General features: G+C 46.5%; 1 protein-coding gene and 1 long non-coding RNA gene across 2 annotated transcripts in view; both read right to left on the bottom strand.

Annotated features, from left to right (window-relative positions):
* The window catches only part of LOC142919831 (uncharacterized), a 6,431-nt gene extending 3,940 nt beyond the window's left edge, over window positions 1-2,491 (bottom strand). The window contains exon 1 of the long non-coding RNA XR_012938511.1: window positions 2,332-2,491. This is a non-coding gene — a long non-coding RNA (uncharacterized LOC142919831). The remainder of the gene's footprint in view (window positions 1-2,331) is intronic.
* Window positions 2,492-45,930: 43,439 nt separating this feature from the next.
* Window positions 45,931-48,954, bottom strand: LOC142919838 (beta-1,4-galactosyltransferase galt-1-like). The gene is given in 3 exon segments (XM_076062497.1): window positions 45,931-46,681; window positions 46,683-47,582; window positions 48,425-48,954. Coding segments are annotated over 2 exon segments (885 nt in total). The 5' UTR covers window positions 47,202-47,582; window positions 48,425-48,954; the 3' UTR covers window positions 45,931-46,315.
* Window positions 48,955-72,089: the final 23,135 nt, after the last annotated feature.

Below are 72,089 nucleotides of genomic sequence, written 5' to 3'. Positions count from 1 at the left end.
CGGGTCCAAGCAAGAACATCTGCTGGACTACATAGTGACGGACCAGCGAATGCGAGCCCATGTCCTTGACACCAGGACCTACCGTGGAGCTGATCTGCCCTCTGACCATCGACTAGTCATCTGTAAGATGCGCCTGCCATTCTTCCACTCCGGTGGTGGGTGTACACCCAGGACCCCATTCCAACATAAAGTGGCCTGGTCTCAGTTATCTGATGAAAGTTGCAAGCGAGAATTTCATCATCGCTTGCGGCTGGGATTGGCATCGTCCCCGACTCCTCCTGATGTCGAGGGTAAATGGGCGAGGTTTAGGACTGTGACTCATGCAGCTGCAATGGCTGCTTTGGGTACGCGGTCCAGACCTCCCCAGAGACCCTGGCTGACAGAGGAGGTGTTCAGGATGGTTGAGAAAAAGCGACAGGCCCACTGTCATCGGCTACAGAATCCCACGTCAGAGAATGAGGAGGCTTACCACAGCCTTCGCTCGGAGGTTCGGAGAGCCGTGAGGCGCTGCAAGGATGGGTGGTGGTCGCGGGTTGCTGAGGAGATGGAGTCTGCCCCAGTGGCCCGTGATCACAAATCTCTATTTAACTCCATCAAAAAAGTAACCTGCAGCGCCACACCTATTACCATCATTAGGGGAAAAAACGGTGATCCAATCTCCGACCCCCAGGAACAGGTTCGCAGATTTGCTGAGCATTTCTGTGAGGTCCTGGGGGAGGGAAAATCCCTCAGCCAGGAAAACATCGTGGCACAAAGTGAGGATGACCCTGCTGAGGCTGCAGTGCCAGAAGAAGAAGAAGAGGGGGCTAAGCGGGCGCGGCACGGGCTAGAGAAGAGATGGAGTGATGTGGTACAGGAGGACGTGGAGCTGAGTGGACTTGCCGATGACTGGTACCAGCGGTGTCAAGATCGGCCTCTGTGGAGGAGGCTCGTGAAGGATGCTACTGGGCAGTTGGAGGCAGTCGCCCTCCAACAACAACGGAGGGCGGAGGAGCGACGCTCAGAACAACGAGCGGAGCGCCGGGTGGCTAAAGCACAGCAGGTTGGCACAGTAGGTGGCACAGGTGGTGCATCAGCCAGTCATCTCAGTCAGTCAACCCGTGGCACCTGGGTCTGCCCAGTGACCTCCTGCCAGCGGGCGTTCGACACTTCACGTGGCCTCACGGTGCACATAGCCTGGCACAAGCGTCGTGGTGACGTCACCGCCACTTAGTGGCGAATGGCGGTTGTTGTTGTATTTTGAGTTTCATACTTTACTTGCAATTTAGCAATCTTTTGAAATAGCGTGATCAACTGGACTATGCGTTATTTGTGTTTTGACCGACCGACTGTGTTGCTTTACATGGTTTCCAAAAATTTTGCTAAACCCTGTTTGTCTGGTATGCTTCTCTCTCTGTGTCCCCTGTTGTATCTGTGTTAGTTCCCCCTACTTGGGTGTCTGTGTATACACCTGAGGTTATGTGTCTCCCGTCTCGTAAATTTAGCTCTTCTGTACCTGATGATGGCTGCTTGTGTTGCAACCGAAACGTCGTACGCTATTATGTTATTTCATTATTTCTTATTTATACGTGACTTTACCGAAAAAACCAAAGAGTACACTATAATTGTAAATGTTGTAGTGGATTTACTCTCCAACACACAACCAGTTAGTGTTGAACTAGTATACTACTTTATACACTACACTATACATTAAACTGTATACTACGCTACACTATAAACTACACTATAATTGTAAATGTTGCAGTGGGTTTACGCTCCAACACACAACGAGTTAGTGTTGAACAAGTATACTACACTATACACTACACTATACACTACACTATAAACTACACTATAATTGTAAATGTTGTAGTGGGTTCACGCTCCAACACACAAACGGTATGTGATGAACTCGTATACTACACTATAGACTACACTATACACTACACTGTATACTACACTATAGACTACACTGCATACTACACTGTACACTACACTATACACTACACTGTACAGTACACTATAGACTACACGATAAACGAGTAACTACTTAGCACGTTTTGTTTATGTGACACAAACCTTACTAATTGGCTGTGTCAGGTGATGGCGGGTTTAACGACAGAGCATTTATATTTACACGATCTCACCCAAACAAACTCTACTATGGACAGGATCAAAATCTCGTGTTTAGAAAGACAGAGAGAGACGCAGACTTCAAATGTACAGCAGACATCAGGGTCAGACCCATGACCTCCTGCATACCGGGCGAGGTAGTTAACATCTCATAGCCACCGTGATGATGAGAGACACCACAAATTCAAAATACAGAACAGGTGGCGGGCTTCAGCGCACCTTGCAGACGAACGCGGCGACGACGGCAGCAGCCCCGGCCACCAAGCCCAGCGCTGTCAACGTCGCCACCGCCACCGCCTCCACCACCGCCGCCACCAGCCACGTCCCCTTCGTGGGCGAGGGGAGCGGCGCGGTCGCTGTGGGGTCAGAGGCGGCGTCGCCACTGCGCCGCCGCGGGGCTGACAGAGAACCGGGGCGGCGGCAGAGAAGGGGCTCGGTGAGACCGGCACGCGGCGCCACCGGCTCAACGCGGCTTCGCGTTTTGTTCGTTCGCTGTTGTTGCTGCACCCGACCTGAGAGCCGCGCGGCTCGCAGGGCCGCGCCCGATAAAATGAAATGAAAAAAAAACTTGAAACTTCGCCTGCGGCAAGGCAGGCAGGAGGATCAATCGCTAAAACGTGGCACTGCCTGGACACGGCTCACCGGGGGGAGGGGGGGGGCATCTTCACCGTTATCACTCTAACCCCGCACGCTCTCTTCTAAGGGCGTCGACAACAACAACAACAACATGGCGCTTGTCGCCAGGCTCGGCGCACTTGAAGACTGGCGGTAGGTCACGGGGACAGACCCAGCAGCAGGCGCCGTGGGGTCGACCGATGTGCACCAAAACGTGCGACGTTATCACGCAGGACGCTCAAGGGTATCAAAGGCGTAGCCTCGACAGACGGTTAGGTCAAGTGCCGCTAGCGAGCAGCGGCAATGGAAGCTGGCACGCCACACCAGGGTGGGTGTCCAGCACCACGCCTGCCCGGCTCGCCTTTGTCTCCCCAGCGGCGGTGTTTACAAACCGCACCGGGGAACTCGTTTCAGGCCGACGCCGGATCAAATCACCGTCACCGGCGTTGGCCGCGAACGGGAATCGAACTCGGGCCGCCAGATTCGTAGCAGCAGCAGCAGCGTAGCGCTCCCCGCTCGGGCCGTCGCACGGGATGACACCGGCTTCATCCCTCGGGCCCGCGTGAATCGTGTTACACGAGAATTCTCCCCTCGCGCGCACGCCACCGGTACACTGCAGGCAGGCCTCCCTTAGTGCTCGAGGTGCGGCCCCCTGGGAAAAGTGAGCGCTAAAGGAATCCTCGTTAAAGGGGGGCGGTGGGGGGAGTCGTTATGCTCGCGTGTATAGATGGTAAGCGCGATATCAGAATTTACAAATATAATTTATATTTCGATTTAAAGCTTTCGTGACTGCAAGCATTCATCTTCTTTGGTTCTTTCGGTAAAGTCACCACGTAGAATGAGAATAAAATATTATTGTGTTATTTTATTTTATCAATTTATTATTTTATTCTCAATCTGCGTGACTTTACCAAAAGAACCAAAGAAGATAATTTATATTATTATAATAATTGATCACAGGGACTCCTCTACTTACGAACGTCCTACTAGGAACTTTCAGAGATACGAACAAACCGGGTACCCGTGTGTCCGGTCGCCTAATTTGGACCGAGAGTCCCAAGCTCAACAGACGGCGACAGTGGCGTCTGCAACATCTTCAGGACGTGACGAACGGAAAGGGGTAAAAAAAGCAGCCTCTTCTTTTCGTCATCATTGTGAGACCGCCAAAAAGGTTCCCGTAGATATATAAAACCAACCCGTACTCTTTGGTTCTATTCGGTAAAGTCACGTAGGTAAAAACAAAAAATAACAAAAAATCACAACGTTTCGACCGCAACACGAGCGATCATCATCAGGTGTGAAAACCACAGCAAAAAACATTTGGAAAAAAAAGTGTCTAATGGCGGGAGTTTAGGCATTGTGAGCCAGATTGAGGCGTCGATATGGATTGGTGATGTTGAAAGGATGGTCCCGGCGTTGGTTTCAAGGTCACTGGCGGTGCCTTGTTTATTGGGGACGGATTTTTTTAAGAGGATGCCCCTTTGGATTTTAATTGACCGGGGTTGGGTGGAGTTACCGTTGAGGTTTTTGGAGTCCCCTTCAAATCTAGAATAAATCCAACCCACACCCACCCACCCATCTTTTGCCAAGCGGCCCTTCGTGATCGGACGGTCCCCCCAAAACGCCGCTCGCTCCGTTCACCTACGACCGTCACGTTCAGCGTCGCCTCCCGTACCACTGAAACGTCCTCCGTGTTGCACCGCCCGCAGACCACCATGCACCCAATCACGGGGCCGAGGCCCGCGGAGACGCGCCGGAGCCTCACGGAGCAGTCGCCCTTCGCCACGTCGCCCACGAGCGCGGCCACCCCGACGCCGACGACGTCGACGCCCGAGTTGTAGATCTGCGGACGAGAAAAAAGGAAAGGCCGCGATCCGGTGTTGCCGCCCGCCCGCCCGCCCGCCCGCCCGTCTCCGGCCCGTCTCTCCCGAGCGTCCCACAGCGGCTCCCGGCGGCTCGCGCAGCGTTCCCAGACTCCGGTGCGGAGGAGGCGGCGAAGTTTCGCGATGCACGACTTTTTTATTTTGTTTGATTCCTGCTGCGTACGAATTCGGCCGCGGTTTGATTGATGCCCGATTGGCTGTGGCCCCGCCGTCATCCTCTTAAGTGGGCGGAGCCTTCTGCTGGGCAGGGGCGGTAAAGTGTTATCACTCGGCATGCGCGTCTCGTCAGTGACGTGTAAATATTCTTTGGGTCTTCCGGTAAAAGTCACGCAGGTAGGTTCAAAGAAAATAAACCTATCTACGTGACTTTGCCGAAAGAAGGGAAATAATAACGTAATAATAAAACATTATAAAATTATTATGTTTTATTTTTATTATTTTATTGTTTCCCTTCTACGTGGCGACTTTACCTAGAACCAAGAAGATGAATCCCTGCAGTCACGAAAGCTTTAAATCTAAATTTTACCGAAAGACCCAAAGAATATGAACTTGTAAAGTCACAAAAGCCTTAAGTCTAGTAATGTATAACTTATATTAGTGGTTTCTGGCATAGAGATCCACGGAAACTGGTTAAAGTTATGGATTATCCGTGACTTTGAATTATCCACGGCCGTCTTCCCGATGTGTTAGTGCGGATAATCAAAGAGTCCACTTTATTTGTTTGGAACATCGGACGCTCTTTCCTTGTGCACGTGGCTTTACCCCTTGGGTGTGCCAGGTTCATTCAATAGGAAGCCGTTCAATTACGAAATTAGGCAAACTTCTTAAAACAAGCTCCTTATTTAAAACAAAAGTGGCACTCGATGAGACGTTAGCTGGGTCGTGAAGTGACACCGTCACTCCTCCGGAGCAAAACAAACACGCGCAAATAACGCGCCGCCGGTTAAACAAAAACCGCGGCGTGTCAATGCCAGCGGCGACACGGACGGGGGAGTCAAGTCGTTCAAAGTCAGAGCCGGGATGAGGTCCGCCCGTCACCTGGATGATGTCGCCGATGGGCGTGTTCTTCGAGTAGAACGCGGGCAACACGGACCACTTGACGATGACGTGATTCGGGTCGGTCGGCGGCGGTGAGAAAGAGCAGTTGATGGTCAAGCTCACCCCCTCCGTCACGTCCAGCCTCTCCGGCAGGGAGAGCCGGAGCTTTGCTGCGAACGTTACATCTGCACGGGAAGAGAGGAGAGAGAGAGTTTAACACGTGGCAGGCTTTCGCGACCAATATTATGCACGATAAAGGTTGTTTTTGGGTTAGATCGCGTTATTTATAAATGTGTCGTAACCCTCCACCACCCGACACGGCCAATCAGCAAAAAAAAAGTGTCACGTTGACAAAAGACAATTAGTTCACTACTTTAGCCCACCAGTGTGTTGAAGAGTGAATCCACAACATTTACAGTTTGAGTATTATTAAATAATACATATTACAATTCCTTATAGGGGAAACACATACTAATTAACGGATTACTAACGTAGCATATAATCACTAACACACATTACAACTAATTACTAATCTACAACTCATTACTAATCATAACCATTGACTGATTACCAATCGATTATATAATTACAATACCCACCACCTCCGCCTCAAATCACTGCACCTGATATGAGTTAAATGATGACGTCACCCTGCTGCTGCTCTATTTAAGACCGGGAGCAAGCGGAGAGGGCTTTACCATTCTGGCGAATTGCCCGATGATGCTGGATGTAATTACCAGCGAAACGTCGCACTGCTCAAACTGTAAATGTTGTGGATTCACTCTTCAACACACCGGTGGGCTAAAGTAGTGAACTATTTGTCTTTTGTCAACGTCACACTTTTTTTTTGCTGATTGGTCGTGTCGGGTGGTGGAGGGTTACGGCACATTTATAAATAACGCGATCTAACCCAAAAACAACCTTTATTATGAATTATTATGAGGAGAGAGAGACCGGTTCACGCCCATCACAGATGTCGAACGCAGAGGCCGCTGCTCACGCTCGTCTTGCCGCTGTTTTTTCTGAGCTGCTCGCCATTGCTCAAGCGCAGGCCCTGGGCTGTTTATTTGTTCAATGCACAGAACACTGGCGATTCCAGCCACCCTATTAGCCTCTCCAAATGATGAACTCTGCTGATAACCGCGATGTCGGAAACCTGCTGCCACAACTACGGATTATACGATGGCGGTGCTGACGCGTCTACGGATGACGACGACGATGACGACGCTAGACAAGACGATGCCGAACAACGGCGTCAATGACGATTACCGTCACGGTGACGCTTGCTGGATGCTGGCGCTGCGGTTTCTTGTTCGTGTTATTGTTTCGTTGCGGTTGCAACCCGATTCAAGAGCCGCATGGCTCACAGGGCTCTAACCAATAAGCGAACTGGACTGGTCGGCGTTCACGGTGGTTGTTACCTCGGACCGCGACGGAGGCCAGAAGGAGCACCGCTAGACACCGCGGCAACATGGCGTGGCCGGCGCGTTCTTGCTGCCGCTGGTGTAGCTGGTACACCACCACTGTCCCCTTCTCCTCCCGCCGTGAACCCTATGTATGTTGCGTATTAAAACACAATGCATTTCACACCATTAGATTATTGATTAAGACGATGCACACACCACTACAATGACATTATACAATACAAATAGGTTAACATCTCAAACCTGCAATAAGTCGATCAGACACCATCCTTCCACCGCGCTTCATATTTTAGACCTTAATAATTCACAGTATTTTATAGCATTGAAATGGACGTTCACATTCAGCTCTGAGGCGGCGACCATTGGTTCTTGTACCTCGTCAACAACACCAGCGTTATCGACTGTTACATCACAGCAACATCGCACTCTCCTCACCAAAACGCATTTACAGTGGCACCGCGGTGTACGACCACTTTGGAATATGTTGAATTTGGTCCACGTGTCGTGTATTTGATGAGAGAAAAAATGTCTCGGGATACGGCGTCTTGCTTGGGATACGACGCGCTTGCTGCAACTTGTATGGGTCGGGATGAGTCACCGCGTACAGTAGGCCCCGTTCACGACTTAAACAAAGCACCGCTCCTCAGTCCGCCTGTCCAGTAGATCTCGTTCAGTGCGCAACCCTTTTGCTACAACTCTCCGTGAATTTCCACGTGGTGTTTTTTGTCATTTTAACGTAAAAAAATTTTGCTAATTCATTCAAGAAGGTTCGTGAGGAAAGCCAAGCTGCGAAGAAAATGGCGAGGATCACTGTCGACGTGAAAAAAGAGATCGTAGAAAAAAGTATGACAGCGGCGTGCGCGTCACTGATCTTGCGGTGGCGTCGCGTATATGCCGAGAGCAACAATTTAGACGATTGTGAAGAAAAAAATAAAGAAGCCATCGAATCAGCTAACGTTGCTAAGGGGGTGAAATTTATATCAAACACAAAGATCACGGACATCAGAGCAAGTAGAAACGTTGTTATTAATATGGATAAATGAAAAACGGTTAGCCAGCGATAGCCTTTCAGAGGCTACAATTTGGGAGAAGGCAAAAATGTTGCATGCCGATCTTTTAAAAGACGTGCCAGGAACGAGTGAAGATTTTAGTGATGTGTTTAAAGCCAGCCATGGCTGGTTTGATTATTTCAAGAAGAGGACTGGCATACATAGTGTCGTGAGGCATTGGGGAGGGCGGCCAGTGCCAACAAAGACGCTGCAAAGGAATTCGTTACCGAGTTTGGGGAGTTTGTAGAGGCCGAGGGTTTTGTTCCCCAACAAGTTTTTAATTGTGACGAGCCAGGCCTGTTTCGGAAGAAAATGCCAAACAGGACCTATATCACACAAGAGGAGAAGGCATTGACAGGGCACAAGCCAACGAATGACAGGCTAACTCTCTTGTAGTGTGGCAATGCAAAGTGGGGATTTTAAACTCAAGCCTCTTCTAATCATCCACTCGGGAGAACCCGAGGGTTTTAAAAAAACATAATGTACAAAAAACCCAGTTACCAGTCACGTGGAGGTCAAACTCAAAGGCTTGGGTGACGAGACAATTCTTCAGTGAGCGCTTCAATGTTGTGTTTGAGCCAAGTGCAAAAAAAAAACATTCAGAGAAGCAACAACTGCCTCTAAAGTTTGTGCCCCCTAATACGACTCCTCTCATTCAGCCCATGGACCAGCAGGTCGTTTCACATTTTAAAGAAACTGTATACCAAAGCACTCTTTCAGAGGTGCTTTGAAGTGACCTCTGACCCAGAATTGACCCTCAGAGAGTTTCTGGAAAAGAGCATTTTAATATTGTGCACTGTATAACTCTTTTTGATTTAAAGCTTTCGTGACTGCAGTAATTCATATTCTTAGCTCTTTCGGTAAAGTCAAGTTGAAGGGAAACAATAAAATATATATAAAACAATAAAAAATCTCACGACGTTTCGACCATAACACATAAATAAATACATAGTTTAAAAATAAATAAGAACCACCACTTCTTTCAAATGTTTCTTGCCGTTGGTTTTTCACACCTGATGATGACCGTTTGTGTTATGGTCGAAACGTCGTGATAATTTTTATTGTTTTATATATTTTATTATTTTATTGTTTCCCTTCAACGTGACTTTACCGAAAGAGCTAAGAATATATATATAACTCTTATACACAAAAACCTGGCAGGAAGCAAGTAAAAAAACTCTGCCTGGAGGAATTTGTGGCCAGAAGCCGTAACTGAAAGGGACTTTGAGGGCTTTGAGGCTGTGCCTATTGTGGAGGATATTGTCTCTCTGGGCAGGTCCATGGTCCTGGAGGTGAATGGTGATGATGATGTGGAGGAGTTAGTGGAGGGGCACAAGGAAGAGCTGTACCCACTGAGGAGCTGCGGCAGCTTGAGAGGGAGGAACACCAGGTGAAGATGGATGCACTCTCTTCAGGCGAGGAGGAGGAGATAGAGGAAGCCCCTACTTCACTTATTAAACAAATGTGTGCAAAATGCATGGCAGTCCAAAGTTTTGCAAGAAAAATACCACCCCAATAAAGCTCTAACAAGGCCGTAAGAGTATTGTGTGGAATGACCAGACAATGTCACACTTCAGGAACGTTCTTAGAAGAAGGCAAAAACAAACGTCAATGGACAGGTTTTTAGTGAAACTCAAACCTGGTGAGCCTCAACCAGGTCCGAGTCAAGAAAAAAGACAGAAAAGAGAAAAAAAACCTCAGAATTTCAGCTTGCTGAAGTTTTAATGGAAGGGGAATCTCCTTCCAAAGAATAACATCTCCTCCTGCTGCTCCTGCTCCTCTTCCTCACCACCATCCTCGTAGGCTATCAACTCCTCTCAGCGAGGTAAAGTGACGTTAAATTGTATTATTTCAATTTATGCATTTATTTTAATGTATGTATGCATTTTAGTAATAAGTAGAGTCTATATACTTAGCTCTTTCGGTAAAGTCACGTTGAAGGGAAACAATAAAATAATATATAAAATAAATTGTTTCATATATATTTTATATATATTGTTTTATATATATTTTATTGTTTCCCTTCAACGTGACTTTACCGAAAGAGCTAAGAATATGAATTACTGCAGTCACAAAAGCTTTAAATCAAAAGTAGAGTCTACATTATATTATACAACTCCACTAATGTATAATATGCCATATAAAATAATTTCTTACACTCTGGAACGGATTATTTCCTTTCACTTTATTTCTTATGGGGAAAAATTGCGTTTGGTGTTCGTCATTTTGGGTATAAGTCCTCCTACCTTCTGGAACGATTTAACGACGCGTACCGAGGTACCACTGTACGTTGTTGTTATTATTATTATTAACAAGGCGTTATCGACTATTACATAACAACATCGCACTTTCCTCACCAAAACGCTCTAAAGCCACCTTCCAACTCGGTCGCATCGATGTCATTCCGATTTGGATCGATAAAAGAAGCGATGAATACAGTATTAGTAGTACTGTAATAATTATTGTTAATAACCACATCTTGTTACGCGCCATTTGATTTTCCCGCGCAAAAAAGACGGGAAAACCCCCAACGGCAACTCGCAAGCTGTTCATTGGACACAGTCCCCTACACTTGTAACTTTTAACATTTTAGACCTTAATTATTACAAAGTTTTTGTTTATATCATTAAACAATCGACGTTAACACCTCGGGCTCTCTAAGGCAGCCGCAGTCACCAATCACCGAGTGTTGTTTAATCGATGTCAGTGATGTAGAGTTCATTTTAAATGTATACAAGTTAATAATAAATGTATATAAGTTAATAAATATAAGTTAATGATAAATATAAGTTAATAAGAAATATAAGGTAATAATAAATATAAGTTAATAATAAGTATAAACATTTATAATAAATATAAGTTAATAAGAAATATAAGTTAATAAGAAATATAAGTTAATAATAAGTATAAACATTTATAATAAATATAAGTTAATAATAAATGTATATAAGTTAATGACAAATATAAGTTAATAATAAATATATAAAAGTTAATCATAAGTATAAGTTAATAATAAATATAAGTTAATAATAAATAAAAGTTAATAAGTATAAGTTAATAATAAAAGTATAAAAGTTAATAATAAATGTATACATGTTAATAATAAATAATAAATTAATAATAAATGTATACAAGTTAATAATAAATATAAGTTAATAATAAATAAAGGTTAATAATAAATATAAGTTAATAATAAATAAACGTTAATAATAATATAAGTTAATAATAAACAAAAGTTAATAATAAATATAAGTTAATAATAAAGTATAAAAGTTAATAATAAATATAAGTTAATAAGTGTAAGTTAATAATAAATATACGTTAATAATAAATATAAGTTAATAATAAATAAAAGTTTATAATAAATAAAAGTTGATAATAAATACAAGTAAATAATAAATGTATAAAAGTTAATAATAAATATAAGTTAATAATAAATAAAAGTTTATAAGTGTATGTTAATAATAAATAAAAGTTAATAATAAATATAAGTTAATAATAAATAAAAGTTGATAAATACAAGTTAATAATAAATATAAGTTAATAATAAATAATATAAGTTAATAATAAATGTATAAAAGTGTTGCGACGCTTACCAGCGTTGCCCGAGTGCTAATGACGGAGTGAAGGCCTCGAGGCGTGTCACGTGGTCTACAGAACCACGTGGGGGGGTGGGGGAGGGGCCTCGAGGACGGCCCCCTCGTGGGGGGTCCAATCAGTGGCCGCCTCGTGCGGAATGCGCGCGCACGTGAGTGGGTGGGTGGGGGGGAGGAGCGGTGGTCAGCGAGTCACCCCACGACCCCGGCCCACCCAAGTTCGATTCCCGCTCACGGACAATACCGTCAGTGACGATTATTCTGAACCGGTTCTGGGACTTCCCTAGGTCGACTCGGCCTCAAATGAGCACCCTGGGTGCCTGTGCGTAGTAAACGTCGCGACTGGGGAGACAAAGGCAGACGGGCGCGTGGCGTTGGCCACGGTGTGCCGTGTTGGCCTTAATAGGCGCTCGCTAACAATACCCCCGGTAGTCTGTCAGGGCTACACGGGGGATCTGTGTGTGTGTGTGTAGAGGCGCAGCCCCTGCAATTGCTTGCTCAGACCACTCATGGCTGGCGGAGGAGACTTTGACCGGAAGCTTCAATCACAACGAAGTGCTATGAAGAGAGACCATTGGCGTAACCACCAGTCACGTGCATTGTTTTTACCATGAAAAATCAGTATTATTGACTCGTGCGGTGGTGAGTCGTTTTGCTATTTGTGCAGCGCTGACAGCGCAGCATCACCACGTTGTTTGCTCAAGCAGAAGGAGCTCTTAAGAGAGGCCCTCTTAGTGGGTAAACTTGGCCTACTTCTCCACACGGGCCAGGTGCCTTGGGAGAGGTTGTGAGTGTCCACACTCTACCCCGACACACGCGGCCGGCTCCTGAGTGGAGGTCGGTGAGTGGGTGAGTGAGTGAGTGAGCGTGAGTGAGTGAGCGAGTGAGCGTGAGTGAGTGGGTGAATGAATGAGTGGGTGAGTGAGTGGGTGAGTGAGTGAACGGATGAGTGAGTGAACGGATGAGTGAGTGGGTGAGTGAGCGTGAGTGGGTGAGTGAGTGAACGGGTGAGTGAGTGGGTGAGTGAGTGGGTGAGTGAGCGTGAGTGAGTGGGTGAGTGAGTGTGAGTGAGTGGGTGAATGAGTGGGTGAGTGAGTGGGTGTGAGTGGGTGAATGAGTGAGTGGGTGAGTGAGTGGGTGAGTGAGTGGGTGATTGAGTGGGTGAGTGATTGAGTGAGTGGGTGAGTGAGTGAGTGGGTGAGTGAGTGAGTGGGTGTGAGTGAGTGGGTGAGTGAGTGACTGAGTGGGTGGGTGAGTGACTAGGTGGGTGAGTGACTGGGTGGGTGGGTGGGTGAGTGGGTGGATGGGTGGGCGAGTGGGTGGGTGGGTGGGTGAGTGACTGAGTGGGTGGGTGAGTGAATGGGTGGGTGGGTGAGTGAGTGGGTGGCTGCGTGGATGAGTGGATGATTGAGTGGGTGGGTGGTTGAGTGGGTGAGTGAGTGGGTGGGTGAGTGGATGATGGGTGAATGAGTAAGTGAGTGGGTGGTTGAGTGAGTGGGTGGTTGAGTGAGTGAGTGGGTGGTTGAGTGAGTGAGTGGTTGAGTGAGTGGGTGAGTGAGTGAGTGGGTAAGTGAGTGAGTGGGTGGGTGAGTGAGTGGGTGGGGTGGCTGAGTGAATGGGTGGCTGAGTGAGTGGGTGAGTGAGTGAGTGGGTGAGTGGCTGAGTGAGTGGGTGAGTGAGTGGGTGGGTGTGTAAGTGGGTGAGTGGGTGAGTGGATGATGGGTGGGTGTCATAACCCTCCACCACCCGACACGGCCAATCAGCAAAAAAAGTGTCACGTTGACAAAAGAAAAAAATAGCTCACTACTTTAGCCCACCGGTGTGTTGAAGAGTGAATCCACAACATTTACACATTTTTTTTTAATACGACGTTTCACTGGAAATTACATCCAGCATCATCGGGCATTAGAGGGGTTGTTTGTTATTGCTGTGCAGCGTGTCCTCGTGTGACTCTGGGGATAGGCATGGGACGCCCCCCGGTGCATATCCCTTTTTGTTATCAAAACCCCCATGATTTGGTGACTACAAATATATAAAAAAAGACAATGAGGTCCAAGGTTGTTAAAAATAAAATGTAAAAAACCCACCACCACTGAACAGCGAAAATAACAAACCAATCGCGGAGCGCCCCGTCCAGTGCTGCAGCAGCACCCGGGTGGCACACTGGTGGCACACTGGGTGGCACACTGGTGGCACACTGGTGGCATACTGGTGGCACACTGGGCAGCACCAGGGTGGCACACTGGGCAGCACACTGGTGGCACACGGGTGGCACACTGGTGGCACACTGGTGGTACCAGGGTGGCACACTGGGTGGCACACTGGTGGTACCAGGGTGGCACACTGGGTGGCACACTGGTGGCACACTGGGCAGCACCCGGGTGGCACACTGGGTGGCACACTGGGCAGCACCCGGGTGGCACACCGGGTGGTACCAGGGTGGCACACGGGTGGTACCAGGGTGGCACACGGGTGGTACCAGGGTGGCACCAGAAGCGACCCGACCATCACATCACAGACGACAGCTCAACTGAGTGGCGAAGCGTCGTCATCATCATCATCACGTGGACATTTATAGTGGCAGTCAAATATTCTAAACGGGTCATCGATGTTGATTCTAAACGTGGATTAGAAAAATCCACGCGACCACGGGGAGAGAGACGCAAATATACAGCAGCAGCAGGCGTCAGGGTCGAACCCACGACCTCCTGTACACCAGGCGAGGTAGTTAACATCTCTCAGGGACACGATCTAACCCACGACCTCCTGTACACCAGGCGAGGTAGTTAACATCTCCTAGCCACCGTGGTGATGAGAGAGACACGCACACTCCAAATATACAGCGGCAGGCACACTACACTACACACTACACTATACATTAATTTACATTACACATTACTATACACTACACTATACATTAATATACACTACACACTACACTATACATTACTATACACTATACATTACTATACACTACACACTACACTATACATTACTATACACTACACATTACTATACACTACACTATCCATTACTATACACTACACTACACACTACACTATACATTACTATACACTACACATTACTATACACTACACACTACACTATACATTACTATACACTATACATTACTATACACTACACTATACATTACTATACACTATACATTACTATACACTACACACTACACTATACATTACTATACACTACACTATACATTACTATACACTACACACTACACTATACATTACTATACACTACACTATACACTACACTATACATTACTATACACTACACTATACATTACTATACACTACACACTACATTACTATACACTACATTACACATTACTATACACTACACTATACACTACACTATACATTACTATACACTACACATTACTATACACTACACTATACTATACACTACACTATACACTACACTATACATTACTATACACTACACACTATACATTACTATACACTATACAGTACACATTAATATACACTAGTGATGTATACGTGTAGCAGTGAAGCCGGTGCCAGGCTAGGTGCACCTGCTGTAGTGATGTAGCAGTGTAGCAGTGAAGCCGGTGCCAGGCTAGGTGCACCTCGTGTTGAGGGTGGAAGGTACAACCTGAAGCCCTCCTGATTGGTCCAAGTGGCACCCAGCCACCCCAAACCATCGCCTCCTCCGATTGGACGGTGCCTCGAGCAACGCGCAGATCGCGTCGTAGGCAATTCAATTCCTAATTAGAGCTCAATATGATTTCGCCGCTGTTCAACAAAGAGGATCGGTAGGAATCGAAGATCGATTCTATGAATCGTTTGTTAATGCGTTCTTAGAATGGAGAGAATCTAATTTTTTTATGAAGGTGAATATCGATTCTGATGGAACGAGTCGGGGAATGAATCGAAACTACGGAATCGCGTTTAGATCCACACTCGTGTTAGTGAATTTTTTTTTAAAAAAAATTTAGCAGGATATTCGTTTTAAAATTTAGATTCTTTTTTTTTCTCCATGGCTACGGCCTTGATGTATGCACACACACACGTGTTGAGATATCCCACCTTCGATTAGCAAGGTTGGCGTAATCTCGGACCGGTTTGATCTCGTGATAAGACGCTGGTTATAAATTGGTTGTGTTGTGCCCTGTGTGTTGTAATAGGGTAACGAAGTGATGACGTCACCTCTGGGAAACCTCTCCTGATTAACATAATTTATGCAAGCGTGACATTGGACGATGTGGGCCCCGGTATAACCACGCTGGTAATTAACATAATTTATGTGGAAATGCATCGGGGCTATGGGGGGGCCCCGCCAAACGTCACTGATAATTAACATAATTTATGGCAGGAGGTCGGTGGCAATGGCCTCAGCCAATGGGAAGCCGCCGTTTGCGGCGACGTCACGACTCATCTTCTTTGGTTCTTTCGGTAAAGTCACGTAGAATGAGAATAAAATAATAAATTGATAAAATAAAATAACACAATAATATTCTCACGACGTTTCGGCCACAACACAAGCGGCCTTCATCAGGTGAAGGGAGCGAGACTGTCTGGTAGGACAGCGCTGGAGTGAGAGAGCCACGTTCAGATCACGGCTTTTAAGCTGTGTGAGAGGAACAAAGAGCCTTGACGAAGGAATTAGCATAAAATTTAGCATTGAAAAGGCTGAATGATTAGCTTGTGACTGGTCACAGAAATAGCTATGTTAAAAGTTAAAGCATACACATCCGCAGAGGCACCCATTGTTAAAAGGAATTAGCATAGAATTTAGCATTGAAATAGCTAAATTAAGGCATTCGCTTGTAACTGCTACAGAAATAGTTACGTTGAAGTCAGAGCATACACATTCACCGAGGCACTTAGTACAAATCAAAACAGGAGAATTTAGCATTGAAATAACTAGGCGAATTTAGCATTGAAATAACTGGGTGATTTGCTAGTGACTGGTCACAGAAATGACTACAAATCTGAGCTATTCACAGTACTATATAGTGAACCAATAAAAACTAAAATATAAATTACCTTCATGTTATCAATAAACTCTATATTCTCCAATCAGCGAAGCTACCAACCATAAGTCGTTATATATCACAATGCTATATGGCGAAAAAATGGGTGGATTCTTACCCTCAAATTTCCGTACCACGGATAGCTACGGGCCCCGTTCAGACGGACGAGTTCGTCCATGGTCGGAACAGAGGAGGGGGAGAGAGACAGCTGCGAAGCCCTAGTATACTCCATGTTGTAAACCATACCATTAACCGTGGTGTGAGAGGTATTAAGAGGCAATGCTGGCGAAAGAGCTGCGGTCTGAAGGTCATCGTAAAATTACAATTAATTAAGAACAGAAATGATTTAACACATCTTTCCAGTGGTTACTGAGCCTGAATCCATCTTCTCGGTTGAAATTGTCTCTGTGCTTGTATATGTGAATGGCCTCATGAACGAATCTCTCATGGTAGCCAGTTGGTTTGCAAAGAACCTCCGTCTTGGAGAAGTCAATGTCATGTGAGCCCACTGAATTGTAACAGTGATCTGCCACGGCAGAGGAGTTCGTCTTACCGTGTTTCAAGTCTGCTTTATGTTCGCGGATGCGATCCGAGATATGTCTTTTGGTTTCTCCAATGTAGCTACTACCACAGAGGCACTTTAGTTTGTAAACGCCCGGGTACTGTATGTCTGGAAGAGCATCTTTTACAGATGGAACTAAATCACGGATTTTGTGTACTGTGTTGAATCGGACCTGGATCTTGTGTTTATTCAGGATTTTGGAGATCTTTTTAGTGACCCCTGCAATGTAGGGTAAGGTGATGGTTTTGAGTGGCTCCACAAGAGGATCCTTCTTCATGACTGGAGTGATGGCTTTGCGGATTGTGTAGTCGGAGTAGCCATTAGCCCTGAGAGCCTGGTGTACGTGTTTGAGTTCACTGGTAATGTGTTCCTGGTCGGAAATGCATTGGGCTCTATGGTATAGAGTCTTGATGAGGCAGTTCTTCTGGGATGGATGGTGGTGGGAATCCGGTTTCAAGTAAGCATCTGTATGGGTAGCTTTCCTGTAGACAGAGTGGCTCATTGAACCATCATGTCTCCTTTTAATTAAGACATCCAGAAAGGGTAGTTTGCCATCTTTTTCGACCTCCATGGTAAATCTGATGGCTGGGTGTATGGAATTGATGTGGTCGCGGAATTGGTCTAGAGCAGGCTGGCCATGTGGCCAGATGACAAAGGTGTCATCAACGTACCTCTTCCATAAGGTCGGGCGTAGAGTGGCAGTCTGGATGGCGTCAGTTTCAAATTTTTCCATGAATACGTTGGCTACAACCGGAGATAGGGGGGAGCCCATTGGGGTGCCCTCAGTTTGTTTGTAGAAAGTTCCATTCCAGGTGAAGTATGTGTTGGTTAAGCAATGTCTCACCAGGGGGGGTACATCAGTATGCAGTCCTTGATGAACCAGGTCTTCAATGATAGCGATGGTGTCAGGTACCGGGACTTTGGTGAACAAGGACACCACATCAAAACTGACAAGCAGGTCGTTTGGGGACAGGGAAATGTCTTTGATTGTCGATACCAGGTGAGTAGAATTTAGTACCGCAGAGGTGGTTTTTCCAGTGAAAGGTCGCAGTATATCAGCCAGAAAACGTGCCAGTTTGTAGGTGGGGGAGCTGATAGTAGAGACGATGGGACGAAGGGGTGTATCTTCTTTGTGTATCTTTGGAAGGCCATATAATCTTGGTGGTCTGGCAGCAGAGGGTTTCAACAAGAACTGTTTGTTCTCATCAATTAATGCTGTTGAATCAGAGATAATTTTGTTCGTTTTGGTGACCAGGCTGTTGGTGGGATCTCTTTTTATTTTTGTATAGCTGCCATCGTTGAGTAGTTCTTGAATTTTGTTGTTATATTCTGTTTTGTCCATGATGACAGTGGCATTGCCTTTGTCGGCTGAGAGAACGACAATATCATCCCTCTTTTTTAATTGAGATAATTCAAAACGTTCGTCTTTGCTGATGTTGCTAGGTGGCAACTTAGCGTTTTTGAGGGTTGCAGCGATTTCAGATCTTGCTACATCTGCAGAGATGTGACTCAAGCCCTTGAGTGCAACGTCGACATGGGCAATGATATCATTAACCGGTAAGTGTCTCGGTGTGACAGCAAAGTTTAGACCTTTAGCTAAAACGGATTTCAGACCATCAGAAATGGAACTGTTACTGCGATTAATTACGACTTTGTTGACGTCTATCTTTTCGGTGTGTGGATCCGATTTTTTGCTGGAGAGGTGATTGAATTTGGAAATCAAATTGTCCCTACATTTGTTCGACATAGTGGCAGCCGAAGAGGTAGTCATATTGTCTACATGTTCCCAATCCGATGTAGACATTGTTGCTGTCAATTTTAAGTGTGATTTGTAGAGTGTCTTGTCTAACTGATCGAGTTCGGTGCGTGTAAGTCTGATTTTTTCCGAGATAAGAGCGAAGCTAGTTCTAGCTAGAATTCGTTTTGCATTGAGAGAAGTTGCAACAGCAGAGGTTAGTGTAAATGCGGTTGGTATTACCTTAGAGTCGCGGCATCTCTTCAGAAAGGTGAGAGACTCGATTAGTTGAGCCTTCTTATCCCGAAGTCTGTTGAATGATCTTAAGGATGTGTGGAATCCCTCCCCGTAGAGGTGGTTAAATTTCGATTTAAAGCTTTCGTGACTGCAATGATTCATCTTCTTTGGTTCTTTCGGTAAAGTCACGTAGAATGAGAATAAAATAATAAATTGATAAAATAAAATAACACAATAATATTCTCACGACGTTTCGGCCACAACACAAGCGGCCTTCATCAGGTGAAGGGAGCGAGACTGTCTGGTAGGACAGCGCTGGAGTGAGAGAGCCACGTTCAGATCACGGCTTTTAAGCTGTGTGAGAGGAACAAAGAGCCTTGACGAAGGAATTAGCATAAAATTTAGCATTGAAAAGGCTGAATGATTAGCTTGTGACTGGTCACAGAAATAGCTATGTTAAAAGTTAAAGCATACACATCCGCAGAGGCACCCATTGTTAAAAGGAATTAGCATAGAATTTAGCATTGAAATAGCTAAATTAAGGCATTCGCTTGTAACTGCTACAGAAATAGTTACGTTGAAGTCAGAGCATACACATTCACCGAGGCACTTAGTACAAATCAAAACAGGAGAATTTAGCATTGAAATAACTAGGCGAATTTAGCATTGAAATAACTGGGTGATTTGCTAGTGACTGGTCACAGAAATGACTACAAATCTGAGCTATTCACAGTACTATATAGTGAACCAATAAAAACTAAAATATAAATTACCTTCATGTTATCAATAAACTCTATATTCTCCAATCAGCGAAGCTACCAACCATAAGTCGTTATATATCACAATGCTATATGGCGAAAAAATGGGTGGATTCTTACCCTCAAATTTCCGTACCACGGATAGCTACGGGCCCCGTTCAGACGGACGAGTTCGTCCATGGTCGGAACAGAGGAGGGGGAGAGAGACAGCTGCGAAGCCCTAGTATACTCCATGTTGTAAACCATACCATTAACCGTGGTGTGAGAGGTATTAAGAGGCAATGCTGGCGAAAGAGCTGCGGTCTGAAGGTCATCGTAAAATTACAATTAATTAAGAACAGAAATGATTTAACACATCTTTCCAGTGGTTACTGAGCCTGAATCCATCTTCTCGGTTGAAATTGTCTCTGTGCTTGTATATGTGAATGGCCTCATGAACGAATCTCTCATGGTAGCCAGTTGGTTTGCAAAGAACCTCCGTCTTGGAGAAGTCAATGTCATGTGAGCCCACTGAATTGTAACAGTGATCTGCCACGGCAGAGGAGTTCGTCTTACCGTGTTTCAAGTCTGCTTTATGTTCGCGGATGCGATCCGAGATATGTCTTTTGGTTTCTCCAATGTAGCTACTACCACAGAGGCACTTTAGTTTGTAAACGCCCGGGTACTGTATGTCTGGAAGAGCATCTTTTACAGATGGAACTAAATCACGGATTTTGTGTACTGTGTTGAATCGGACCTGGATCTTGTGTTTATTCAGGATTTTGGAGATCTTTTTAGTGACCCCTGCAATGTAGGGTAAGGTGATGGTTTTGAGTGGCTCCACAAGAGGATCCTTCTTCATGACTGGAGTGATGGCTTTGCGGATTGTGTAGTCGGAGTAGCCATTAGCCCTGAGAGCCTGGTGTACGTGTTTGAGTTCACTGGTAATGTGTTCCTGGTCGGAAATGCATTGGGCTCTATGGTATAGAGTCTTGATGAGGCAGTTCTTCTGGGATGGATGGTGGTGGGAATCCGGTTTCAAGTAAGCATCTGTATGGGTAGCTTTCCTGTAGACAGAGTGGCTCATTGAACCATCATGTCTCCTTTTAATTAAGACATCCAGAAAGGGTAGTTTGCCATCTTTTTCGACCTCCATGGTAAATCTGATGGCTGGGTGTATGGAATTGATGTGGTCGCGGAATTGGTCTAGAGCAGGCTGGCCATGTGGCCAGATGACAAAGGTGTCATCAACGTACCTCTTCCATAAGGTCGGGCGTAGAGTGGCAGTCTGGATGGCGTCAGTTTCAAATTTTTCCATGAATACGTTGGCTACAACCGGAGATAGGGGGGAGCCCATTGGGGTGCCCTCAGTTTGTTTGTAGAAAGTTCCATTCCAGGTGAAGTATGTGTTGGTTAAGCAATGTCTCACCAGGGGGGGTACATCAGTATGCAGTCCTTGATGAACCAGGTCTTCAATGATAGCGATGGTGTCAGGTACCGGGACTTTGGTGAACAAGGACACCACATCAAAACTGACAAGCAGGTCGTTTGGGGACAGGGAAATGTCTTTGATTGTCGATACCAGGTGAGTAGAATTTAGTACCGCAGAGGTGGTTTTTCCAGTGAAAGGTCGCAGTATATCAGCCAGAAAACGTGCCAGTTTGTAGGTGGGGGAGCTGATAGTAGAGACGATGGGACGAAGGGGTGTATCTTCTTTGTGTATCTTTGGAAGGCCATATAATCTTGGTGGTCTGGCAGCAGAGGGTTTCAACAAGAACTGTTTGTTCTCATCAATTAATGCTGTTGAATCAGAGATAATTTTGTTCGTTTTGGTGACCAGGCTGTTGGTGGGATCTCTTTTTATTTTTGTATAGCTGCCATCGTTGAGTAGTTCTTGAATTTTGTTGTTATATTCTGTTTTGTCCATGATGACAGTGGCATTGCCTTTGTCGGCTGAGAGAACGACAATATCATCCCTCTTTTTTAATTGAGATAATTCAAAACGTTCGTCTTTGCTGATGTTGCTAGGTGGCAACTTAGCGTTTTTGAGGGTTGCAGCGATTTCAGATCTTGCTACATCTGCAGAGATGTGACTCAAGCCCTTGAGTGCAACGTCGACATGGGCAATGATATCATTAACCGGTAAGTGTCTCGGTGTGACAGCAAAGTTTAGACCTTTAGCTAAAACGGATTTCAGACCATCAGAAATGGAACTGTTACTGCGATTAATTACGACTTTGTTGACGTCTATCTTTTCGGTGTGTGGATCCGATTTTTTGCTGGAGAGGTGATTGAATTTGGAAATCAAATTGTCCCTACATTTGTTCGACATAGTGGCAGCCGAAGAGGTAGTCATATTGTCTACATGTTCCCAATCCGATGTAGACATTGTTGCTGTCAATTTTAAGTGTGATTTGTAGAGTGTCTTGTCTAACTGATCGAGTTCGGTGCGTGTAAGTCTGATTTTTTCCGAGATAAGAGCGAAGCTAGTTCTAGCTAGAATTCGTTTTGCATTGAGAGAAGTTGCAACAGCAGAGGTTAGTGTAAATGCGGTTGGTATTACCTTAGAGTCGCGGCATCTCTTCAGAAAGGTGAGAGACTCGATTAGTTGAGCCTTCTTATCCCGAAGTCTGTTGAATGATCTTAAGGATGTGTGGAATCCCTCCCCGTAGAGGTGGTTAAATTTCGATTTAAAGCTTTCGTGACTGCAATGATTCATCTTCTTTGGTTCTTTCGGTAAAGTCACGTAGAATGAGAATAAAATAATAAATTGATAAAATAAAATAACACAATAATATTCTCACGACGTTTCGGCCACAACACAAGCGGCCTTCATCAGGTGAAGGGAGCGAGACTGTCTGGTAGGACAGCGCTGGAGTGAGAGAGCCACGTTCAGATCACGGCTTTTAAGCTGTGTGAGAGGAACAAAGAGCCTTGACGAAGGAATTAGCATAAAATTTAGCATTGAAAAGGCTGAATGATTAGCTTGTGACTGGTCACAGAAATAGCTATGTTAAAAGTTAAAGCATACACATCCGCAGAGGCACCCATTGTTAAAAGGAATTAGCATAGAATTTAGCATTGAAATAGCTAAATTAAGGCATTCGCTTGTAACTGCTACAGAAATAGTTACGTTGAAGTCAGAGCATACACATTCACCGAGGCACTTAGTACAAATCAAAACAGGAGAATTTAGCATTGAAATAACTAGGCGAATTTAGCATTGAAATAACTGGGTGATTTGCTAGTGACTGGTCACAGAAATGACTACAAATCTGAGCTATTCACAGTACTATATAGTGAACCAATAAAAACTAAAATATAAATTACCTTCATGTTATCAATAAACTCTATATTCTCCAATCAGCGAAGCTACCAACCATAAGTCGTTATATATCACAATGCTATATGGCGAAAAAATGGGTGGATTCTTACCCTCAAATTTCCGTACCACGGATAGCTACGGGCCCCGTTCAGACGGACGAGTTCGTCCATGGTCGGAACAGAGGAGGGGGAGAGAGACAGCTGCGAAGCCCTAGTATACTCCATGTTGTAAACCATACCATTAACCGTGGTGTGAGAGGTATTAAGAGGCAATGCTGGCGAAAGAGCTGCGGTCTGAAGGTCATCGTAAAATTACAATTAATTAAGAACAGAAATGATTTAACACATCTTTCCAGTGGTTACTGAGCCTGAATCCATCTTCTCGGTTGAAATTGTCTCTGTGCTTGTATATGTGAATGGCCTCATGAACGAATCTCTCATGGTAGCCAGTTGGTTTGCAAAGAACCTCCGTCTTGGAGAAGTCAATGTCATGTGAGCCCACTGAATTGTAACAGTGATCTGCCACGGCAGAGGAGTTCGTCTTACCGTGTTTCAAGTCTGCTTTATGTTCGCGGATGCGATCCGAGATATGTCTTTTGGTTTCTCCAATGTAGCTACTACCACAGAGGCACTTTAGTTTGTAAACGCCCGGGTACTGTATGTCTGGAAGAGCATCTTTTACAGATGGAACTAAATCACGGATTTTGTGTACTGTGTTGAATCGGACCTGGATCTTGTGTTTATTCAGGATTTTGGAGATCTTTTTAGTGACCCCTGCAATGTAGGGTAAGGTGATGGTTTTGAGTGGCTCCACAAGAGGATCCTTCTTCATGACTGGAGTGATGGCTTTGCGGATTGTGTAGTCGGAGTAGCCATTAGCCCTGAGAGCCTGGTGTACGTGTTTGAGTTCACTGGTAATGTGTTCCTGGTCGGAAATGCATTGGGCTCTATGGTATAGAGTCTTGATGAGGCAGTTCTTCTGGGATGGATGGTGGTGGGAATCCGGTTTCAAGTAAGCATCTGTATGGGTAGCTTTCCTGTAGACAGAGTGGCTCATTGAACCATCATGTCTCCTTTTAATTAAGACATCCAGAAAGGGTAGTTTGCCATCTTTTTCGACCTCCATGGTAAATCTGATGGCTGGGTGTATGGAATTGATGTGGTCGCGGAATTGGTCTAGAGCAGGCTGGCCATGTGGCCAGATGACAAAGGTGTCATCAACGTACCTCTTCCATAAGGTCGGGCGTAGAGTGGCAGTCTGGATGGCGTCAGTTTCAAATTTTTCCATGAATACGTTGGCTACAACCGGAGATAGGGGGGAGCCCATTGGGGTGCCCTCAGTTTGTTTGTAGAAAGTTCCATTCCAGGTGAAGTATGTGTTGGTTAAGCAATGTCTCACCAGGGGGGGTACATCAGTATGCAGTCCTTGATGAACCAGGTCTTCAATGATAGCGATGGTGTCAGGTACCGGGACTTTGGTGAACAAGGACACCACATCAAAACTGACAAGCAGGTCGTTTGGGGACAGGGAAATGTCTTTGATTGTCGATACCAGGTGAGTAGAATTTAGTACCGCAGAGGTGGTTTTTCCAGTGAAAGGTCGCAGTATATCAGCCAGAAAACGTGCCAGTTTGTAGGTGGGGGAGCTGATAGTAGAGACGATGGGACGAAGGGGTGTATCTTCTTTGTGTATCTTTGGAAGGCCATATAATCTTGGTGGTCTGGCAGCAGAGGGTTTCAACAAGAACTGTTTGTTCTCATCAATTAATGCTGTTGAATCAGAGATAATTTTGTTCGTAGTCATTTCTGTGACCAGTCACTAGCAAATCACCCAGTTATTTCAATGCTAAATTCGCCTAGTTATTTCAATGCTAAATTCTCCTGTTTTGATTTGTACTAAGTGCCTCGGTGAATGTGTATGCTCTGACTTCAACGTAACTATTTCTGTAGCAGTTACAAGCGAATGCCTTAATTTAGCTATTTCAATGCTAAATTCTATGCTAATTCCTTTTAACAATGGGTGCCTCTGCGGATGTGTATGCTTTAACTTTTAACATAGCTATTTCTGTGACCAGTCACAAGCTAATCATTCAGCCTTTTCAATGCTAAATTTTATGCTAATTCCTTCGTCAAGGCTCTTTGTTCCTCTCACACAGCTTAAAAGCCGTGATCTGAACGTGGCTCTCTCACTCCAGTGCTGTCCTACCAGACAGTCTCGCTCCCTTCACCTGATGAAGGCCGCTTGTGTTGTGGCCGAAACGTCGTGAGAATATTATTGTGTTATTTTATTTTATCAATTTATTATTTTATTCTCATTCTACGTGACTTTACCGAAAGAACCAAAGAAGATGAATCATTGCAGTCACGAAAGCTTTAAATCGAAATTTAACCACCTCTACGGGGAGGGATTCCACACATCCTTAAGATCATTCAACAGACTTCGGGATAAGAAGGCTCAACTAATCGAGTCTCTCACCTTTCTGAAGAGATGCCGCGACTCTAAGGTAATACCAACCGCATTTACACTAACCTCTGCTGTTGCAACTTCTCTCAATGCAAAACGAATTCTAGCTAGAACTAGCTTCGCTCTTATCTCGGAAAAAATCAGACTTACACGCACCGAACTCGATCAGTTAGACAAGACACTCTACAAATCACACTTAAAATTGACAGCAACAATGTCTACATCGGATTGGGAACATGTAGACAATATGACTACCTCTTCGGCTGCCACTATGTCGAACAAATGTAGGGACAATTTGATTTCCAAATTCAATCACCTCTCCAGCAAAAAATCGGATCCACACACCGAAAAGATAGACGTCAACAAAGTCGTAATTAATCGCAGTAACAGTTCCATTTCTGATGGTCTGAAATCCGTTTTAGCTAAAGGTCTAAACTTTGCTGTCACACCGAGACACTTACCGGTTAATGATATCATTGCCCATGTCGACGTTGCACTCAAGGGCTTGAGTCACATCTCTGCAGATGTAGCAAGATCTGAAATCGCTGCAACCCTCAAAAACGCTAAGTTGCCACCTAGCAACATCAGCAAAGACGAACGTTTTGAATTATCTCAATTAAAAAAGAGGGATGATATTGTCGTTCTCTCAGCCGACAAAGGCAATGCCACTGTCATCATGGACAAAACAGAATATAACAACAAAATTCAAGAACTACTCAACGATGGCAGCTATACAAAAATAAAAAGAGATCCCACCAACAGCCTGGTCACCAAAACGAACAAAATTATCTCTGATTCAACAGCATTAATTGATGAGAACAAACAGTTCTTGTTGAAACCCTCTGCTGCCAGACCACCAAGATTATATGGCCTTCCAAAGATACACAAAGAAGATACACCCCTTCGTCCCATCGTCTCTACTATCAGCTCCCCCACCTACAAACTGGCACGTTTTCTGGCTGATATACTGCGACCTTTCACTGGAAAAACCACCTCTGCGGTACTAAATTCTACTCACCTGGTATCGACAATCAAAGACATTTCCCTGTCCCCAAACGACCTGCTTGTCAGTTTTGATGTGGTGTCCTTGTTCACCAAAGTCCCGGTACCTGACACCATCGCTATCATTGAAGACCTGGTTCATCAAGGACTGCATACTGATGTACCCCCCCTGGTGAGACATTGCTTAACCAACACATACTTCACCTGGAATGGAACTTTCTACAAACAAACTGAGGGCACCCCAATGGGCTCCCCCCTATCTCCGGTTGTAGCCAACGTATTCATGGAAAAATTTGAAACTGACGCCATCCAGACTGCCACTCTACGCCCGACCTTATGGAAGAGGTACGTTGATGACACCTTTGTCATCTGGCCACATGGCCAGCCTGCTCTAGACCAATTCCGCGACCACATCAATTCCATACACCCAGCCATCAGATTTACCATGGAGGTCGAAAAAGATGGCAAACTACCCTTTCTGGATGTCTTAATTAAAAGGAGACATGATGGTTCAATGAGCCACTCTGTCTACAGGAAAGCTACCCATACAGATGCTTACTTGAAACCGGATTCCCACCACCATCCATCCCAGAAGAACTGCCTCATCAAGACTCTATACCATAGAGCCCAATGCATTTCCGACCAGGAACACATTACCAGTGAACTCAAACACGTACACCAGGCTCTCAGGGCTAATGGCTACTCCGACTACACAATCCGCAAAGCCATCACTCCAGTCATGAAGAAGGATCCTCTTGTGGAGCCACTCAAAACCATCACCTTACCCTACATTGCAGGGGTCACTAAAAAGATCTCCAAAATCCTGAATAAACACAAGATCCAGGTCCGATTCAACACAGTACACAAAATCCGTGATTTAGTTCCATCTGTAAAAGATGCTCTTCCAGACATACAGTACCCGGGCGTTTACAAACTAAAGTGCCTCTGTGGTAGTAGCTACATTGGAGAAACCAAAAGACATATCTCGGATCGCATCCGCGAACATAAAGCAGACTTGAAACACGGTAAGACGAACTCCTCTGCCGTGGCAGATCACTGTTACAATTCAGTGGGCTCACATGACATTGACTTCTCCAAGACGGAGGTTCTTTGCAAACCAACTGGCTACCATGAGAGATTCGTTCATGAGGCCATTCACATATACAAGCACAGAGACAATTTCAACCGAGAAGATGGATTCAGGCTCAGTAACCACTGGAAAGATGTGTTAAATCATTTCTGTTCTTAATTAATTGTAATTTTACGATGACCTTCAGACCGCAGCTCTTTCGCCAGCATTGCCTCTTAATACCTCTCACACCACGGTTAATGGTATGGTTTACAACATGGAGTATACTAGGGCTTCGCAGCTGTCTCTCTCCCCCTCCTCTGTTCCGACCATGGACGAACTCGTCCGTCTGAACGGGGCCCGTAGCTATCCGTGGTACGGAAATTTGAGGGTAAGAATCCACCCATTTTTTCGCCATATAGCATTGTGATATATAACGACTTATGGTTGGTAGCTTCGCTGATTGGAGAATATAGAGTTTATTGATAACATGAAGGTAATTTATATTTTAGTTTTTATTGGTTCACTATATAGTACTGTGAATAGCTCAGATTTGTAGTCATTTCTGTGACCAGTCACTAGCAAATCACCCAGTTATTTCAATGCTAAATTCGCCTAGTTATTTCAATGCTAAATTCTCCTGTTTTGATTTGTACTAAGTGCCTCGGTGAATGTGTATGCTCTGACTTCAACGTAACTATTTCTGTAGCAGTTACAAGCGAATGCCTTAATTTAGCTATTTCAATGCTAAATTCTATGCTAATTCCTTTTAACAATGGGTGCCTCTGCGGATGTGTATGCTTTAACTTTTAACATAGCTATTTCTGTGACCAGTCACAAGCTAATCATTCAGCCTTTTCAATGCTAAATTTTATGCTAATTCCTTCGTCAAGGCTCTTTGTTCCTCTCACACAGCTTAAAAGCCGTGATCTGAACGTGGCTCTCTCACTCCAGCGCTGTCCTACCAGACAGTCTCGCTCCCTTCACCTGATGAAGGCCGCTTGTGTTGTGGCCGAAACGTCGTGAGAATATTATTGTGTTATTTTATTTTATCAATTTATTATTTTATTCTCATTCTACGTGACTTTACCGAAAGAACCAAAGAAGATGAATCATTGCAGTCACGAAAGCTTTAAATCGACGTCACGACTGTTTACGTGGCTGGAATCGAAGAGGACTGCCTCTTTTAATGTCTGCTGCTAAAACTTCGAAACGCAACGAATTATTATTTAAGTTTATTTTTCGCCTTATTCTTCTTCCCCCTCGTCCTCCTCCTTCTCCGCCTTTCAGTATTTTTAGTAAAAAATTTTTTCTTGTGAAAGCCGTCAGCTTTTTTTTATTTTTTTGCGAGAGGTGCGGTTTTATTTTTATTATTTTATTTGTGGCGAAGATCGACACCACCACCCCCAGCTGCCGGTGGTGAGTGAGCGAACTCGGTGTGAGGTGTGGGGTGGTGGGGGTAAAAAAATCGCCCCAGAATCGCGTGACGTCATTTATGGACGAGCCCCCTTGCAGCTGCTTAACGAATGTCGCGGAGGTAAAGGTGCAGGCCCTGCAACTGCCCGCTCACGCCACCACGAGGTGGAAGCTCTCGAAAGCCCCACGGGAAGTTCCCCAAATCAGTGAACTGTTGTTGTTGGCGTACAAGCGGCGGCACACGCACGCACACACAATAAGCTCTCGGCCTTCACGGGCGAGTGCCGTGCCGTCCTATTAATGTGGAATTCCCACAGCAGAAACACCAACAACAGCACTATAGTAATAGGTTTTACCCTTTTAACTGGCACAAAAACTGACACCTTTATTCAAGGCATCGTGTCTGCAATAACCAAAACACAAGCAGTCAAAATGCAAACAAAAAGACAACTCTGAGAATAATATGCACTGTCCTTGAATTTGATTGGTCCACACCCGAGACGGCTTTTCTTAGAGCCTAGTCTCCACTGGTGTTGGACCAGAAGATGCCAAAAGGCGTACAACTCAAAAACAGCGCACTATCAGAGTATTGAGGGCTCGGGGTGAGCAATTACATTATGAGACCTCCTTTGCCAGTAACGAGATATAGGAATAGGTTTTACCCTTTTAACTGGCACAAAAACTGACACCTTTATTCAAGGCATCATGTTTGCAATAGCCACAACGCAAGCAGTCAAACAACAACACTGGCTGCCAGTGGACCAGCAGACATTAACAGCCCGCGAGGCGTCCGTTTGTCTCCTTCAGAAACGCATGAGGTTCAATCGTCAAATGGTATCGACCTGCCGAGTAACGTCGATTAAGTCGTTGACGAATCTAGATTTGAAGCTTTCGTGACTGCAAAGATCCATGCTCTTTGGTTCTATTCGGTAAAGTCACGTAGGTAAAAAATAAAATAACAAAAAATTATCACGACGTTTCGGCCACAACACAAGCGGCCTTCATCAGGTGAAGGGACCAGACTGTCCAGAGGACACCGTTGCTTTTTTCAACGCTGTCCTCTGGACAGTCCGGTCCACACCCGAGACAGCTTTCTTTAGAGCCTCGTCTCACATGGTGTGGACCAATTAATTTGAAGGACAGTGCCACATACATTATCAGAGTTGTTGTTTTTTGTTTGCGTTCCGACCGCAGGTATTGTGGTCAATGTAAACATGACTCCTCGTCAAAAAAAAAGGTGTCAGTTTTGTTGCCAGATAAAAGGGAAAAAAAACTATTATATTTTGTTACCGGCAAAATGAGGTTTCCAATGATCGTCACCATCGGTTCGCTTCTCTTCCGCACAGCGCCGCTGTCCACGAGGAGGATCCCGATGGGCCCCCTGCTGGGACTCTGCGCCGCCTTGGCACAGCTGTGGGGGGCAGTGGCGGGCGCCTCCTGGTGGTAACTGCGTAGCCGTCGCCGCCGCCGCCGCCGCCTTCCTCCTCACCACTGCGATGAGCGTGACAAGTTGCTGCGTTCGGTTATTGTCGAGACCGATGTCATCCATAATAGGGTGGGTTTTTTGGGGGGGGGGGGGGGGGGGTGTTAGATCGCGTAAATGTTAAAGATTTCGATTTAAAGCTTTCGTGACTGCAATGATTCATCTTCTTTGGTTCTTTCTGTAAAGTCACGTAGAATGAGAATAAAAAAATAAATTGATAAAATAAAATAACACAATAATATTCTCACGATGTTTCGGCCACAACACAAGCGGCCTGCATCAGGTGAAGGGACGAAACTGTCTGGAGGACAGCGCTGGAGCGAACACAGCCACGCTCAGATCGCGACCTTTAAGCTGTGTGAGAAGAAACAGAGCGCCTTGACAAAGGAATTAGCATAGAATTTAGCATTAAAATAGCTGAGTGATTAGCTTGTGACTGGTCACAGAAATGGCTATGTTAATGTCAAAGCCTACACATCCACAGAGGCACCCCTTGACAAAGGAATTAGCATAGAATTTAGCCTTGAAACTACCCTTTTTGGATGGCTTAATTAAAAGGAGACATGATGGTTCAATGAGCCACTCTGTCTACAGGAAAGCTACCCATACAGATGCTTACTTGAAACCGGATTCCCACCACCATCCATTCCAGAAGAACTCCCTCATCAAGACTCTATACCATAGAGCCCAATGCATTTCCGACCAGGAACACATTACCAGTGAACTCAAGCACGTACACCAGGCTCTCAGGGCTAATGGTTACTCCGACTACACAATCCGCAAAGCCATCACTCCAGTCATGAAGAATGATCCTCTTGTGGAGCCACTCAAAACCATCACCTTACCCTACATTGAGATCAAACAGTTCTTGTTGAAGCCCTCTGCTGCCAGACCACCAAGATTATATGGCCTTCCAAAGATACACAAAGAAGATACACCCCTTCGTCCCATCGTCTCTACTATCAGCTCCCCCACCTACAAACTGGCACGTTTTCTTGCTGATATACTGCGACCTTTCACTGGAAAAACCACCTCTGCGGTACTAAATTCTACTCACCTGGTATCGACAATCAAAGGCATTTCCCTGTCCCCAAACGACCTGCTTGTCAGTTTTGATGTGGTGTCCTTGTTCACCAAAGTCCCGGTACCTGACACCATCGCTATCATTGAAGACCTGGTTCATCAAGGACTGCATACTGATGTACCCCCCCTGGTGAGACATTGCTTAACCAACACTTACTTCACCTGGAATGGAACTTTCTACAAACAAACTGAGGGCACCCCAATGGGCTCCCCCCTATCTCCGGTTGTAGCCAACGTATTCATGGAAAAATTTGAAACTGACGCCATCCAGACTGCCACTCTACGCCCGACCTTATGGAAGAGGTACGTTGATGACACCTTTGTCATCTGGCCACATGGCCAGCCTGCTCTAGACCAATTCCGCGACCACATCAATTCCATACACCCAGCCATCAGATTTACCATGGAGGTCGAAAAAGATGGCAAACTACCCTTTTTGGATGTCTTAATTAAAAGAAGACATGATGGTTCAATGAGCCACTCTGTCTACAGGAAAGCTACCCATACAGATGCTTACTTGAAACCGGATTCCCACCACCATCCATCCCAGAAGAACTCCCTCATCAAGACTCTATACCATAGAGCCCAATGCATTTCCGACCAGGAACACATTACCAGTGAACTCAAGCACGTACACCAGGCTCTCAGGGCTAATGGCTACTCCGACTACACAATCCGCAAAGCCATCACTCCAGTCATGAAGAAGGATCCTCTTGTGGAGCCACTCAAAACCATCACCTTACCCTACATTGCAGGGGTCACTAAAAAGATCTCCAAAATCCTGAACAAACACAAGATCCAGGTCCGATTCAACACAGTACATAAAATCCGTGAATTAGTTCCATCTGTAAAAGATGCTGTTCCAGACATACAGTACCCGGGCGTTTACAAACTAAAGTGCCTCTGTGGTAGTAGCTACATTGGAGAAACCAAAAGACATATCTCGGACCGCATCCGCGAACACAAAGCAGACTTGAAACACGGTAGGACGAACTCCTCTGCCGTGGCAGATCACTGTTATAATTCAGTGGGCTCACATGACATTGACTTCTCCAAGACGGAGGTTCTTTGCAAACCAACCGGCTACCATGAGAGATTCGTTCATGAGGCCATTCACATATACAAGCACAGAGACAATTTCAACCGAGAAGATGGATTCAGGCTTAGTAACCACTGGAAAGATGTTTAAAATCATTTCTGTTCTTAATTAATTGTATTTTTACGATGACCTTCAGACCGCAGCTCTTTCGCCAGCATTGCCTCTTAATACCTCTCACACCACGGTTAATGGTATAGTTTTACAATATGGAGCATACTAGGGCCTCGCGGCTGTCTCTCTCCCCCTCCTCTGTTCCGACCATGGACGAACTCGTCCGTCTGAACGGGGCCCGTAGCTATCCGTGGTTCTGAAATTTGAGGGTAAGCATCCACCCATTTTTTCGCCATATAGCATTGTGATATATAACGACTTATTGTTGGTAGCTTAGCTGATTGGAGAATATAGAGTTTATTGATAACATGAAGGTAATTTATATTTTAGTTTTTATTGGTTCACTATATAGTACTGTGAATAGCTCAGATGTGTAGTCATTTCTGTGACCAGTCACTAGCTAATCACTCAGTTGTTTCAATGCTGGATTCGCCTAGTTATTTCAATGCTAAATTCTCCTGTTTGATTTGTACTAAGGGCCTCGGTGAATGTGTATGCTCTGACTTTAACGTAGCTATTTCTGCAGCAGGTACAAGCTCTATTTCTGCAGCAGGTACAAGCTAATCACTCAGCTATCTCAATGCTAAATTCTATGCTAATTCCATTGTCAAGATGTGTATGCCTTAACTTAGCTATTTCAATGCTAAATTCTATGCTAATCCCTTTAACAATGGGTGCCTCTGCGGGTGTGTATGCTTTAACTTTTAACATAGCTATTTCTGTGACCAGTCACAAGCTAATCATTCAGCCATTTCAATGCTAAATTATATGCTAATTCCTTTGTCAAGTCGCTTTGTTCCTCTCACACAGCTTAAAGGCCGTATCTGAACGTGGCTCTTTCACTCCAGCGCTGTCCTACCAGACAGTCTCGCCCCCTTCACCTGATGAAGGCCGCTTGTGTTGTGGCCGAAACGTCGTGAGAATATTATTGTTATTATATTTTATCAATTTATTATTTTATTATCATTCTACGTGACTTTACCGAAAGAACCAAAGAAGCAGTTTAAGTTGATTCATTTTCCATTGCTCCATCTCTTGAACAGAGACCCCTTGCGTGCGTGAGCTCAGCAGCTACAACGTGGACATTACTGTGTGTACACTGTTTCTGTGTATACACACTGTGTGTATACACTGTGTGTGTATACACTGTGTGTGTACACTGTGCATACACTGTGTGTGTGTACACTGTGTATACAGTCTACACTGTGTGTACACTGTGTGTTTACACACACAGTGTGTGTGTACGTGTGTACGTACACACTGTGTGTGCCTGTCTCTGTGTGTGTGCCTGTGTGTGACACCTGATGATGATTGATTGTGTTGCAGTCGAAACGTCGTGAGAATTTAATTGTTTTATATTTTTGTTATTGTTTCCCTTCTACGTGACTTTACCGAAAGAACCAAGAATAAATATCAGCTCTATGTTTTCAAGTAAATACATTTTGGGTAGTGAATAAATTATAGTCTAAATAAGCTACACATGACGAATTGTAGGCAATTATAGTTATAATCAAAGACATTTTTAAACAATCACGTGGTCCCTGTAGTCGCAATTAGAGACAATCTGCTTGAAACAGTTTATCAACATATATGAATACATTGATTCGAATAAGCAGAGTTAATTTCCTATTTATGGCATGCCAGCTATGTGTCAGTTTTCGATATCAACATCACCTTATAAAAGAACATTTAAAAAATAAGCGCACAACTTTATCCGTGATGAACGCTGCACTTTGTCGTTTTCCTGCAGGGGGCGCTGTAAACCTACACGCGCTCCCTGCATGCGAACGACAGACGTGCAGGGACAGACGTTCGATTACGTTGGAATCGATCTGCAGACGGCCAGCAGCTCCGTGTCGCCTTATCTCGATCCCGCGATCCCCTACCAGGTGAAAGTCCGCATCGAACCGAACCCCCGGCAAGGCCATCTACTTAACGACAAGAGAAAATTCACTCGAAATGTCCTTCTCAACGAAGTCTTCCAGATGTAAAATGAACTTTTAATGAAGAAATAATGTAAATCAAAACACAACACAATTCAAAGATGTTTCATTTTAAAACTTCAAAACGGAGCACCGGGTACTTGCGTGAATGCGTCCTTCGTGTGCAAATGTTGTGACTTTCCTGGCCTGAAGGCCGTCAATGTGTTGGACCATTATTGGTGCACAGCATCTCAACAACAGTAGTGGGGTTTGCTTCAACCGATAGGTATGAACATCCAGACGTGAATCAGCAAGGTGCATTTCTAGTCCCAGTTAGACAAAATCTACGTCAACACGTAAGACAAAACTACAATTTGTGTTGTAGAGAATGTATCTCCTCCTATACGTGTAACTTTCAAGTGGTATGCCTTGTAACTGATGAATGATCCGAGCGTGCTCCCTATTTCAAAGACAATGAGTTGCTCCAGAGGCTTCGTGAAACACAAAAGTACCCTTTGACCTGTATCACAAGAACAACGGGTCTCACCTGAGTTCTCTGTACAGGTTACTTCCAAAACACACACACACACTTTGTCCTAACATCACTTATTCAATGTTTGACCCTCAGACAAAATGTTACATGCACGCGCACAATCAGACAAGTATTAATTCTAAATTATTGACGGGCATATTAACAACATTGAATTACTGCAGCGAAATTGACTGCATCACGTTACATCGTATTAACAAGAAGTTATTTTACAAATACGTACCGTCTGCTTAACAGTGTATGTACACCGTACTATTGTTGCGTCATTCAAAACGAGTAGGCCGTTGCATGCTGGCGTCTGGGTCAAAATGTAGCAAATTCAAAACATTATGCTACAAATAATAAGTCACGGCGTTTCGATGGCAAAACAAGCAATCGTCATCAGGTGGGACAAGCACAGCAGCAATAAGAAACTGCTGGAGTAGGCGCCTACTACTTCAGCAATTTGTCTTGCTGTGGTTGTCCCACCTGATGACGATTGCTTGTGTTGCGATCTAAACGCCGTGACCTGTTATGTTTCTACCCACGTGGTGACTTTACCGAAAGAACTCAAGAGTGTGGATTCCTGCAGTCACAAAAGCTTCGAATCAAGATTACCTACAAACTACACAATTGAGATGACGCATCAATCATCGCCCCCTACTGACAGGCTCTTGTCCACATGCAGGCTGCTGCAGGGCCACCACCTTGTGCCACACAGGGGCAGCTGCTACTTGGGGATGCTCTTCGAGTGTTTCAGACGAGGTACGACACAAAACTCCGAGTTGCTGAGGCGATTAAGCAAGCACCATGTAAAAGCAATTATAACATAGTGAATGCTTGGGAGCTTATTGGCTCTTGCTCCTGGTTAGAGATCTACCCAACCCATGGGCCCACAAAGTGTCCAACTTCACATTCTTGTCATTAAAGGCCTGTGACAAAGGTGCATCCATTGTAGCGACATCATCTCTGGCTTACACATCTACCGGGTCTCCATTTGACTTTGTATTGTCTAGGAGCAAGTCCACCCACACCTCCACTTCCACAAACTGCTGGGAGTTGCCTCGCTCTGCCTCAGTCAGAATTCTCCTCCTGCTTCACGTTGCCTCCATCGATGTGAAGGTCCCATTTTGGAGTTGAATCTTCATCTTCACATTTTACCTTCACTTCTTCGCTCTTCACTTCTTCACATTTCACCATCACCTCTTCATATTTCACCTCGATACCTTTAAAAGTGTCCACCTGGGATTTTCGTCCGGTTCGTGTTTCATGAGGGATGGGCTCATTGCGGTACTTTGACTTTCACAAGCTGATTTCAGACTGCACTCCTTGTGGATCTTCTGATGCTTCTGTGTTCTCTGGTGTACTTGAAGAGTTGATGAACGTGCAAACGACTTCCCGCACAGAGTGCACCTGAAGGGTTTCTCCCGTGTGTGTTCTCTCGTGTAATACGAGATTATATGACTGTGTAAACGCCATCCCGCACATCGTGCACCTGAAGGGTTTCTCGCCTGTGTGTGTTCTCTGGTGTTTTTTAAGAGTAGATAAATCTGAAAATGCCTTCCCACACACACTGCACTTGAAGGGTTTCTCTCCCGTGTGTGTTCTCTGGTGTGTTACAAGATTACATGACTGTGTAAAGGCCATCCCGCACATCGTGCACCTGAAGGGTTTCTCTCCCGTGTGTGTTCTCTGGTGTTCTTTAAGAGCAGATGACCGTGAAAATGTCTTCCCACACACACTGCACTTGAAGGGTTTCTCTCCCGTGTGTGTTCTCTGGTGTGTTACAAGATTACATGACTGTGTAAACGCCTTCACGCACATACTGCACTTGAAGGGTTTCTCTCCCGTGTGTGTTCTCTGGTGGTTCTGAAAAACTGATGGCCATGCAAATGCCTTGTTACACACAGTACATTTGAAGGGTTTCTCTCCTGTGTGACTTCTCTGGTGCCGTGTCAAATTTCCAGTCCGGTCCGTGCTGTATGCACGCTGGTCGCATTGTTGACTTGTCGTACCGAGCTGCTGTGCTGACTGCCTTTGCTCCATCAGACCAATTCTGCAGAGGAAGCGTCAGCTGCAGACAGAAAAAAAGAATATCCACACCATCTACACGTGAGGCACAGAGGAATGCACACGTGACTTACACGTCTATACTTATTAATATATTCATGATGTAGTGAAAAAGTTTCCCAAATTCATCAGATTTGATGAACGTGTAAATGCCTTCACGCACACACTGCAACTTGAAGGGTTTATCTCCCGTGCGTGTTCTCTGGTGTACTTTAAGATGTGGTGACTGTGCAAACGCCTTCACGTACAGAGTGCACCTGAAGGGTTTCTCTCCACAGGCTGTTATGGCACACAGTGAGAGGGCAAATGTCATTAATATGCCTGGAAGCCTTCATATCTTCAAGATGAATGTTAACCAAAAACTCTAAGCACACAATTTCGGCTGTCTGACTACAAAATGAATATTTATGAAAGCTAAATTCAGCTGACAGAGCAAAGGGTTTTGAAAACAATACTATTTATGTTTTGCAGAAATGCATGAATTAATGTTCAATCGCAACTTAGAGGTGTGAATCCAGGCTCAGATGTCCTTGAATGCTGGGGATGAACAGATCCGACTTCAGCTGCATGTGTGTGCTGTGTAAACTCCGTTTCCATTCTTAGTAAGAGTTCCAGAGGAAAACAAAAATAAACTATTGTTTTGATATAACCTCCGTGTTCAACAGAGTTAATAGACTTTACTGCAAACACAAACTTGACACTGTCACACACTGCCATGAGTAAACAGGTGGTGGTGTGACCAGAACCATGCCTGGCCACCTTCATCTGCTCAGCATTAATTCTTCCTCACTCCACCAAGTAATGAATCGAGGATCAATCAACATAGCCGAGGCTATCCGTGTCTCTGTCTCTCTCTCCCCGTGGTGAAGGTGTTCCCCTCCACACATTCAGAGTCAACAGCGGCACGCGCTTAGCGTCTTTGACCGATACATTGACGCACGTATTGTTGGTTCTTTCAGTAAAGTAACGTAGATAGAAAATAAAAATAACAGATTAAATTCAATAAGATAAAGACCACTTGTGTTGCGATCGAAACCTCGTGGGTTTTTTGCTTTATTTTCAATTTTTCATTTAATTTATAATCTGTTATTTTATTTTATTTTCTATCTACTTGACTTTACCGAAAGAACCAAGAATATTAATTCCTGCAGTCACCAAAGTTTTAAGTCAAAACATTCACACACGTTGACAAAGCCTCGCCTTGTGTTGTTGTGGGCAGGTCGCTTCTGATAACAAGAGCGGTATAGCAGCTCAAGCGGGCTTGGCCTGCTAACTGTGTGAATATTTACAATAAAACAAAGTTACAAAGTGGCGAGCCGGGTGAAGACAAATTAAACTTAAGCGAGATAATTAAAGTAAATGCAATCAGGCGAGGGCAGGAGGCAAGGCCCCGCGTGGCTAGGCCCCGCGTTGTAAAGTTCCAACCTGGACATCGATTCCCATGCTCGCTGCTACTCAATTGACATCCCTACAAGAGAGAGGGAGGATCTACCTTGGTAAACAACAACAACCACCACAACAACCACCACCACCACGACAACCGCGATGCGAATTTCTCACCTCAGATGTCAGTGCACGGGCGGAGGCAACTCCCTGTTACCTCGCGACGTCACGCGGCAGCAGGTGGCATGACGTCCCTTCCGGGAGACAATACTCTCCTCCCACAATGAGTCTCTACAACTGAATAAATTATGCTAACTAGTTTGGTCCATTTGTCGAGGATGTTAATGATCCGCCAGTCACTGGGCGTAGCTTTACCCAAATAAGGATTGTACCGGAACAGATTTCGACAGTGACCAAGCGGAGGTGACGTCACGCTCAAGAGCGCACCGAATACCTCGGTGACATGACGTCACTTGCGAAGGACACCGCCGCCTGGCGTTTCACGCCGATGAGATAATGCTGAGTGGTGACGTCACAGAGCGGAGTTCGAGTTTGTTTATTTAGATTAATTTTCCATTGCTCCCTCTCTTGAACAGAGACCCCTTGGGTGCGTAAGCTCAACAAGAACGTAGATATTATTGTGTGTACACTGTGTGTGTGTACAAACTGTGTGTGTGTTCAAACTGTGTGTGTGTACACTGTGTGTGTGTGTACAAACTGTGTGTGTGTACAAACTGTGTGTGTTCAAACTGTGTGTTCAAACTGTGTGTGTGTACACTGTGTGTGCGTACAAACTGTGTGTGTACAAACTGTGTGTGTGTACACTGTGTGTGTGTACACTGTGTGTGTACACTGTGTGTGTACAAACTGTGTGTTCAAACTGTGTGTGTGTGTACACTGTGTGTGTACACTGTGTGTGTGTACAAACTGTATGTGTGCACTGTGTGTGTACAAACTGTGTGTACACTGTGTGTGTGTACAAACTGTGTGTGTGTACACTGTGTGTGTGCGTACAAACTGTGTATGCGTGCACTGTGCGTGTACAAACTGTATGTGTGTACACTGTGTACAAACTGTGTGTGTACACTGTGTGTGTGTACAAACTGTGTGTGTACACTGTGTGTGTGTACAAACTGTGTATGTGTGCACTGTATGTGTACAAACTGTATGTGTGTACACTGTGTGTGTGTACAAACTGTGTGTGTGTATACACTGTGTGTGTACAAACTGTGTGTGTACACTGTGTGTGTTCAAACTGTGTGTGTGTACACTGTGTACAAACTGTGTGTGTACACTGTGTGTACAAACTGTGTGTGTGTACAAACTGTGTGTTAAAACTGTGTGTACAAACTGTGTGTGTGTGTACACTGTGTGTGTACAAACTGTGTGTGTGTACAAACTGTGTGTGTACACTGTGTGTGTACAAACTGTGTGTGTGTACACTGTATGTGTGTGTGTACAAACTGTGTGTGTGTACACTGTGTGTGTGTACAAACTGTATGTGTGTGTGTACACTCTGTGTGTGTGTGTGTACAAACTGTGTGTGTGTACACTGTGTGTGTGTGTACAAACTGTGTGCACACTGTGTGTGTACAAGCTGTGTGTGTGTACACTGTGTGTGTGTACAAACTGTGTGTACACTGTGTGTGTGTACAAACTGTGTGTGTACACTGTGTGTGTACAAACTGTGTGTGTGTACAAACTGTGTGTGTGTACACTGTGTGTGTGTACACTGTGTGTACAAACTGTGTGTGTGTACAAACTGTGTGTGTGTACACTGTGTGTGTACAAACTGTGTGTACACTGTGTGTGTGTACAAACTGTGTGTGTGTACACTGTGTGTGTACACTGTGTGTGTGTACAAACTGTGTGTGTGTACACTGTAGGGGGCACAGGTGGTGCATTGGCCAGTCATCTCAGTTGTGGTGCCACGACCACGGAGCAACTTCGCAAATACCACAATCCCCTCCCGGCCCCCGACTAAGCGCACAACCCGCACACAGCGCCACCCCCCTAGTAGTGTCCTGACGGGGGGTTTCCTGGCACATCGGGTTTTAATATAAAGGGCGCCTAGAGGGAGAGTCCCACGGTTTCCCGGTGCCAGGAGATTGGCCGGCCCCCCACAGGACAGGTTACATTGCGGTGCCCCTAAATTGGCTGAAGATTTTATGGGCGCAGAAGGGAAAGGTTCACTGGACCAACCGCGATGAGTTACTCACGACCTTGGGATAGGCGGAGTGTGGAATAATTGGCCAGAAGAGCAGACCAGTGGGTTAGAATTAATGAGCACGGGAGGACAATGGGTGAGCGGCAGCAGACCCCGTGGCCCTCCATTTAGACGGCGCAGGTTAAGCGCGCGATTGGCCGCGCGGTACAATTCCACCTTGGGCCTTTTAAGTTTAGAGAATGAAGGTGGGAGCCCCGGGACGATTGGGGCAGTTGTCTTCAACCTCCGGGCAATCCAGACCCACTGCCTGCCGTCCTGCCTCCTCGAGCCGCTCGCAGCATCCATGTGATGCCAGCAAGTGCTGCTATGAGGCAGCGATAGGCAAGGGTTTCGCTCGTCCTTCTCCCTCTGACTCTCATAGCGTCCGTGCGATGCCGTGAGTACAACAATGAGGTGCATGGTAGGACGTTTGTGTAACTGGGGGCATAGGCAGAGTTAGGCTAGGTTCTCCTCACGAAATATTCCCCCTCCAGGTAGCGGGTTTTTGTGCCGTTAATAAACTTTAGTTCATTTCTGTGTGTGTGGGTAGAGCCTCGGCGTGGAGTCTGTGATTTTTGTGGGGAGACGGTGTGCATGAGAGGGTGTGCATGAGAAGGTGTGCGCGGGGCTGCAAGGTTTCGGCGTGGGGCCCGCTTGCTGGCAATCGCGCGCACTTACACAGCGTGTGCATAGTAAAAACAGCCTTAGCGGCGAGGCGTGCACCCAGAGTCCTGCCGCAGCCATCCCTTTTTCGTTATCGTTAGCATTGGTACACAGCGGATTAGGGCCTCGCCACGGTACATTCTAAATCCACTCACACGCTCACTCACCCTCATGCAGAACAAGGGGAGTACATTCCAACTCCACTCACTCACACGCTCACTCACCCTTATGCAGAACAAGGGGAGTACATTCATACTCCACTCACTCATACGCTCACTCACCCTCATGCAGAACAAGGGGAGTACATTCCAACTCCACTCACTCACACGCTCACTCACCCTCATGCAGAACAAGGGGAGTACATTCCAACTCCACTCACTCACTCACCCTCATGCAGAACAAGGGGAGTACATTCCAACTCCACTCACTCATAAGCTCACTCACCCTCATGCAGAACAAGGGGAGTACATTCCAACTCCACTCACTCACACGCTCACTCACCCTCATGCAGAACAAGGGGAGTACATTCCAACTCCACTCACACGCTCACTCACCCTCATGCAGAACAAGGGGAGTACATGCCAACCCCACCCAAAAAAGCACACGAGTCTGGAATCGATCCCAGACCCATTCTGGTGCACCACTGCCCCCCAATAGAGCGTGATTCAATTATTTCTGTCAATATGTAGCGTTGACTTCGGATGCACCTCATGTAACTCCTGAACCCCGTTAAATCGGTTGCATTGGATTGTTGCAGCCAACTCTCTGGGAACCAGTTCCTTCAACAAAGTGCGGGCTTGCGTGTGGCGGTCTGAGTGTCTGGAGACAACTGGAATTGGACTCTGCGATGCCTGTAATGTGAAGGTTTCTGGTCTTTTTCACAAATGTCCAGCAGGGGCGGATCAAGTTACAACAAGCAATACAATTTTGTTAGGAGTACAAAATAGAAAAAAGTAATGCAAGTCACTAAAAATGTACGAATATAAATATAGTATCTAAGTACAAATTAAATGAGTACATACATGCCTGCCGATGTATCAATACCGAACGCAAGCTAGGGCAAGGCAGTAAAACACCAACAAAACAGTCCCAGACCACACCAAGACAACACGCAGTCATTTAATTAAATGTTCTGATCTGTGTTCTGACTTTACTGCTTCCTAACTTGTATTCTCCTGCAAGAGATGATGACATTCTAACTTGCAACTTTCATCAGCTAGCTGAGACCAGGCCACTGTGGCTTTGAATGGTGTCCTAGATGGACACCCACCACCGGAATGGAAAATCTTACAGATGTCAAGCATATGGTCAGCGGGCAGATCACCTCAACAGTAGGTCCTGGTGTCAAGGACATGGGCTCGCATTCGGTGTTCTGTTACTATATAGTCCAGCAGATGTTCCTGCTTGGACCCAGTGTGCATCCATGATGCTGTGTGGATGCGCCGATGCCGGAACAGCGTGTTGGTAAGCCCAATGTGCTGCATAGAAGTCTAGCAGCCTCCTACCGTTATTATTGAGCTGTTCTGGCCGATGCCTTCCAATCACTCTGGCCCAGGTGCCAGTGTCATGACCCACTCAGGTATTAAAGTCATCCGACAGGATGACTCCATCCCAAGGGGCGACTTTAGCTAGTACTTGTGACAGGTCATAGAAGGCATCTGACTCACCAGCCTTGCCACCATCCCTCCACTGGTGTTAATAGTCGGTTGAGGCGTAAGCAACCACCATTACCATTCCTCGCGTTTTGTTTATGGGAAAGCCAGACCATAGAAGCCTGGGACTTACAGTTTCCTAAACCTCAGCGCCATGCTCCCACACCTGTTGTATATATGCCTCTTCCAAAAAAAATGTTATTGTGTAATATTGTCTATTTTTTATATCATGGCTCCTTGGAGACAAATATGCGTTCCCTGCATGCTGAAGCTTGGGAAAACCAGATGACGAAGCCAAAACAGCACTATAATGAGAAACGGGTAAACATAATACAAGAGACATTGATCAGATGGGCATGATGAGAATAACCAGAGCTGAGGAGGGCCTTAAAGCCGTCGAATATTTCGCTTCTCAGGAATAAACCTAACTCATGTAGCAAAAGGTGAAACGTTAATGAAAGGCCATAAAGGAATAACTCTTCCATGGGCAAGGAGTGACTCAGGGAATTTCTGAGAGAGCAAGGGAGGACCCATGGCAAAACACCATAAACTCACTGCACCCGAGGGCAAACACAGGACAAAGAGACGAGAATGTCCCTTGCTGTTTCACTCTCTGAATTAACAAACCCGAGTGCCTGGAAAGTTGAAACGTAAAAATGCCAACCCGCTGCATGTGAATATTGTTAAACGTCATGATTTTAAATGTTAACTTTTGTGAAAGGATACATTGTTACATGACAAAACAGAAGGTTTTGAATACGACTAGTTGCATGTTTTATTAACATTCACTTATCAATATGTAATCAGCGTCTCCGACCTGGGTTAAACTTCAGTTGTATTTATTCTCAAGATGCAGTACAGCACGTGTCTTCCTTCGCGGCTGGCTTCTCTCTTGCTCTCTGGACGGCGGCGCACGCTTTGCCTCCCGCCGCCGTGGCACTCGCTCTCTCTCCGCCTCGCCGCTGGCTGACGGCGTGTCGGAGAGAGGGGAGGCTCAGCTGGTGGAGCCCGCCACGTGGCCGATGGGTGGTAGCGCAGGTGGTGACGACGTTCGAACCCGGGCTCTTCACACACCGACGACCCAGAGTCCTCTGCTGCTTCTGCTTATATCCCTCTCGGCGGTGCTAAGCTCTGCCTCTAGCCACGCCCCTCTCGGAACATTCTAGAGGGCTCTCGAGGCTTCCCGCTAGCTCTACCCATTTACCTTTCACCCAGATGGGATCCCCCTTACTGATTGGATGTGAGACAACATAGCACGTGTCTGCAATAACCCCCCGGTCGTCCTGTAGGTGGCGCACTCTCATTACAAATACATAAGTGCCATGATATCTGGGTTAAGCATATAAACTTGTTAACGATTTATGGAAGTTTTGTATTGAAGTATTCTACCAAAGGATCATCCCTAAGATAAACACGTACAAATTACATATTGTCTCCACTCTCACTCACTTTTCTCCTCACCCTCCTCCTGTCACTAACCCTTCTCATCACGCTCACTCACCCTTCTCCTCACTGTCACTCTTCTCCTGTCACTCACCCTTTTCCTCACTCTCACCATTCTCACTCTCACTCACCCTTCTCCTCACTCTCACCATTCTCACTCTCATTCACCCTTCTCACTCTCACCCTTCTCCTCACTCTCACTCACCCTTCTCCTGTCACTCACCCTTCTCACTGTCACTCACCTGTCTCCTCACCCATCTCCCTCGGGGCAGCAGCGGCCCGAGCACGGCTCTGCCTCAGGGCAGCATCGGGGGGCGTACATGTTTGGGAGGGGCTCATCTCTGCTTGGATGGTTGCTCGCGGTCACGTGACACACTTAAACCAATCCGGGGGCGTACATGTTTGGGGGGGGGGGGCGCACCTCTGGTTGGCTGCTTGCTCGGGGTCACGTGACGCACTTAAACCAATCCGGGGGCGTTAATCACAGTCACAGAATGACAGGACAGATCTGTGATATTATATATGTAGATAAAGAATAGTAATAGCATTTTGCTGTATATGTTTAAAACTGGTCTGCAAGATTGATAATACGTGATAATGATGATTTCTGCTGAATAATCCATCGTGAAACTATCTAATGCAACAATTCAGAAATGTCAACTCCATGTATTGTTTAGGAATACATTAACATGGCTTTATAATTTAAAATGAGCTGTATGTATCAACAGCTGGTGTTGTTACATATTCAAATACACAACTATATACATTTGGATGTATAAATATATTCCTACTGAATCTATTATAATGTTTAATGTGAGTCTTTACTAGCTCATTTGGCCCAAAACACACCTGTCATTCAAATTATCACTCAAATTAAAAGTTTAATATCGTATGTACATTTTTTTTATCACCACAGGATTTACTTTTTAAAATCCTGACACTCTGGGATTTGACTCTTCTCCGTGGATATGAGTCATGAAAACAATAAGCTCATTAGAGACTGGTAGAACATGCACACTGAACATTTATTTAAATAAATTTGTGCCACATTTTAAATGTTTTAACCTGAAAACATTTCGAGTGGTACTCCCAAAAGCAATAGAAATAATTAGGATTGGTTTAAAATAAACCAATGTTAACTTCCCTAGCTTCCATAAGACATACCAATACAAACCCTATTGTGCCCTGGTGGATTAAAATGCAGAAAAAAATTAAGATAACAAATTTTAACTGTAAACGCAATCATAAGATTAGCAAATAAATATGTCCCATACATTGACCACATTCGCAAACGGAAAACTCACAAACACCGGTGTTTAACTTAAATTGCAAGACCGCAAAAAACGCAAGACGACAATCAACGCCGCCGCCGCCACCGCCGCCCGTTGTGCCTACTCATTCCAGAAGACCCTGTTGAGGACCTTGTTGACATTTCTGATCAGAGTGGCATTGTATCTCCACAGCGTGAGGTCCACGACCAGCGAGTCGAGCGGCAGGTCGGGCTGCTTGGGCGATCGGTAGTGGTGCATGATCGCGATGTCTCCGGGCACCGTCTGCGAGATGCCCAGCGCGTTGAGCGTACTGTGCACCGACGTCTGCAGCACCGCGCGTGGGTTCAGGATCATCTTGGTCGGGTTGAAGACCTCCGGCTGGTTTGGCTCCCGTCTAATGTGGCGCATGATGTTGACGCCCGGGATGGCGTTCCACGCCTGGAACTTCGACCCAAACTCTTCCGATACCGTGTAGGGAAACACGTGGGTTTTTGAATGTGTAAATGTCGGCGCCGTACTTGTCGTTCAAGTACCGCATGAGGTCCTTCCAGTTTGTGTGCTTCAAAGGGATGATCACTTCGTCGATGTCCGTGAGGACCAGGTAGCGCGTGCTGTACATGTGCCGAGACACGCAGTCGTTCAGCGCCGCTATCTGGCCATAGTAGTGCAGCTCGCCTGGGTGCTCGGGGTAGTGCCACCCTCTGGACACCCGCACGTAGTCCGTGATGGGCCACTGAACGACCTCGACGAGGCCGGTCTTGATGTAGTAGAGGAGCACTTTGTTCAGCTCAGAGCTGCAGCTTGTGTTGTATACCGTCACGCGGCCCGCACCCAAGATGCGGTACATTTCGATCGCCTGCACGAACTGCAGGACGTTGCCGTAGTTCCCGAAGAGCGTGGAGATGCAGACGCTGAATTCCTGTGTGAAGGTGGGGGGCATGTAGAGCCGATTTCGCACGGGCATGAAGACCCACTCGGCCTCCTCCTCGTCCGGTATTGTGCGCATGCGCTGGACGGACACGTGTCCCAGCTCGCAGTCCAGCGGCTCCGTGCACAGGAAGTCGGCCGTGCCGTACGGGAAGTCAAAGTGATCCGAGTGGACGTAGGCGCTGGCGGTGACCGTCAGGATCTCCGAGTGCCCTCGGCAGCAGAAGTGGCAGGAGAGCACGTCCGGCTCATACCGGTTGGCGATGCCGATGATGCGTGTGCTCTGACCGGCCTCGCGCTAGTCGTGGTACGCCGACACCAAGAATATCTTGGTGTCGCGCACGCGCATCATCGACGTGTTCTGCAGCGCTCCCCGTTGCCCGCACAGCGTCACGCGGTCGATCTTATCAGAAGCAGACCCCGGCTTTGGCCTGAAGACGGACGAGTTAACCTGGATAACCTGGATATAAGCATGCGTTAAATGTATTACTAAACAATACGCTCCCAGCAGCACTGAGCCTGCAGCTGTCAGAACGGTGAAATAGTTTTTTTTATTTCTCTCAATTTCAACAGATGATCTAAATAGTCGTGGCCAATAATAATTCGTTTTACACAAACATCAACATATTTCTTTGGTGTTATTTTAGTCTTAATACTGGCCAATACTAATTATAAAATCTATTGAAATTGAGAGAAATACAAAATATTGTCAACCAATTACACAGCCACCACCACAACCAGAGCCACCACCACCACAGCCACCACCACAGCCACCACCACCACAGCCACCACAACCACCACTACCACAGCCACCACCACAGCCACCACAGCCACCACCACAACCACCACCACAGCCACCACCACAGCCACCACCACAGCTACCACCACCACAACCAGAGCCACAACCACCACCACAGCCACCACAACCACCACCACCACAGCCACCACCACAGCCACCACAACCACCACCACAGCCACCACAACCAGAGCCACAACCACCACCACCACAGCCACCACCACCACCACAACCACCACCATAGCCTCCACAACCACCACCACTACAACCACCACCACAACCACAGCCACCACCACAGCCACCACAACCACCACCATAGCCACCACAACCACTACAACCACCACAACCACCACCATAGCCACCACAACCACCACCACTACAAGCACCACCACAACCACCACTACCACAACCACCACCACAACCACCACCACCACAACCACTACAACCACCACCACAACCACCACCATAGCCACCACTAACACGACCCCAGGCCGCCACCACTGCACCTGCCAGTCGAGGGCGCTGTGCTCCTGCTGCTGCTGTTCCTCTCCGTAGAAGCGCCGCTTCGCGTCGCCCTTCGGCTCGCACGCGAAGCTCAATGCAACCCGCGGGCACCGGCGGCAGCAGCAGCACAGAGGGCAGCAGCAGTAGCAGAGGGCAGCAGTAGCAGAGGGCAGCAGTAGCAACAGAGGGCAGCAGTACAGAGGGCAGCAGCAGCAGAGGGCAGCAACAGTAGCAGCAGCAACAGAGGGCAACAGCAGTAGCAGCAGACGGTAGCAGCAGCAGTAGCAGCAGCAGAGGGCAGCAGCAGTAGCAGCAGCAGAGGGCAGCAGCAGTAGCAGCAGAGGGCAGCAGCAGCAGCAGAGGGCAGCAGCAGCAGAGGGCAGCAGCAGTAGCAGAGGGCAGCAGCAGTAGAGGGCAGCAGCAGTAGCAGAGGGCAGCAGCAGCAGAGGGAAGGGCCGCACCTGATTCAAGAGCTGAATGGCTCACAGGGTTATACCAAATACATGGAACTGAATTGAGGCCGCGTTGCCGCCAGCACCACGTGCTTCCTGCTGACCTCCGACCCCGCCGTGCGCTTCCTGCCGACCTCTGACCCCGCGCTTGAACCACGACCCCGCTGATCTATGGCTGATTGTGTTACGTTATGTAAAACATAAATATACCATATACACTTCGTATTCACAATGTACAGCTAAAGTTGACAGTGTAAATGTATTACAATATTCTTGGTTCTTTGCGGTAAAGTCACAAAGATAGAAAATAAAAATAATAAAATAACATTTCAAATAAAAATAATAAATTGAACATTAAAAATAATAAAATCATAAAAGCGATGGTTTCTGCCTGTAAATTTTGCGTGCAAACAGTTGCTGAGTAGAGGCCCAACGCGCGAGGCGGCCAGGCACAAACAGCACTCTGATGGGAGCTGTGGTTGATGGGAGTGGAACGCGGTTCTTGATCTGAGCCAGAGTCATGATTTGTTGTACGTGCACGTGTGACATTCAAGGCAGGGGTAAGCCTGTGGTCACAATCCTGCCTTGTGCTCAAAATGTCAATGAGCCAGCAACAAACAGTGCACTAGAAGATGCAAAAAAGAAGCGTCAACACACTTCCTGCAATAAGCAAGGTAATAAGAACTTAAGAAAAGTGACGAGGGGTATTTTATGTTTATATTTGGTGTTTGCAGTTTCTCCCCGTGGTCCGGTTTTCCCTCCGCATTTTTGAAACATGCATTTGGAATATTTGGCTGCTATAAATGTCCACCACACACAACATAAGCACACTTCGCTGAGCTATAATGTGTGGCCAGGTTGCTCGCTTCTGACAAAAATATCTGCCTGTGTGTAGCTCAGTGGGGCCTTTCCTGGTGAAATGAAAAATAGTTCAGAGTTTCGTTTTTAGTTTATTTCAAAGTCGAGCAGTGGGAGGAAAGAAGGAGAGAAAGAGAGGACTGCAAAAATTGGCTGACTGTGATGACTTGTGGGGCTCAACATAAAAAATCGTGTTCTTGGTGACAGAACGCCTCGAGGGCGTGTGACAAATTTTCTCGGAATGCACCAGGTCATCAAAACACTCAGAAGCTAAGCAGGTTTGAGCCCGGCTAGTGCATGGATGAGTAACCACCGTGTACAAGAGGGCTGGGGCAACGCGGTGTGGTAGGAGAAGGCAGTACAGGAAAGTTCATTGTTGTAGAGTTCTTCTACGCTCCCACTTCATACGCACCTCCATTCTCACCAACCTGCACTGACCGGCGCGATGAAATGTGTTCAAATAACGCACACGGACCGCTCGGCATGGGGAGGCATTCATCCCGCAGTTGATCGACGTAAAAGAACAGCGGATTAACATGATGGGGGCAGAGAGAGAGAGAGAAGTTGGTGTTGGAAAAGATGTTTCAGAGTAAAGCCAGAAGTGAGCACCACAGTGTGTTGAGGAGCACACTACCTGCCACTGCTGACGTAAACATTCCATTTCTAACCACAGCGGGACCGCCAAGTCCATTGGAGAGATTGCTGAGATTTGCTTTCATAGACGTTCTTCAGCTCTTCAAACGTGACTAAAACAACGGTCTCTTAGAGATGATGCACTGATTCATGTTGAATTATTAACCTCACGATGCATCATCGTGTGTGCGTGCACATGTAAGAATAATATTTGTTTTGGTGAAATCGTATACGTATGTTGCATGTCATGGGATCGTGTAACCCTCGCAGCAGCCACTAGTGGCCGATACATTCACCGCAATTTTATATATAAAAGAAGAATGGATTATTTAATCAATTCGCGACCCTGAATTGTGACAATTCATTGAAATTGCCTGGTGAGTTGGGATGGGGGCAGAGGGTTGGGGGTTACACCACGGAATAAATGTTTGCTTTCTAACCTTAGGCCTTCACCCAGCAGTGGATCGATCATAGCTGCTGATGACGGTGTAGTAAATGTGGCTTTGGGAAGTACGACAAGGACTCAACAGTACCGTGGAACTTGTGCTGTGTAAGACATTACATTCATAATCATTGTAAACATCCTGCATGTGTGTTCCGTGTATACATGGTACTGTGTTTGCGCGCACACATCGTGTACGTGGCGACATGGATACTGTGGAATATTGAGGAGAGTTGTAAATAAAGCGTGTTCGAAGAAAGACAAAAGTTGTCCGAGTGAAATCGAACACTACATATCTACCCGATCCAAATTCACATTGGTCCGGTGGATCTTTGCACCGCTTACCATATATACGCGTAAACATATACAAAACATTTACAAAAAAATATTGAAGGTACAATTCACGCACGCGTAAATATGCACATGGAAATAAAATGGTCCGCACCTAGAGAATGAAATGTTTCTTGCCAAAATAATCCCGCGGACCCACCCGAAGTGAGACCTGGGCTGGAGGGCCCACCGTGGGCTCCCTGGATGCGCTGAATGGAGCTCTCCTGCGCATCTCACTGCAATTGGATAAATTCTCGCTCCAAAGGTTTCATTGCCTTGCGACGGACGCCTTTTAAGGGACGTACAAAAGGCGTGCCCGTTGTGTAGATCAGGAAGCCGATTCACTGGAGGAGCGGCGCTTGACGTCACCTTGCGGGTGCCCCTTTCTCTGACGCGGGGCCACGCGCCACGCATTGCCGTGACGTCGATAACAAACGGCGTGAAATAATGGAAAACAACAGCAAAGGTGGCAAACAAAATAAACGTTCTGATATTATTTTAACGTGACCATCACTAAAGGATTCGTGTACGACGGTGTTTCACCTTATTAGTTGGCTGTGTCGGGTGGTAGCGGCTTTAACGACACATTTAGATATTTACGCGATCTAACCCACACACCTCTGTTATGGATGAACTGCTTCGTTTTGCAAGTCGTCAGACTGGACGAAACGTTTGCGTTTCGTCCAGTCTGACAGGGTGACTGCAGCTGTGACACACAGCTACAGTCACCCTGTGTGACACACAGCTACAGTCACGCTGTGTCACACAGCTACAGTCACCCTGTGTGACACACAGCTACAGTCACGTGACACACAGCTACAGTCACCCTGTGTGTCACACAGCTACAGTCACCCTGTGTGACACACAGCTACAGTCACCTTGTGTGTGACACACAGTTACAGTCACCCTGTGTGTCACACTGCTACAGTCACCCTGTGTGAATTGTCTTGCAATTAACGTCAAGCTGCAAACGTTTCGTCCACTCTGACGACTTGCAAAACGATGCAGTTCATCCATAACAGAGGTGTGTGGGTTAGATCGCGTAAATATCTAAATGTCGTTAAACCCGCCACCACCCGACACAGCCAACAAGTAAGGTAAAACACCGTCGTACACGAATCCTTTAGTGATGGTCACATTAAAATAATATCAGAACGTTCATTTTGTTTGCCACCTTTGCTGTTGTTTTCCATTATTTCACGCCGTTTGTTATCGACGTCATGGCAACACGTGGCGCGTGGCCCCGCGTCAGAGAAAGGGGCACCCGCAAGGTGACGTCAAGCGCCGCTCCTCCAGTGAATTGGCTTCCTGATCTACACAACGGGCACGCCTTTCGTACGTCCCTTAAAAGGCGTCCGTCACAAGGCAATGATACCTTTGGAGCAAGAATTCATCAAAATGAAGTGAGACGCGCAGGAGAGCTCCATTCAGCGCATCCAGGGAGCCCACGGTGGGCCCTCCAGCCCAGGTCTCACTTCGGGTGGGTCCGCAGGATTATTTTGGCAATAAACATTTTTTTCTCTAGGTGCGGACCATTTTATTTACATGTGTATATTTACGCATGTAGGGTGCGAAAGAAGATTCAATGTAACATGGGGGACTCACAGACGACCCGTAGACTCATAGATTCACCCATAAACTCACAACAGACACCCACACACAACAGACACCCACACACAACAGACACCCACACACAACAGACACCCATGGGTGAGTCTATGAGTCTACGGGTCGTCTGTTAGTCCCCCATGTTACGTCGAAACTTCTTTCGCACCCTAAAGCCGAGTGTGCGGTGCAACATCGGGGAGGTGATGGGGATTCACCTCCCCGTGGAGAGGCAACAGGCAGAGTCCACGCCTCGTTGCCATGTCGTCATCTCCTGGCGAGCCAGGGGGGGCTGCGTGGCTTGTCGATTGACGGCCACGGTGAAGGAAGTTGGCACAGCATCATTTGTGGGGGTGGACGCCCACCTCCCCACTCCCCGTGAGCAGGCAGGGCGTGACGTCCACCCCCTCAACTCCCCCCTCCTCCTCCTCGTTGGCCACCTCTCGCCGGGCCCCCGCCGATCGAGTGATCGCACCCCCCGCCCCCGCACCAGCTCCGAGGGACATCTCTACACGGCCGGCTCACCGCCGCCGGCGTTCTCCCGCGCACGCCGAGCGCTAAACAAAGAAATCGGCTGCTGCTGTGTCAGTAACACGCGCGCACCTCCTAGGATTAAGGCCTAATCTGCGTGCCCGCAATCCTAACTGAAAATAACTGGCGGCTGTATGAATATGTAGTGGAGTAGGAAGGTGTGTAGTGCAAACAGCGTGATTACATAACACAGACAGTACGTGTTATGTTGGATCAGCCTGTCGTGAAGGCAAATACAGTGCAGGTTATGTTAGGGCAATTAAGCTGGGAGAGCCAAGGACGGCTGTGATTGGCTGGAGCTGTTGTTAAGGCTAGAGTGGCGCCTAAAGGTCTGGGTGAGAAACAGGTGCGAACGACGCGGAGCGTCGTTGGGGCACGGACTAATTAATTGGGGAGTAATGAGAGCGGGGATAAATTGGGGAGTCGGGAATTGGAGCGAGGTTGTTGAAGTTGGAGAGCTTGGAGTCAGCAGCAGGGAATTGAAGGGTGGAGAACTTGGCGACAGAGTTGGAGGGACAGAGTTGGAGAGACAGAGTTGGAGCCGGAGCTTGGAAACAGCATAGCGATAGCGGAGCTGAAGAAGAGGAGCAGCCAGCAGTGGCGACAGCGTAGCGATAGCCAAGCTGAAGAGAAGTAGCCAGCAGTGGAGAGAGCGTAGCGTTAGCAGAGCTGAACAGAGACTAAGCAGTTAGCAGTGGAGAGAGCATCGTGATGGTGATAGCGGTGAATAGAGACGAAGCAGTTAGCAGTGGAGAGAGCATCGTGACGGTGATAGCGGAGAGCAGAGACGAAGAAGTTAGCGGTGGAGTAAGCGCAGTAATCGTGGGGAGTGGAGAGACAAAGGTGGCGAGCGAGTCGAGTGAAGCACGGCGAGCGAGCCGTGGCGACATGGATACTGTGAAATATTGAGGACATGTGGAGAGTTGTAAATTAAGCGGTGTTCGAAGAAAGACAAAAGTTGTCCGAGTGAAATCGAACACTACAAATATGCACCCCCCCCCCCCCCACCGTGGATAAGCCTTAATCCGCTGTGCACAGGTGCTAATGCAAGCGGGAAAGGAATGGCTGGGACCAGGCTATGGGGCACGCCTCACCGTTAACGCGAGCACGGCCGCTCCGTGTGCTGCAGTACACGGAGTGCCTCACGCGCACCGCGCTCAAATCACTCGCACGGCGCTGCAGACGCGCGTCTCACACACCACGCCGAAACCCTCGCGTAAACCGTAGCGGGTCGTAGAGATGGCGATCTACGCACACGGCGGTGGAGTGGATTTAGCGCACCCCGAACCCCACCTTAATCACTCACGCTGCGCTGCAGACGCGCGTCTTCTACACACACACACACACCGCGCGATACCCCGTGTAACCAGTGGCGGTCGTATAGACGGTAATAGATGTGTAGTGATGGTAGCATCACTACTGCGTACACACGCACACGTGTGACGTCACTATGCGGGGGAGCGTCACTACCACGCCGGTCTACACACACACATGACGTCATCCCGGCTGGAGGCGGGAATGACGTCAGGGCCGGTTCTGGACTCGGGAGGCCACGAGGGTGGTGTGAGGTCGTGGCCCTCTCTGTGACCAAGGCTGGACACGTGACTGGACCCCAGTGGGGGCCGGGGGCCTAGGGGGCACCTCGGGGGGCATGTGGACAGCAGGGGGGGGGGGGGGGGGCTTCGAGAGGGTTCTTCGAAGGGAGGCATGGCCAAGACGGAGCCCGGGCACACCGAGGCCCATATAAGCAGCCTCCTCACGAGATTCGAGGCTGCCCGTATCAAGAATGAAGATGCATCGTGAAGACGCCAAGAGATCCATGTGTAGGTCCCAGCCGGAGGACTCTAGGATAGCGGTAGACGTGTAAGTCCCGCCAAGACAGGAGGCTGTACCTCCCTAGGGTATCTGAGAAGTGTGTGTTAGCTAGAGTAAGTCGGTGGTCACCACCCTATGCGTAATGTAAGAGTTAACTGTTGTGTTCATTAATAAAAAGTGTTGCCTCCCAAGAAGTTGTGTGTGCACCTAATTCGAATTCACTACAGATGCGCACCTCACACACCAACCCCGTGCCAACACTCTGCAGCCCTGCGCTCGCTCTCTCACGCACCCCGCCCCCCGCACGCAGTCGCTCCACTCAAAAATCACAGACACCATGCCGAAGTTCGCCCACACGCGCACACAGAAATCGCACCACACCGTTCTTCTGAACTGAAGTTTATTAATGACGCGTCTAAAGAAAACCCTGTGCGGCCCAGTAGTAAATATTCCACGAGCAGCACGTAGCCTATCCCTATTCAATCCCTGGGTGTACCCCCCACACTCTACTTCTCAACTCGCAGACACACTCACGGTGTCGCACGGAAGCTGCGGGAGTCGGAGGGACGATGATCCAAGAGGTCTCCGCCTGGGGTCGAGTCGTAGCGGTGCTCGCCAGCGTCCCTTGGACGCCGCGAGTGGCCGGGAGTCAGACTGGGGTGGCTGGACGGCTGGAGAACCACCTGAACGTTTTTTCACCTCCCTCCCTTTGACGCCCTGGGAATCCGAAGATCCAGGGTCACGTGGTGTTATCCTGCGCAGACCAATCGAGCGCCTACCTATCGATTTTAAACCGATGTCCCCGCCCTTACCTGGAGCGTGACTTTCCATTGCGCCTTGACCCATTGTCTACGCACCCCTCCTCACAACCCCCTCCTCCCCACCCGGTCCTCCCCACCCGGTCCTCCCCACCCGGTCCTCCCAACCCCGCGCCAGCAGAGTGTTCTGCCCTCGAGGCCCCATCTCCCGTGTTGCGTGCGCTTCATTGCGGCCAGCCTGTAAAACTCTATGCACCTCTGCGACTTTTTAAAGCTGATTTTAGGGGGGGCCGCCGTGTAATCCGGCCTGGGGGGGGGGGGAGGGGGGTCGGCCAATCTCCTGGCAACGGGAAACTGGGGGACATCCCTGCTAGGGGCCCTTCGGATGAAAGCCCGTGGGCCAGGCACCCCCCTTCGAGACCCTACGTGGGTGCGTGTGTGTGTGTGTTAAGTGGGAGTGTGCGTACGTTCGTGTGGAGGGGTGCGAGGGGATGGTGGCGCCGGCGGAGTTGCTCCGTTGCTGTGGCACCACAGTATCTATGGAATCGATAGTCATATCTATTGACTATAGTATTATCAGCTAACTATAGCAGTGTCCGCTTACTCTATAACAGTATTTAATTACTCTAAAGTAGCATCTACTCTGCAGCAGTATCTACCAACTCAACACTAGTATATACCGACTCTATTGCAGTTAACTTCTTACTCAGAGTACCGTGGTGAGGCCTAATCTCGTGCAGAGCCCCCGGCCTCGCCTAGATTGCCCAGCCGGCCGAGGTGGCATCTTGGCAGGCTGGGGCTGGGCTGCCACACCACGCTGCTTAACATACCAAGCACAGATTCATTTTTCAAAATCGGTCCTCAAGCTGGAACAGATGTCTCAATTTATTGAAATGCACTTTACTTTTTTCAAATACAGCAAACCTCCCCCCCATCCCCGATCCTGTTAAAGCCATGCTTTGTACTACATTACAGCCAAAGTTTACAGGAATCTAAAGCAATGCAGTAAAAATTCAACGAAGCAATGTTGTAAAGCTACAGTTGGCCAACTTAATTATTTGCCGGCCATTTCACCACAGCGAATGCACCGATATAAATTCCACAACATTTAATGCTGCCTTGTGAAATACAAACACAACTCAATTAAATTGTCATGTCCATGGTTATTACAGCTTAAGACTGGTCGCACAAAATAACCAATTTTAGGAGACAATTAAAGCTTTAAAGTTAAGTCCGACTTTACAGAAATGTTTTACCTCACCCATTAGACTAAGGTTAAAAACTATACTTACAATTATAAATGTGTAAAGTGTTCAACAAAACGAGGTGTGTATCTTATTTACACACCATAGACATTAAAAGAATCGCATATCAATTAACAAAACCCACATACAGTCCTCGGACTACCCCTCTACGTAACGTTTCTTCAGACCAAACAAATGTGTTTTTAAATCAAGCAAACCCCCAATATATGTGCACTCTGGGAGGAAGTGTGGTTCTCTGCAACCTGCAACAACAAAAGCAAGCATTGTCGACATCAAGAAGGAAAACCAACAGATTGTCGTCGACCCCACAAAGGGCTCCATTCTCATTTGGAGAATTTGGTTTGCGTGGTCCCGATTTAGGCCAAGATTCGGTAACAAGGTGTCTCTCCAAGCTATCCAATGCCCTTCGTCAATCTCTAAAATTGGCGTGGTTGCTGGCCCACACCCCTGTCTCGTGTGACGTCTTTAAATGCAAAAGTGCTGAAGCTGGCGCGTGTCTTGACAATGGCGCCCTCTAGTGGCTGCTCACGCGTGGAGATGGCGCTTGGTTGATAAATTAGAGACAACGATCCCCCGCGCCCCCCCCCCCCCGGAGGGGAGGCGGTGGGCGAGTCTCGTGATGGGGGGAGGGGCAGTCACGTGCCTCTACGGGTGGGGGTGGGCGGGTCTCGTGATGGGGGGAGGGGCAGTCACGTGCCTACGGGTGGGGGTGGGCGGGTCTCGTGATGGGGGGAGGGGCAGTCATGTGCCTACAGGTGGGGGTGGGGAGTTTGGTGATGTGAGGTGACGAGAAGGGAGTGATTTGAGGTGCGGAGTTTAGGCGAGAGAGAGGAGGTGAGGCGAGAGAGAGGAGGTGAGGCGAGGGAGAGGAGGTGAGGCAAGGAGAGAGAGGAGGTGAGGCGAGAGAGGAGGTGAGGCGAGAGAGAGGAGGTGAGGCGAGGGAGAGGAGGTGAGGCAAGGAGAGAGAGGAGGTGAGGCGAGAGAGGAGGTGAGGCGAGAGAGAGGAGGTGAGGCAAGGAGAGAGAGGAGGTGAGGCAAGGAGAGAGAGGAGGTAAGGCAAGGAGCGAGGCGTGAGGGGGCTGAAATCCGGCAAGTGGAGGGTGCCACATTGCATTCATGGCTTTTATTTTGGTGATTTCGAAAAAGTTTTTTTGGTTTTGGCCATGTTTTTGTTTATTGTAGTACGGAGTTGACTGATGGCCTTAATCTTAGTTGTCTTGTGGTTGTTGTTATTGTTTGACTTGCATCCCACTGGGATTTTTGCACACAGCGTTGGTGTACGGTGCTATTTCAGGAATATTTTGATGTTTTTTTTTCCTGGATTTTTCTGTTTGCACAGTCACACAAAGTAACTTTAAGATGTTTTCTTGTTCATGTTTTTGTTTGTTGCAGTTGCACCCGATTCAAGAGCCGAATGGCTCACAGGGCTATACCAAAATAAATGAAACTATGAACTAACTATGAACTATGCTCGGCCGTTCTTACCCTCACCGCGATCACGGCTAGCAGCAAGCAGCGGCAAGCAGGGGCGGCACCGCTCCCCCATCGCCATTAGCCTCCTCCACTCAAGCCGCCGGCCGCGCCCGCACCGCCTCGTCCAGGCCCCGGCGTGGCTGGCGCTGCGCTCCACGCTGCGGTGCGATCCCCGCTGGGCCAGGACGCTCCGCGGCTCCGAGCTGATGGAGGCGCCGCGGTTCGCGTGCGGCACCGACGGCTTCTACGCGGCGCGGCGGGGCGAGGGCCGGGGCGCCGGGGGCGCCGGGGCGGGCGGCGTCGTGGACGAGTGCCGCTTCCGTTCCCGCTCGCCGACGCGACCGGAGCGGTACTGCGCTCCGCCTCACGGCACGGGGGGGGGCCTCGAGGCATGGGGGGGCCTCGAGGCACGGGGGGGCCTCGAGGCACAGGGGGGCCTCGAGGCACGGGGGGGCCTCGTGCAGGCTGCTGTTATGCTTCATGGTGGGCAGCTCTATCATCTTAATGCTCCTGCTCTCACCATAATCCTCACAACTCACATGGTGGAAAGCCCTCATCCAGTGGTGAATTAATAAAGTGATGTACAAATATACGACAACGGTCTGATTTGCTCCCCAAAAAGGTAAGATTAAATCCCCATTAGCCTAATAAACTTAAAAAGCAATGTTTAAACAACCAAACTCGTAATTTGTTATATTGCTGGGGAGATGCTTTATCGCTAGCCATGCTATCTTAATGTTTTACAGCTGTAATCCTCTTGTTACGTGTGTAAAGTCACGTAAATGGCAACATGTAGTGTAATTTAAGGTGAATAACGTTAGTATCAATATTATGTACGAGAAGTAATACCCACTGTAGATTGTAGTCTGTTTTTTTATCGTAGCGAGTGTGTAGATTCCTATGTTAACTTATTCTTGTTTCGATTTAAAGCTTTCGTGACTGCAAGGATTCATCTTCTTTGGTTCTTTCGGTAAAGTCACCACGTAGAATGAGAATAAAATAATAAATTGATAAAATAAAATAACAATAAAATTCTCACGACGTTTCGGCCACAACACAAGCGGCCTTCATCATGTGAAGGGACGAGACTGTCTGGGGGACAGCGCTGGAGCGAACACAGCCAAGCTCAGACCGCGACCTTTAAGCTGTGTGAGAAGAAACAGAGCGCCTTGACAAAGGAATTAGCATTTGGTATTACCTTAGAGTCGCGGCTTTAAATCTAAATTTAACCGCCTCTATGGGGAGGGATTCCACATAACCTTAAGATCATTCAACAGACTCCGGGATAAGAAGGCTCAACTAATCGAGTCTCTCACCTTTCTGAAGAGATGCCGCGACTTATTCTTGTTGCTGAGTTTTATCCTATTTCGTCTGATGTAAGTGTGTTTGTTCTATTTTATTGTGGTGATGAGATGTCTCATCAAGGCCTGGCTCCTTCCTTCGCGGTCGGGTGTCGCCTTTGTCTATCTCGGTGGGAGTCGTGTTCTCTCCCTTTGTCGTTTTATTGCTACCGCATGTGGCTAGGAGACAAGGCGGCCGATAGGCTTCCTCTATGGAATCCTTTTCTCTCGGTCCCGTGATCAACCCATCTCGCTCCATCTCCTCTGGGTGACCCTTGGCTTAACTCTAATAATCATTATTTGCTTTATGTTTTCCAAGATTCATCTTTAATTTTTAATTTGTTTACCCACCTAAGGTGTTGTTAACAACTTCACTGATTTTGATTTAAAGCTTTCGTGACTGCAGGGATTCATATTCTTGGTTCTTTCGGTAAAGTCACTACGTAGAAGGGAAACAATCAAATAATATTGTTTTATATTGAGTATAATTTTGTTGTTTCCCTTCTACGTGACTTTACCGAAAGAACCAAGAATATAACTTCACTGATACCGAGATGTCTTCGATGGCAGATTATCAGTCATCTTTAAGTGCAATAACCTCGACTTAAAGCTTTCCTGACTGAAGGAATTAATATTCTTCTGGTTTTTCGGTAAAGTCACGTAGATAGGTTCAACGAAAATAACAAAAATATTTTTTTAACACAAAACATTTTTTTGTTATTTTCTTTGAACCTATCTATGTGACTTTACCGAAAGACCCAAGAATATGCAATGACCTCGTTTAATAGTAATTATCATGACAGATTAAGAACAATAATGGTAACAATGATAACATTAACAATAATGAACAATAAGGATAACAAGGATAATTTTAACAATTTATGATAATCGTAATGATGATAGCAATGATACGGATACTGATAATACGGATGATCGTGATAAAGATATTTTAACGATACAGATAATGACAATAATACGGATACGGATAATCGTGATAAAGATATTATAACGATACAGATAATGACAATGATATGGATACTGATAATATGGACAATCGTGATAAAGATATAACGATACAGATAATGACAATGATACGGATACTGATAATACGGACAATCGTGATAAAGATATAACGATACAGATAATGACAATGATACTGATAATATGGATAATTGTGATAAAGATATTATAACGATAATGACAATGATACGGATACGTGGCTGTGTTCCACTCCAGCGCTGTCCTCGAGAAAGTCTGGTCCCTTCACCTGATGAAGGCCACTTGTGTTGTGGCCGAAACGTCGTGATTTTTGTTTTATTTTTTACCTACGTGACTTTACCGAATAGAACCAAAGAGTATGATAATAACTCTTATATTTTATTTTAAACAAACCCCCCGCCCCCCAGGAAAGAGAATGCCGTGAATGTTGAAGCAATGGATCTCCCAAACGACGTGGAGACTCACCACGTCGGCGGCGGTGCTCACACCCAGCTCCACTTAGCCCAGCGGAGCATTACCTTGGAAGGGCTTTGTGTGGTGGTGGAGGAGAAAGAGGAGGAGGTGGAGGACGAGGCAGAGGAAAAGGAGGAGGGACAGCAGATGGAACGTGACCCGTGGGATGAGTTAGACAAGCTGGAGTGTGCCTCGTGGGATGAGTTCGACAAGCTGGACGATGAGGTGCAGCGTATCGTGTGTGATGAGTTAAACGAGGTGGGGGAGCGTGTCCTGTGGGATGCGTTTGACAAGGTGGGGGAGCGTGTCCCATGTGATGAATTAGACGAGGTGGGGGAGCGTGTCCCGTGGGATGAGTTAGACGAGGTGGAAGATGAAGTGCAGCGTATCCTGTGGGATGAGTTTGACAAAGTAGGGGAGCGTGTCCTGTGGGATGAGTTTGACAAGGTGGAGGAGTGTGTCCCGTGTGATGAGTTAGACGAGGTGGGGGAGCGTGTCCCGTGGGATGAGTTAGACGAGGTGGAAGATGAAGTGCAGCGTATCCTGTGGGATGAGTTTGACAAGGTGGGGGAGCGTGTCCTGTGGGATGCGTTTGACAAGGTAGGGGAGCGTGTCCCATGTGATGAATTAGACGAGGTGGGGGAGCGTGTCCCGTGGGATGAGTTAGACGAGGTGGAAGATGAAGTGCAGCGTATCCTGTGGGATGAGTTTGACAAGGTAGGGGAGCGTGTCCTGTGGGATGAGTTTGACAAGGTGGAGGAGTGTGTCCCGTGTGATGAGTTAGACGAGGTGGGGGAGCGTGTCCCGTGGGATGAGTTAGAAGAGGTGGAAGATGAAGTGCAGCGTATCCTGTGGGATGAGTTTGACAAGGTGGGGGAGCGTGTCCTGTGGGATGAGTTTGACAAGGTGGAAGAGCGTGTCCCGTGTGATGAGTTAGACGAGGTGGGGGAGCGTGTCCCGTGTGATAAGTTAGACGAGGTGGGGGAGCGTGTCCCGTGTGATGAGTTAGACGAGGTGGAGGACGTAGGCTACAAGTGCTCTCCCATGGAGTCGATTGGAGACGAGGCTTTGCCGTGTTCCGACGGAGGGGACCCCTGGGAACGGATCTTTGACGTCGCCTCCGCCGTGACCTCCTCCACCGCCTCCACTTCGACGTCGTCGACTCTTGGAGGTCTCCCCTCGGAGGCCATCGACGACGCGACCCGAGGGGGCTCCTCCTGGACAGAGTCGGATCTCGTTATTTTCAAGCTGATAGAAAACGCCCGGCGTGGCGGCGGCGGGGACGACGACGATAGCCCCGGGGAGGTCGCGGCCGCGTCTCTCTGCGGCCCCGGCGCTCCGGGCGAGCCGTTTGAGGACGCTCGGCGGGGCACCTCTTTCCGCGGGGAGGACGCCCACGCCGAGGAGGAGGCCGGGGTCGGCGGCGCTTGTCGTCTCGCGGCCGCCGCCTCGGGCGCGAGGACGCGAGCGGCGGGCCGACCTCCCCCTCGGCGGAACCTTGGTGGGCCGCGACTGGACGCCGGCCGGGCCTCCGCCGCGGAGCTCGCGAGCCGAGGCGGAGCTCCGCCGGTCCACCCTGGCGCGAGCTCGGAGCCGGCGCGGCCCATCGTCGGCGGCGTCCGTCAAATCGTGCGGAACCCGTGGGGCGCGTTTCTTCCCGTCGGCCCGGCGGGGTGCGGTCTCTCACGATTCGACGACGCGGAGGCCGCCGCCGCCGCCTCCTCGTGGCGCTCGCCCGACGCCGGCCGGCAGCGCCGGCGGCTTTGGGAGGAGTCGTGCCGGGCGGCGCGGGGCCCGCCGCCGCCGGTGCCGGCCGGTCTCCCCCCCGCGCCCCCGAGCCAGCCAGGGACGCACGCCGGGGGGCGGCCTGCGGATGACAGTCCCCGCCGAGGCTCTGGGGAGGTTGCAGCCGAGGCCGCGGAGCCGCCCAAGGAGAGAAAACAGCGAGCCAGGAGCGTCTTCACTCGGCGTATGTGTACACGGTGACGGTAGCGGTCGCAGCGACGGCGTCGGTTGTTTTGGCGGTTTCCGTTTGACTCGGGGTGCAAGATGGAGGAGAAGTGAAGCCAATCACCAAGGCAGGGAACTCCTCTACTTACAAACATCACTTCAGATAATCCCCTACTTATGAACGTTACTGCGAGGACTCCCCTACTTACAATCATTACCGCAGATACTCCCTTATGAGCATCGCCAGAGGGATTCTTCTATTTACTATCACTGCTGCAGGGATTCCCTTACATTACCGCAAGACGCCCCTGTTTACAAGCATTAATATAGAGACGCCCCTACTTACGAACATTACTTCAGAGATTCCCATACTTGAGAGCGCTACGACGTGGATTCCCCTAGCTACGAACATCACAGCATGTACTCTATGTACGAACATTACTACAGGGACTTCCTTACTTATGAACATTCGACTTACGAACTTTCAGAGATGCGAACAAACCTGGTCCGTATGTCTACTTGCAGCTGCTCGTACCGAGAGTCGTAAGTTCAACCGGCGCGCAACAGATGGTGGTGGCATCTACAGTGAGGGAAAAAAAAAGTATTTGATCCCTTGCTGATTTTGTACGTTTGCCCACTGACAAAGAAATGATCAGTCTATAATTTTAATGGTAGGTTTATTTGAACAGTGAGAGACAGAATAACAACAACAAAATCCAGAAAAACGCATGTCAAAAATGTTATAAATTGATTTGCATTTTAATGAGGGAAATAAGTATTTGACCCCCTCTCAATCAGAAAGATTTCTGGCTCCCAGGTGTCTTTTATGCAGGTAACGAGCTGAGATTAGGAGCACACCTGTCCACAGACGCAATCAATCAGATTCCAAACTCTCCACCATGGCCAAGACCAAAGAGCTCTCCAAGGATGTCAGGGACACGATTGTAGACCTACACAAGGCTGGAATGGGCTACAAGACCATTGCCAAGCAGCTTGGTGAGAAGGTGACAACAGTTGGTGTGATTATTCGCAAATGGAAGAAACACAAAAGAACTATCAATCTCCCTCAGCCTGGGGCTCCATGCAAGATCTCACCTCGTGGAGTTGCAATGATCATGAGAACGGTGAGGAATCATCCCAGAACTACACAGGAGGATATTGTCAATGATCTCAAGGCAGCTGGGACCATAGTCACTAAGAAAACAATTGGTAACACTACGTCGTGAAGGACTGAAATCCTGCAGCACCCGCAAGGTCCCCCTGCTCAAGAAAGCACATATACATGCCCGTCTGAAGTTTGCCAATGAACATCTGAATGATTCAGAGGACAACTGGGTGAAAGTGTTGTGGTCAGATGAGACCAAAATGGAGCTCTTTGGCATCAACTCAACTCGCCGTGTTTGGAGGAGGAATGCTGCCTATGACCCCAAGAACACCATCCCCACCATCAAACATGGAGGTGGAAACATGCTTTGGGGGTGTTTTTCTGCTAAGGGGACAGGACAACTTCACCGCATCAAAGGGACGATGGACGGGGCCATGTACCGTCAAATCTTGGGTGAGAACCTCGTTCCCTCAGCCAGGGCATTGAAAATGGGTCGTTGATGGGTATTTCAGCATGACAATGACCCAAAACACACGGCCAAGGCAACAAAGGAGTGGCTCAAGAAGAAGCACATTAAGGTCCTGGAGTGCCCTAGCCAGTCTCCAGACCTTAATCCCATAGGAAATCTGTGGAGGGAGCTGAAGGTTCGAGTTTCCAAATGTCAGCCTCGAAACCTTAATGACTTGGAGAAGATCTGCAAAGAGGAGTGGGACAAAATCCCTCCTGAGATGTGTGCAAACCTGGTGGCCAACTACAAGAAACGTCTGACCTCTGTGATTGCCAACAAGGGTTTTGCCACCAAGTACTAAGTCATGTTTTGCAGAGGGGTAAAATACTTATTTCCCTCGTAAAAATGCAAATCAATTTATAACATTTTTGACATGTGTTTTTCGGGATTTTTTTGTTATTCTGTCTCTCACTGTTCAAATAAACCTACCATTAAAATTATAGACTGATCATTTCTTTGTCAGTGGGCAAAGGTACAAAATCAGCAGGGGATCAAATACTTTTTTTCCCTCACTGTACATCTGTAGAACGTGAATAACCAGTGACATCTACATCTGTAGAACATGTAAAACCAGTGGCATCTACATCTGTAGAACATGAAGAACCAGTGGCATCTACATCTGTAGAACATGAAGAACCAGTGGCATCTACATCTGCAGAACATGAAGAACCAGTAGCATCTACATCTGAAGAACGTGAATAACCAGTGGCATCTACATCTGCAGAACGTGAAGAACCAGTGGCATCTACATATGTAGAACGTGAAGAACCAGTGGCATCTACATCTGCCGAACGTGAAGAACCAGTGGCATCTACATCTGCAGAACATGAAGAACCAGTGGCATCTACATCTGTAGAACATGTAGAACCAGTGGCATCTACATCTGCAGAACGTGAAGAACCAGTGGCATGTACATCTGCAGAATGTGAAGAACCAGTGCTATCTACATCTGTAGAACGTGAAGAACCAGTGGCATCTACATCTGTAGAATGTGAAGACCAGTGGCATCTACACCTGCAGAACGTGAAGAACCAGTGGCATCTATATCTACTGAACATGAAGAACCAGTGGCATCTACATCTGCAGAACGTGAAGAACCAGTGGCATCTACATCTGTAGAATGTGAAGACCAGTGGCATCTACACCTGCAGAATGTGAAGAACCAGTGGCATCTACATCTGCAGAACGTAAAGAACCAGTGACATCTACATCTGCAGAACGTGAAGAACCAGTGGCATCTACATCTGCAGAACGTGAAGAACCAGTGGCATCTACATCTGCAGAACGTGAAGAACCAGTGGCATCTACATCTATAGAATATGAAGAACCATTGGCATCTACATATGTAGAATATGAAGAATCATTGACATCTACATCTGCAGAACACGGATAACCAGTGGCATCTACATCTGCAGAACGTTAAGAACCAGTGGCATCTACATCTGCAGAACGTGAAGAACCAGTGGCATCTACATCTGCAGAACGTGAAGAACCAGTGACATCTACATCTGCAGAACGTGAACAACCAGTGGCATTATGAGACCTCCTTTGCCAGTAACAAGATATAGAAATAGGTGTTACCCTTTTAACTGGCACAAAAACTGACACCTTTATTCAAGGCATCATCTTTGCAATAACCACAACACAAGCAGTCAAAATACAAACAAAAAAGACAACTCTGATAATATGCACTGTCCTTGAATTTGATTGGTCGACACCCGAGACGGCTTTTCTTAGAGCCTAGTCTCCATTGGTGTTGGACCAGAAGACGCAAAAAGGCGTACAACTCAAAAACAGTGCATTATCAGAGTATTGAGGGCTCGGGGTGAGCATTTACATTATGAGACCTCCTTTGCCAGTAACAAGATATAGGAATAGGTTTTACCCTTTTAACTGGCACAAAAACTGACACCTTTATTCAAGGCACCATGTTTGCAATAACCACAACACAAGAAGTCAAAATGCAAACAAAAAAGACAACTCCGATAATAATATGCACTGTCCTTGAATTTGATTGGTCCACACCCGAGACAGCTTTTCTTAGAGCCTAGTCTCCATTGGTGTTGGACCAGAAGACGCAAAAAGGCGTACAACTCAAAAACAGTGCACTATCAGAGTATTGAGGGCTCGGGGTGAGCATTTACATTATGAGACCTCCTTTGCCAGTAACAAGATATAGGAATAGGTTTTACCCTTTTAACTGGCACAAAAACTGACACCTTTATTCAAGGCATCATGTTTGCAATAACCACAACACAAGAAGTCAAAATGCAAACAAAAAAGACAACTCCGATAATAATATGCACTATCCTTGAATTTGATTGGTCCACACCCGAGACAGCTTTTCTTAGAGCCTAGTCTCCATTGGTGTTGGACCAGAAGACGCAAAAAGGCGTACAACTCAAAAACAGTGCACTATCAGAGTATTGAGGGCTCGGGGTGAGCATTTACATTATGAGACCTCCTTTGCCAGTAACAAGATATAGGAATAGGTTTTACCCTTTTAACTGGCACAAAAACTGACACCTTTATTCAAGGCATCATGGTTGCAATAACCACAACACAAGAAGTCAAAATGCAAACAAAAAAGACAACTCCGATAATAATATGCACTATCCTTGAATTTGATTGGTCCACACCCGAGACAGCTTTTCTTAGAGCCTAGTCTCCATTGGTGTTGGACCAGAAGACACAAAAAGGCGTACAACTCAAAAACAGTGCACTATTAGAGTATTGAGGGCTCGGGGTGAGCATTTACATTATGAGACCTCCTTTGCCAGTAACAAGATATGGGAATAGGTTTTACCCTTTTAACTGGCACAAAAACTGACACCTTTATTCAAGGCATCATGTTTGCAATAACTACAACACAAGCAGTCAAAATGCAAACAAAAAAGACAAATCTGATTAATAATATGCACTGTCCTTGAATTTGATTGGGCCACACCCGAGACAGCTTTTCTTAGAGCCTAGTCTCCATTGGTGTTGGACCAGAAGACGCAAAAAGGCGTACAACTCAAAAACAGTGTACTATTAGAGTATTGAGGGCTCGGGGTGAGCATTTACATTATGAGACCTCCTTTGCCAGTAACAAGATATAGGAATAGATTTTACCCTTTTAACTGGCACAAAAACTGACACCTTTATTCAAGGCATCATGTTTGCAATAACCACAACACAAGCAGTAAAAATGCAAACAAAAAAGACAACTCTGATAATAATATGCACTGTCCTTGAATTTGATTGGTCCACACCCGAGACGGCTTTTCTTAGAGCCTAGTCTCCATTGGTGTTGGACCAGAAGACGCAAAAAGGCGTACAACTCAAAAACAGTGCACTATCAGAGTATTGAGGGCTCAGGGTGAGCATTCACATTATGAGACCTCCTTTGCCAGTAAAAATATATAGGAATAGGTTTTATCATTTTAACTGGCACAAAAACTGACACCTTTATTCAAGGCATGATGTTTGCAATAACCACAACACAAGCAGTAAAAATGCAAACAAAAAAGACAACTCTGATAATAATATGCACTGTCCTTGAATTTGATTGGTCCACACCCGAGACGACTTTTCTTAGAGCCTAGTCTCCATTGGTGTTGGACCAGAAGACGCAAAAAGGCGTACAACTCAAAAACAGTGCACTATTAGAGTATTGAGGGCTCGGGGTGAGCATTTACATTATGAGACCTCCTTTGCCAGTAACAAGATATAGGGATAGATTTTACCCTTTTAACTGGCACAAAAACTGACACCTTTATTCAAGGCATCATGTTTGCAATAACCACAACACAAGCAGTAAAAATGCAAACAAAAAAGACAACTCTGATAATAATATGCACTGTCCTTGAATTTGATTGGTCCACACCCGAGACGGCTTTTCTTAGAGCCTAGTCTCCATTGGTGTTGGACCAGAAGACGCAAAAAGGCGTACAACTCAAAAACAGTGCACTATCAGAGTATTGAGGGCTCAGGGTGAGCATTCACATTATGAGACCTCCTTTGCCAGTAAAAATATATAGGAATAGGTTTTATCATTTTAACTGGCACAAAAACTGACACCTTTATTCAAGGCATGATGTTTGCAATAACCACAACACAAGCAGTAAAAATGCAAACAAAAAAGACAACTCTGATAATAATATGCACTGTCCTTGAATTTGATTGGTCCACACCCGAGACGACTTTTCTTAGAGCCTAGTCTCCATTGGTGTTGGACCAGAAGACGCAAAAAGGCGTACAACTCAAAAACAGTGCACTATTAGAGTATTGAGGGCTCGGGGTGAGCATTTACATTATGAGACCTCCTTTGCCAGTAACAAGATATAGGGATAGATTTTACCCTTTTAACTGGCACAAAAACTGACACCTTTATTCAAGGCATCATGTTTGCAATAACCACAACACAAGCAGTAAAAATGCAAACAAAAAAGACAACTCTGATAATAATATGCACTGTCCTTGAATTTGATTGGTCCACACCCGAGACGGCTTTTCTTAGAGCCTAGTCTCCATTGGTGTTGGACCAGAAGACGCAAAAAGGCGTACAACTCAAAAACAGCGCACTATCAGAGTATTATACTCTGATAGTGCGCTGATATACTCTGATAGTGCGCTGTTTTTGAGTTGTACGCCTTTTGGCGTTTTCTGGTCCAACACCAATGGAGACTAGGCTCTAAGAAAAGCCGTCTCGGGTGTGGACCAATCAAATTCAACGACAGTGCATATTATCAGAGTTGTCTTTTTTGTTTGAATTTTGACTCCTTGTGTTGTGGTTATTGCAAACATGATCCCTTGAATAAAGGTGTCAGTTTTTGTGCCAGTTAAAAGGGTAAAACCTATTCCTATATCTTGTTACTGGCAAAGGAGGTATCATAATGTAAATGCTCACCCCGAGCCCTCAATACTCTGTATCTACTTTATGTATTTTTGGTAAGCCGTATAATCTTGGTGGCCTGGCAGCAGAAGGTTTCAACGAAAACTGTTTAGATTGATCAATTAATGCGGTTGAATCAGAAATTATTTTGTTGGTTTGTGTGACGAGGCTGTTGGTGGGATCTCTTTATTTTTGTAATACATTTTATTCATTAAAACATTTCATTTAATTTAACGTAGGTATAAAATAAAATTAATTTAAATAAAGTAATGTAATATATTTTAAAAATAAAATTAAACGTAGGTATTAAATAAAATAAATGTAATTTAAATAAAATATATTTAATTTGTTAAACATTTGAATTTAATTTTACGTAGGTATGAAATAAAATAAATTTAAATAAAATTTTATTTATTACTAAATTAAATTTAACGTAGGTATAACATAAAATTAATTTAATTTAAATTATAAAAAATATTCATTTATAAAAAAATACGTAGGTATAAAATAAGTTTCAATTAACTTAATTAAAATTTAAAATTAAATTTAACATAGATATAAAATAAAATGTATTTAAATTATAAAAAATTATTCATTTATAAAAAAATACATAGGTATAAAATACATTTTAATTGAATTAAAATTTTAAAATAAAATGTAATTAAATTTAATAATAAATACATTTTATTTTCTACCTCCGTGACTTTACCGAAAGAAACAAAGAGTGTGGACCCACGTGACATTAAGGCTGTCCTAGTCTAGGCAAGGCCTCAGGGTGTACCGGGCCTTTCATAACAACAGCCGCAGCAGCAACAACGGTTCTCTTGAGAAAACGCTTTAAAAAAAAAGTCAACGTAGCTTACCTTGACACTCGCGAACTTTAATGATTAAAATAATTAAAACTAAACTAAACACTCACACGCACATGGGCGCGCGGTGGTCAGCGTGTAGGGCATTAAAATGGTAGCGTCCTCCCGCAATCTGATTGGTTGCCGCGTGCCAAAGTGGGTAGGGGGGAGGGCCAGCGATCCGATTGGTCGAGAGGAAAACCTGGACGCGTCTCCAGCGATGGTGCGCAGCGATTGGTCAACGGTTGTCCTATGCTAATTTTGGTATGCTAATTAATGTTAATATGAATGCTAATGCAGAATATTTATCCATACTCATTAAGTTTAATGTTTATCCTAAATTAGTTAAAAATGTATGCTCATTTAGTTAACATTCTATGATAGTATCGTTATATTTTTTTTATGCTATGATAACAGCAGTGCATACTGACTGTGGTGGTACCTGCCATGATTACAGCAGGCATACTGACTGTGGTGGTACCTGATATGATTACAGCAGTACATACTGTGGTGATACCTGCTTTCACTACAGCAGTACATACTGAACGTAATGGTACCTGCTATGAATACAGCAGGTATACTGACTGTGGTGGTACCTGCTATGATAACAGCAGGCATACTGACTAGTGGTACCTGCTATAATTACATCAGTGCATACTGTGGTGGTACCTGCTATGATTACAGCAGGCATACTGACTGTGGTGGTACCTGCTATGATAACAGCAGGCATACTGACTAGTGGTACCTGCTATAATTACAGCAGGTATACTGACTAGTGGTACCTGCTATGATTACAGCAGATATACTGACTAGTGGTACCTGCTATAATTACAGCAGGTATACTGACTAGTGGTACCTGCTATAATTACATCAGGGCATACTGTGGTGGTACCTGCTTTCACTACAACAGTGCATACTGACTGTGGTGGGTACCTGCTAAGGTTACAACAGTGCATACTGCTTAAATGCTTCATCACGTGTCGTGAATGTGATCGTTTCATCCCAGAAATGGTGTCCTTGACCGGCCCAGAGCAGACATTTCACTTTGCCTTAGAACCTGAGGTGGCACAGCATTAGCAATTCCAAGTTCTTTATGTGACCAATAGCGACGAATTATGTGGCAAGCATTTGAAATGAGTGGGTTATGACGTACTGTACTTCACTCTTATCGACCATTAACATAAGTCTGTGTTACTGGCGTTGTGCTGCCTCGGCTGGTACCAACTTCTTCTTTGACCACGTGGACCACGCGGATGAATGGTCCACGCGAGTTGAGCGACCGATGGAGAAGACCTATGGGGGCACGCGGCGGGAGACTCTCAGGCGAAATCGTGGAAGTCGCGTGACAGAAACCACGCGTGGAGGATAGATGCATGCTGGCGAGACGTCGTCTTCAGTTTAATTTAAGTTTCATGTGTAGAGCCCT

The sequence above is a fragment of the Petromyzon marinus genome, unplaced genomic scaffold, assembly GCF_048934315.1.
Source record: "Petromyzon marinus isolate PM22_M1 ecotype Great Lakes invasive population unplaced genomic scaffold, UKy_Petmar_22M1.pri1.0 PM_G_Scaffold_62, whole genome shotgun sequence".
Lineage (NCBI taxonomy): Eukaryota > Metazoa > Chordata > Hyperoartia > Petromyzontiformes > Petromyzontidae > Petromyzon > Petromyzon marinus.
This window is presented reverse-complemented; position numbering and strand designations above follow the sequence as displayed.